Genomic DNA, 72,089 nt, shown 5'->3' with positions numbered 1-72,089 from the left:
ATTAAAGTGAATTCTTCAATTTATAATTAAGTACAAATTATAATACCAGGGGGTGTTTCACAAAGATTTAAGCATGACTTAAGGACGTTCCACAGTTATGTTTGTGCGCATTATGATCTGCGCATATTTTACACTCTGCGTGCTGACGTCACAATGGATGAACAGGTGATTAATTAGCTGTGGGTTTTGAGCTGATTTTTCTCATCATATGCACTCTAACTGCAGATCCGATGCGTTATTTCATGAAGCTAAAAAAATTGAATTATTCCATGGACCATTTTTAAAAATATCTCTACAATTTCAAAATACTTTACTCTGCAGTGCTGCCAAGAATCACGAATATGACCCCGAGTTTGAATAAATGGTAGAGTGGTTTTGATTTTTTCTTCACATAGATACAAAGCACTTGGCGCATTTTTGGTGTTTCAAAAAGCACATTTGCTCTAATAAAAATGCTGATAGTTTGAAAACAAGCACATGAACCCCTAATTTTTAATACTTGCACCTCTTAGGTATACCTTCCTCTACAACTTTGCAAATTTTGGTGAAAATGACATGGATTTTGAATAAAGTACAGCATTTATTGTACTTTTGTAGTTTGTTATTGAAATTTCACATTTTTCAGATTGGGTTTTTGTTATCTTTTACATCATTTTTAAGAACTGACAGTGCTGTTAGACTTAAAGTTGCAAACAAATAGCACTATAAATAGATTCTCCATTCTAACGATACAATAATTTACTCTTTTGCGAAATTTGATGACTTTTTCATGTATTCTGACTGAGTAATAGAGGTTTAAACTCATTGTAGTGATCTTGCGAGGTCTAAAAATGCCAAATTCTTTTGAATGCGCAATTCTTAAGAACATCCATTTGGGTGAACTTTGAAGCACTATAGCAAAAAATCAAGCACATGGACCTATGTTAATTTTTGAATATTTCGAATATTCAGCTTCTAAGGTATCTATGTGCAAAGTTTGGTGAAAATGACATGGATTTCACTTTAACTGTGGAACGTCCTTAAGTCGCACTTAAATGCCGACGAGTACATGATATGCATCGCATGATCTTATTGATAAATACGCATGAGTGTGCGGCTGTCCGTCCTCATGACACGATCTGACCAATGCGGTCAAGCCTTTCATACCGTACGCAACTCAGTATTTAAGTGCGACTTTAAGTCATACTTAAATCTTTGTGGAACACTCCCCAGGACATGTGCCAGCCAACCAGACTCAAAATACTTTATATTCAAGTAAAACTTACCATACTACTCATCCTATCCTGCTTGATAAACTGTTTCTGAAACCTTGAAATAATCCTGAATATTTCCTTGAAGTATGGTCCTTTTTAGCTTATAAATCCAGGGTTTGATGTTCACTTGAAATCATATCATCCACATCTCACTGCAAGAACCCAAAATAAGAAAATAATTAAAATGTTAATTACATATGTGCAGTATGAATTTTTCTCAAATCATCCTCCAATATACAAGGGGGGAACTCCCTACACTGCATGCCACAGGATGTATGATGAGAGGACAAGGCACTCGATATTCCGCTTTTATGGAGGCTAGCTCTTTATATTTGTTGCAAATATATCTCTAAGCGCATTATATCCCAGTCTCTCGATCCAAAGCTTGCAAGCATACAATATATCCACTCTCTCCACTCCCTGGGGAGCATTTCAACGAGAGTTTTCACAGGCAATTGCTTACTTGCACGCATGAAGTTGGAAAGATACAGCTGTATGCACTTGTGTTTATGGTGTAACAATATTAGGGGAATCCCCTAAAATATTGATTGTGTACACAGTATACACTGTGCAACAATGACAGCAAAGAATGACAAACAATAGCAAATCAGACAAGCGGTTGTTGACTCACTCACTACATGTACATGTATGAAGTCTCAGACAGCACACTGGATAGCAACTTTAGTCAAAAGGTGAAACTCATCAAGATGACATCATCACTGATTATTATACTTCCCTACTTAAATCTTGTTTAAAATGCTGATGGCACAGTGAATAGGGGGATCCCCTGAAATATTGATTGTGTACAATTGTACACCAATGACAGCAAAGATGGACACACAATAACAATTACAGACAAAACTGCTGATGATGAGCGCAAAAATGAAGTCCCAGACAGCATACTCACTGGATAGCAACTCATAAGGGAGATGACTTCATGATGACATTGCTAAAGGTGAAAGTAATTGCAGCAAACAAATATTTCGTGAGAAAGTCTTTATTGAAATCAAGGTTAATTGTCACCGTATTATCATATATCTAGATCTGGTGCATTATGTTAGCTTATCTTTGTGAAAATCATAAAATCTTAGCTCAAAACCGATAATTCTGATGATCACTAACACAGAAAAACATATGTGGGACAGTGTATTAATAATGCTTGGAAAAATACGCGACATTTGATGAATTTCCGTGCTTATTTTACTCTTTTCTCATCAATTACGCATTTTCTTCTAGAGCTGTTTGGCACATATTTTTTATTTATACGTACAAACACTTGGGTGGTAATTTCATTGGATTCTGTTCGAACTCATTTTGAGATCGATACCACAACTGGCATTTATCTTTAATTATCTACATGTACTCCTCCGCCTAAAATCTTCGGAAGAATGTTATACAGTTTGTGTTTCTGATCCAAAAACAAGCAAATTACAGATGAAGGTATAAATGTTTTTTACAATGCAATGGAAGTATGCTCTTCCAATAAAACTTATATAGAAACTGGATAGGGATGTAGAGCTAATGTACAGGCAAAAAGATGGTTGAGACAGACACTCTTCTTTTTTTAAAGAAATAACCAATGATCAAGCAAAACACTGCTTGATTCAGATATTTTTACAGCAAGAATTCAATCTTTATACTCCTTCATACACTGTACTGCCATCTAATGACAAATAGAAGCAACTCTGATTTGTTTCCAGAATTCGGGGGGGGGGGGGTTCTTGAGTTGAGATATTTTCTGTATGATTTACAAGATGCTAAATAAATTTTGGATCATATTGCCCCCAATAAGGCAAGTAAACTGTATTCCACATACATTTTCCTCATAATACATGTACCAAGAAACTCATCATTCCAAAGAGTTGTGTCCTTTTGCCGTGGGACACAACCACTTAACATCACCAGTACCAACGTTGTACTAAACTTGACTATCAACGGTTATACTGCGCAGACAACCTGAACTTTTCTGTCTGCCAGAAGCGGATAACAACATTATGCAACGCAGTTTAACAGTTAATCATGGATCGCAAAACAATCCTGTTTTCCAGGGAGTTTTCAGCGGGAGGCGCGGAGGAAGAGCTTGGTTTTTGTTGCTTTCGCATCGTGATGGGAAGTAATTAATCTTCGGGGAAACTCTAGGAGGGCGATGAGAGGCGCACAATTGGGTCTGGAGGGGCGAGAAAGGGGTGAAAATTTGCAGCTTATAAAGAACACTCGATAACAAGCTTGGAAAGAGACGGGCATTGCACCACATTTTGAAAGACAGATAATGAAACGCAAATCATTTGGCTGAGTTCGGCTCTTCCTATTATCAGTATTGAAGGAGAATGAAACCCTTGGATCAATGGCTTGTTTGAAAGCAGAAAAATCAATGAATATGATCAACAAAATTTATTTGAATGTCGAAATAACTACTGCTATGGAGATCACCCCACTGGCAATGTGCCCAATATTTGTGATGTCTCCACTTTGAACACTGAAAATATACTCCAAAACATATATTTTTTTAATATGGTACACCTTTACATGTCATCCCATGAAAGAATAAAAAACACCAGGGTTCCGTAACACAAAGGTTAGCGATTGAAAAATGTTCTACGATCATCGCTAAGCTTTGTGTTACGGGCCAATGATCTACGGATAGACTTGAAAAAGGTGGCAACTCAATCAAAATAATGTAGAAAAGCAATTGGGTGTCGTACAACTGTGACATAACACATGTTGGCAGCATTGCCAATGGGAGGATGTCCACATGTCAGCCAGTGTTCTAGTTATATAGACCCACTGGTGGTCGCTATTTCATGGCATTAGAAAGTTTAAAAATACAAATTTGATAGATATTAAAAGAAAGTAGTTGCAGCAAACAATTATTTCATAAGAAAGTCTTTAAAATCAAGGTCAACTGCCAAGACATGATAATAGTTCTAGATCTGGTACATTGAAATAAACTTCTCTTTTTGATATCATGAAATTTTAGCTGAGAACCGATAATTCTGATGATCACTGACACAAAAAGACGTATGTGGGACAGTGTATTATTAATATTACTTGGAAACATACCGGACATTTTATGAAATTCTGTGCTTATTTTGCTCATTTCTAGGGAGTTGCACACTTTTTCCCAGTGTCATTTGGCACATATTTTTTATTTATAAATACATAAAAACACTTGGGTGGCCATTTTATTGGATTCTGTTCAAACTCATTTTGAGATCGTTACCACAACTGGCATTTATCTTTAAAGATGACATTAAATAAATGAAAACAAAGTTTCAAAGTTGACAAATAAGATGTTGCCAATATGAGTACATCCACATACCACGCCAGTGTAGCTGTAATTAATTGGATTACACTCTAGTCGTCATAATTACTTTTCAGTTATCTAAACTTGTTTGATATATGGCTATTAATGCATTGTACTGCAAGATAATTATTATCCTACTCAATATAAATTATAATCCTATTCTGTTCTATCAAAGACAGAAGTTCTATTCAAAACATATGATACTCTCTCAGTCTAAAAAATGAAACTAAAAACAAGAGTGATTTAATTGATTTACAAGTGAAATATATATGTACTGTTAATATGGTAACAACACTCCATAGTCATTTATAAAATGTCATTAATAAATCTGTTGAATGCAATTTATTTCTTCATATGTTACAGTACGATCAGTTTATACATTACACATTATTAAAGGACAAGTCCACTCCAAATAAAAGTTGATTTGAATAAAAAGAGAGCTGGATCGATATGCAAATGAGAGAACTGATGACATCACTCACTCACTCACTATTTCTTTTGTATTTCATTATATGAAATATGAAATATTATAATTTTCTCATCATGGACCTGTGAAACAAAGTTTTATTTCTCCCTGAACATGTGGAATTACCATTGTTTAACATTTTATGGTTCAGTCAAGTTGGTCCTTATTTTCAAATCCTTAAAAATTGAAATATTGTCTAATTCAAAAAAAAAAAAAAAAAAAATAGTGAGTGAAGGACATCATCCATGCTCTAATTAACATGTGACTAAATTGTGCATACATGTATAACTATTTGGTAAAAAATAAGCGAAACTTCAAAATGTCATAAATTTCTTATTTTACATCCGATTTTGATGAAATTTTCAGCATCATGCTTGTCTGATTTTTCTCTATTGCTTCAGATCAACATTTTTTTGAGGTGGACTTGACCTTTAAAAGCTATAGACTATTAAGTGAGAAGCAACTTTAACAAGTAAATTTTTCATGACTATGGAATAAAGAACATTTTCTCAGTATACTTTGCACCATGCAGTCTCCTTACAAAATTACATTTGTACATACAATTGTGGACGGCAGACGAAGCACGCTCAAATATGCAATATTCCCCTGCCATACCAGAGGGTGTATGGAGACTCAATTTTCCAAGGTAATATCCGCCACATTTCACACTTCAGGTGTCAACTACAGACAGTCCTATGTGACCTGCAAGAAGGGCATTAATTCATATCCTTTACAAAGCGTAAGCTTCCTTCTTGCTCTGAAACAGCTGCCAGATTTCCCCTATTCATGGTTCATCAAAAGCAGCTGTGCTCCGATCTATCTTCATATCTTCAAAAAATTTCAGTTTTATTTGCGGTGGAAAAGAGCTATAGACACTTAACACTTTTTGATAGAATTATCCCTTTATCAGTAATTTTGACTCATCTTGTAACCATATTTTTTTTCAAAATACTAAAAGTGAATAGAAAATTAATGATTGTTAGCAAAACAAGCTAGAGAGACGGAGCGTTTCATCAACATTTTTGTCCAACAAGTAGTCAGATCTGACAACTTTTCTTGATTATGATTGGTTGAGAAGCACTGTTACTATGGTAACTGTCGGATAAAATGGGACTTGTCGGATAAAACGTCTGACAAGTCCTTTCATGAAACGCTGCCCTGAAAACTCCTGCATAAACAATTGCATTTTTCCCGTTGATGCTGTATAAAGGTATTATAAGTATAAAGATTATTCTTACCATGTGAAATGTGTACCTATCTACAATCTTTATCAAGAATTCACTTTCAGAGTCTTCAGACTGTTGACCTAAAAGCTGGTTATTGTAACCTTGACTGAACAGCATGAAGTCAACTGAACACAAGTAAACACAACTTTTACTTCCCCAATTAACCTTTGCTCTTGGCAAAGTTTTATCTATGATAATATACAGAGAAAACACTCCAGAATGTTGTTTATATTTGGAAAGCAAATTGTACTTGTACATTTCATTTATAAATCTAGATTCTAAAACTTTACACATTCCGATTCCCTTCTCTATGTGAAAATGAAATAAACACAATGTACATTTCCGGACAATCCTTTCCCAGATTTAAATACTCCCAAATATACTTGCCCCAATATTTGACTTCTTTCCACTATGCTATTCAGGTCATCATATTGGGGGCGTGTGGTCTAGTGGTTAAGACTCTCGTCTTTCAATCTGAGGGATGTGGGTTAGATTCCCAGCCATGGCGTGGTTTCCTTCAGCAAGAAATTTACCAACATGGTGCTGCACCTAACCCAGGTGAGGTAAATGGGTACCGGCAGGAAGTAATTCCTCAAAAAGCTGTGAGCCCAAGAATCGGTAGACTAGCTTAGCCGTGTAAAATAGGAGTGCCTTGAGCACCGAACAAGGGGGATACAAGCACTACCGTATATACTGTAAACTCTATGTATCTTTTGTCAACAGTAAAACCTCTCTAACCAAATAATTATATGATGGATTATTGCAAAATATTGTCTTGTTGTTTAGCAAATTATAAGGTGAAATAAAACCACTTTTCCACTGTATAGTAGATAGAGTGAGCTTTATACTAACAAAAGACGGAGGACTGCAATGCAGTAATGCACACCCCTAAATCTACACGGACTCAATCAACATGGTGTAACCTCAGGCAGAAATACATATTGCATGTCATTTTACTTTGACACTATAGATTTTTGAGAGCGCAAGTGTACTATTTTACGAGAAATTGTGAAGTGTGATCAAAGAGAAACGTAACACTTGATTGGTGTGAACCGATGAGAGAGTATGTATGGATCCTGCATGCATAATGGCAGCCCTCAGACCAGACAGCATAATCTCTCCTTACTCTTTAAATACAGACTGTTTGACAAGCCAGGGTTTGGGAATTGAAATACAAGAAAACGATTCCGAGCACACAAACATGCTTATGACTTTTCTATGATCTTCTAGTAGTACTGTACTGTACATGTAGTATAGGCCTACATGTACAAGATCTTGATTTTTCATGGCAAATGAATTCAATGAGACAATTTCACCTTTACAACATGGGAAGTTCTAAAATGATCCAATGATCTATTGGCATGGCAATGATGTGATATAAACGATGATGGAGTGTACGTGTGAACGTGGCCTAAAAAACTTCAGCACAGTGACGGATGGAGACGGCGGCAGGGGGAACCCTGGCTGCATGCATAACATCTGCACTCCAGACACAGACAACATAATCGTTCTTTGCTTCGCACTGTTTGACAAGCTGGCATGGGAAATTCAAATACATGGAAATAATGTACAGTCTAGAAGCAGTTAATCGCAGTTCATACATACATGTACACATGCAGGCATTTGTCATAATAAATCATATTGTCTATTTTTTTTATAATTCGTTGTGAGTAGCAAGTTTCAGATGTTAAATTGATCATAAGGAGTACCAAATACTGTGAAGAGTAAATGAAAATGGTACAGTATATTTATCCATGCTACAGTCCATAAATAATTTCATAAAATAAAGATATATGATTTTACATGAGTCTGAACATAAATTCCATCTATGATTATAAAACTGATTGTTCACTGAAAACTATATGCAAGTACAGTCTTTCCAAACAAAGAGGAAAATGAGCCCTCAAAAATGAGAAAATTATCAAGAGACTTGAGAGGGAATTTTTTCTTTTAATAGTATATGGTAAAATAAAACAAAATAGAATCATCTATTTTATCACACTATTTCTTTTCAAAAATAATCAAATAAAATAAAAATAAAACATTAATAATTATTCATTTATTTCAAAGGCATTTGGAAAAGTACATGTAAATCCATGATGGTGACACCCAGTCACATTATTCTGTAAATATAGGCCTATATACATGTATACATACAAAATAATGTGACATATGTGAATAATGTGACATGCACTGTATATGTTCACAGGGTATCCCCTGAATGTGACTACTGTAGTTTAATCAAATAATCATAGCTCCATGTGACTCAGACGGACAGACAGTAAGGAACATGAGATGACGCATCCACAATGACTCCAATATATTCAAACCCACGTGTGTGTACATACAGACCCAATGCAATGAAATGAAAATATGTGGATTTGTTTTATAATGCTCAGAATGTTGAAGCTCATGTTGTGAATTCATCTCATGTTTAAATACGGAGCCCTGTGGATATTGCCCGGGGGGGCCACTTCCATTGACGAGTGAATAGCATGCGTGACCATGGGGTCTCGAAAAGCACCCTAAACACGTATTTTCCATATTCTGAAAATGCACCCCTTAACAAGTATTGGTGTGTGAAACCTTACAAAACAATACTCTTGGCAAGTATTCCCTGAATTGACCCCCTAAACAAGTACAACAATATTTTCATTGTTATGTGCACTGTCGTCGGTTTTAATACCTGATTGGGTTAATAAAACATCCTTTATAAAACATTTTAGTCTTAATTTTTTACACCCTCGCAAATTTGACCCTAAACACTCAATAGCTCAATTTTAGTGTTTTTGACACCCTTATTACGTTACGTAACGTGCCCTATCTTGAAAAAGACATCCTTTTTACGTGTTTTTTGGTCGCGCATGGTATCCACTCGCCAATGTACGTGCCCCCCCCCCCCCCCCCAGATATTGGTCTGGTCTCATGCAGGGTTTCCAGGCATGATAATTCAAGTTTGAGCTTCCAGCTCAGGTGATATTTCAAATTCCAATTCACACTTCAAGAAGAGGGGGGGGGGGGCGGTGGCAGACAAAGGGAATAACAGTATGTTTTGGTTGTACACACTGTGTAAATACATTAAAGACGCTTCGGTAAATATAATCTATTTTGAGAGACAAAGAGTGTGCAAAAAATAGAGGAATTCTTAAATGGAAACTAGTGCTCATGGGTGCCAGTGACAGTCATAAAAGATGTACATGACAACAACAAAATGTAAATATATACATGTACATGAATGATGCGCATAAGGTTATTAAGAGTAAAAAGACAGCAATACAAAATACTTTCAGGGTTTTTGTGCAGCATAAGAATCCCATCTCTTGTCAGGAAAATATAAACCGCCTCGTAAAGACGTGTGTGCATTCATACATTCAAGGTACAATATCGACAGGGGTCATTAGAAGTATCGCGTATGACAAATTAAGACGATACATAAAATGGCATGCACTGAAACAGATTGGACAGTCTACACGTATACAGCTGGGAGAGGGGTGTGTGGTGTTGTGTGGCAGTTGTAGTCTTTAATTAAAGACCATCAAACAGCACTAATTTCACATCAGCTTTAGATAGTAGTACTCATGGAACTAAATATTGGTACCTTCTTAAAAACTGTTGATTAAACAAACAAAAAATTGTTGACAAAATTTAGATTTAAGATGAGGCAGGATAGAAAACCATCCACTTTTCTTCAATGTAACCCCTAGTTGAACCAAACACACAATATCTCGAAATGTATGATATAAAATGCAGACATTGTGGATCTTCTTTGCTTGGAATTATAACTGCAGTGCAATTAAATGTTTAACTTTATTGACAATGCAATTTATACATTTTAATGTGTAAACATGTACAAAGTACAGCCCCTATTAGGGAAGTCCTAGATTAAAATAATCAAACTTGCCATTTTATTGAGAAAATCTGGTTAACATCTATCACATCATGTAGATTCATTCTCTAAAATAAAATGCGATAGGAGCTTGATATTACATATTACATTTCTGTACAGCAAGTAAAAAAAATACCCCTACATTCATCCTTTCAGATGGCATAGCTGTCAGAAAAAAGGGTCTGGAAAACAAGACTACTGGCAGAAGGAGCTGTCAGAAGTGTGATAAAGTCGGAGGAAAGACTTTGGATACCACATACCACACATACCAGACAAAGTTTACAAATTGTTCTGGGATGCATCCTGCGAAATCATTGAATTATTTATAAAAAGAATTTGTTTCCATCATGTTACTGACAGATCAATTTGGCAGCAAGGAACTCTAGAAATTGAAACTCTTGATGCTAAACTTGCAATGTACCGGTATATGTACAGTAAAGCCTTCAGGTATGCAATGTGTGATGGATGCCTAGGCAGTTTCAAACCGCCTCGATCACAAGAATCCCCATTATATTACGAGAACATTTTTAGGCTAAAAAATACCCATTTATTATTCCTGCATTCACACCGCCCCGAAACATACCCTTCGGGATAAATTCCTGAAGTTAGGAGCATGCGCAGTATGGTCTAATAAGCAGGCAAGGCGCGAGATTCAAAACCACTAGCCCAGCAGTCACCCACGGCTCCCGCGCCCAACGACACGCTGGGCTAAAAGTTCCCGTAAATTGCTTTCACATTGCCAAAATACCTGCGACCTTGGAAAAATCCCCGCGAAAGTTCTCGTAATTTCGCCAAGTACCTACTATTTAGCGGGTATTTTCTTTCGGGGAAATTACGCGTAGTTTCCTTTCACATTACCAAAATACCTGGTATTTTCTGATCGGGGTAACTTTCCCGATCAGAGAATACCTGAAACTGACGAACTTCGAGGCGGTCTGAAACCACCTCTAGACTGCTTTACATGTACAGTGTATATCATACTGTATATATCAGACATGGCTTGGCATTAGTATAGTAGCTGTCTTGGGCTATCATCACCTGGCAAGGCGTTAATCCACACTTTACCACTCTCCTACCCAGGTGCTATTAATAATAATAACGGTATATTTACCCAGGGTAGCCACTTCAGTTCAGAAAAACTGTTCTCCCAGCGGGCCCTGCTATTATTATTACTTAGCTAAGCTATGCTACCGATTTGGGTGCACACAGTTTTTTGAGGAATTATTTCCTGCTGGTACCCATTTACCTCACCTGGGTTGAGTGCAGCAGTGTGGATAAATTTCTTGCTGAAGGAAAACACGCCATGGCTAGGATTCGAACCCAAGACCCTCTATTTGAAAGGCGAGAGTCAGAACCACTAGACCACGACGCGCCCACTAGACATTAATGGGTAGATGGTACTGGTAAGATGCAAAAGCCTACATTATATACCTAGCAATTCAGTTTTAAAACTCTTGTTGGAATGCTCCCCGGGAGTGTAGAAAGTACATTGTGTTGTGGACGAGCCTGGATTCATTGACTTGGGAATTAATATATTTGTAAAGTGCTTTAAAATGCAATGCCAGTCCACTGTATCAAGCTCTACACATGAATGAATGAATATCATTATTATTCAAGAAAAAAAGTGTTAATGGCCCATCATATTCTACTATATATTTCCAGGGTGTGCAACACTGTCAAATTTTGCTATTCATTCAATGAACAATATATTTTTTTCAAATTAATATTAAAATGATTTTACTGGATCCATACTAATTACATGTAAATATTTCCTCATGGATTGGCATTTTTATCTATTTCTTAAATGAGCATTCAATAAAACAATGATTGATGCTTTCTACTGGTATAACCAATTACATTTCCATCTATTAATCCAGGCATTATGGCTGACCTAAGGCTTAATATGATAGAAATTACTTTCGAGTCTTTTTTTCAAATTGGGTCAATGGCAAAGCAGGAAATCGATGTGACAACCCACGGTCATGAGTCCAATGCTCTCAGACCACACGACCCAAAGGGAAATAGTGATTCAGAGAAGAGTGGTCATTGAAAAAGCTGTATGCAGTTGGGAACGTCAGTCCAGTGCACACATTGAGGTATAACTACATTGTAGCACACTATTCGTTGCTGATATTGATAGAATCATCAAACATTTTAACTTAAAATAGAACATTTTTATTGATGCCATGAAACTGAAAGCGAGATTCCAAGAATAAAAATAATATTCGGAAACAGAGATGCAGTTAGTGAAACAAAGTACAAACTGATACAACCTTAGGGTCTATTTTAATTCTTTATCATTTTCATTTAATGTTTTTGTTTTCCTAGCCATGAAAGTCCAGTGTTGCACTGCCATCAAATAAAGTATAAAAGTTACGTATCCATGTTTGACTTGCCCTTTTAGAGAATGGATTCCTACAGTACGACTGTTTATTTTTACAAAATCTATTCATTCAAGACATTAATTTACTAAATTTTAAAACTGACACATTTCATGAAAACGATGCCCTGGATACTACCTTGGACCCTGGAATTCACAACAGGATGTTATACTAAATATGCTGATCAAGTTACAACGTTCAAGATCAAATCATACAAGTTATTTGAGACAAATATTCATTGTAAAGAATACTGGGAGATAGTGCTGGTAGCAATCTGTCATATAACCATGTATTGTAATCCAGAATAAAGACATCTAAAAGTAGCATACTGTACATGGAACTTTATCTCGAGAGAGGAAATGGTGTGTACCTTTACATTGTATGCCAGATTCAATTTCCTTGTCTTTTTATAGTGTACATTGTAAAAAATAACAGATACAGACTTGCATGCATTCCTCAGGTGAAAGTGAGTTATATTCCTTGCAATGAAGCAAAACTTCTAATCAGCTAGAATAATCAAATTGATTACAAAAAATAACAGAACAACAAATAATATTCATTTTTAATACGTGTACAGTACAACCAATATTAATGCTTTGGAAATATGTGAAATTGATGATAATTCAAGAAAAGAATTGAATCTTGCTTTAATAATAAATGTCATCACTCATAGCTTTCTGATTATCTTTAAGTGGAAGAAATGGTCCCATGACATTTGCTCCGGCGACAATTGCTCCGCTGTAAATTCCACACACTATTCGGAAATACCAACTTCAAGTTCAACCCTTAAAACTGTCTACAAGCATGATTTCTCTCTTTCTCATAATCATATCACCTTCTTGTTGGGTAGACTTGACCTTTAGATTTATGAAGTACATGTACAGGGTATATAATGAATAGTTGAATACGTACTATACCTTGACAATTAATACATCATTCATTCCTCTGGCAAAATTTATAGGCTATGACAATACAAACAATACAAAACGATTACAAATTGCAGCTATAAAAACAATTAATGCACTGTATTCATTTCACCCAGCAATTAAAAGACGACAATATCAAGGATGAATAATGATGACCCAAATTATGATCTTTTCCTACGACCATATAGGCCTACATATGTGTAGTTTAAAACCCAGCTGAATGGATGCAAATTACATGTATATTGTGTGTACTTGAGTTTCTGTAATATTTCAATAATATTAAAGCCATGTACAATTTAAGGGATATGATAAATTAATAATATTCTATCTGACTCGAAAAAAATTGTTTCACAGCCTTTATTTGACCCAAATTATCATTTAACGAAATTAATTCACATCTTATTTTGATGCATTTCACTCATATTCGACCTGTCGGAGTATTTCACAATTTTATTTGATGCTAAATATCATTTCATGCATGTATCCTCCACAGTATAACATACATTCATATTATAATCTAGTAATGAATTACATAGTGATAGACACATTTTGGGGTGAAATTTAACAAAGCTTTAATATGAAAGGCAGGTTTAATGTACATGTAGGCCTACAATGTAATTTACATACATACACTTCTAAATTGTGTACACCCATGAAATCGACACATGGGTCAATGAACATTTACGCGTCTAGTGATTTTTACTGCACATCATATACATGTATGGTCTACCGGTATTGACTACTGGATCTGTCCAAGACACGCCTATTGAAGACTACTGACCCATAATATTCTGTCATTAAATGGAAAGAGATCAACAACTTGCCTGGATACAGGGCTATTTTGGCCTGCCTCGATTCTACCTCCATGATAACAGGAAGCAAAGATAAGCTTTTTGCAAAAAAACTTTGTGATCAATACAGTTGATCCCGCATTGTCTATGGTCTCATATGAATGATCCAATTCCATCCACATCTACCGTAGTTTGTCTCTTGCAAAATACTTTTATCTATCTAGACGGGCTTAACAACAACAACAACATAAGTCATCATAATGATAGCATTAATAATGATAATAATAATAATAACAATAATATCAAAATAATAATAACAATAATAATAACAATAATAATAATGATAATAATAACAATAATTATCATATCATGCTAATAATAATATCATATCAGGTCACATCAATTTCATTGCAGGAAATAATTTTCCTAGCATCGCAATTTTCTTTGCATATTTTTTATTTAAATGCTATATAAAGAAGACTTTTGTCTCAAGATTTCCACATAGGACTGTACAGAACTTGGTATTTTTAGAGCTTTTATCGTACTAATATACGCTAATCAAATTTAGTGAACAAAGTCTTTCCTGCATTATATGGGTAACTTTGCCTAAATCTGAAATGGATTTGGGACCACAGATAAACAATGTATGTTTGACATTAAGAAATAAGTTATAAAGTCAAAAAGGGGCCTAAGCTTTCGATCCTAGCAGAATCTTCGTCGGAGGCAAAATGACAAACATATAAAGTCATATTAAGAAATAAGCCCTACATAATTTGGTCTAAAAAAAATTGCTTTGACTTACATGTATAAGAGAATATTGGAGTTGATATGGAAGGTTATAAACTGCATCAACTTGGTCTAAAACCTTATTAAAGTACTGTATGTGCACCTGTTTGAACAAAATGGCAAAAGACCGAATAGATAATTTTAGAAAAAATTAAATAATAAATAAATTACAAATTGGAGTACCTGCTCAGTAGGTGCCTAATAAAATAGATGTTTGTAACCAAGTATGTAATCAAGAGGAATGTATAGAAGACTCGTAGTAATGTACTTTATTTCAAGATCTTAATTATTCTAGCTTTAGGGCTTATCATGTATGCAGAATTCTTAAGACTACAGCACTCTACATGTAAGAGCATTAGACTCAAACTTGAAGAATGTCATGAATTAGATTCCTTGTGAGACTGCCAATACCGGAAGCTATGATATGACTTGAGCTTATTAATCAATACTTCAAGCCACAGCTATGCCATGTATCTTTAATAATCATATACACGTTAATAGTCTATCTCACAAAGCGACTTCTTCCATCCATGGAAATAAATGTAGCCATTCAACATTTCCCTGTTCCCGCAGTATCATACACATACAGTATCAGGCAGCAAGAATTAAGGTATTAGTACTGTTTAGGCCTACACATCATCGTGAAAAATAAAATCAGAGACAACATCCTTTATGAAATTATGAACGTGAATTTCATGAAACAATAAAAAAGAATGAATGCAAGTATTAAAGTAAACTTGTATAATTTTCCAAGTCGAAGCAATTTTTTTTAGACCAGATGATGTGAAACATGTGCTGTATAACGTGGAGAAGGTTTACGGTTCACCATGTGTAATATGAAGAAGGGAAGGAAACACAGGCAGAAAGATTGAAATGGAAAGACGAGATAGAATGAACAGAGAAAATTAGAAGTATTCTTCTCTTGAAAGTGAGTGAAGTCCTGGAAAGGACTGTAAACCAGATGAGATGAGCTGAAAATGGCTTGAGTAACGATGGTTTGAGTAGTAGCAGGTTGAAGTGAAGAGAGGTTACTCGACGTTTTAGCTCAAACTTCAAGACTTACTACGTTTAATATGTGCTGTATATCTCTTCTATTAATTACAGTCCAATGTCTCCCAAGTCGAATAGATTTGTATGGTTCCAATTGGCAAAATAGTCTGTGCGGGCGAGACAAAAAACGGGGGCCTTGGAGCGGGCTTATTGTAAAAAGGAGGGTCCTCGGAACGGGCTTCGGAACTATTTACTTGTATGTAGCTTTAAACTTTTGACACAGAAATTTGTATCTTAAAATAGCCTAGATACGTACCATTAGTTCACTTCAATATAATGATGATCACCATAATCCAAAATAGATTGAAAAGCTGGGATAGATATTCACATAATGAGCCCTCGTTAATTATCTAATGATACTGATAGCCAGCCATGCATGACTTTTCTGTTTGGTACTTCCTGATGAACATGTTCTTTTTTCAATTTCGATTTGCTCAAATCCTTTAATAACAAACCTTGTGACATAATTAAAAATCTGTTAGTTCAAACAGTTTATACTGTATTGTTTTCCATCACCGTTTATATTGTCATTAAGACTTACTACTTTTAATAGGAAGTTTTCTCTGGGTTCACCATTTAAAAATTACTTTTTTGTTTGAAAATAGAACCCATATTCATACCATATCCTACTTGCAATGAAAGTGTTTCGATATTAAGATTTTCTCCTTCTGTTCACTATTAAAATAAGGCCTCAAAAATGTTTGCTGTAACGGAGGTAAAAAAAAAAAAGGGCGGTCAGTCAGGTTATTTTGTTGTTTTTTTTTCCTTCCCATGTCATAGATGATGTTCTACCATGCCATTCGCCAGTAAAAAAAGTACGCAAAAAATTAGATTAGGGTTGGTCGGCACATTTTGGGCCCCATTTGGATAACAAATTAAAAGTCGGCAGGTTGGACAAGGGTTGATTTGGTTACAACATACATTTTTTTTCATATCATTTCATTTCATTCATTGGTTTCTGCAATTATATGCATATATTTTTTTTTTCATAACACGCTATTGCCAGAGGCTTGCCAGACATGACAACCACACAAACATTAACACAATCATAAATAACCTTCTTGGACCACCTATCAAATTAATTATCTCTGTAGGATGTTCTCCGACTTCAGACCTGTATAAATTGTTTCATGAAACATGCCCCAGTATCCCTTTAAGAATGTAAATACAGACCAGTGGGGAGAGTGTCACAACAAGGGTCTCCTGCCTCCTATACTATATCTCAGTCTGGGAGAGAATTTCAGACATGTTTGCAATGATAGCATCATCGGCCTACACTCTCTTTTAGATGTACAAACGGCTCTGGGGGATCCACTACTTCATAAATCAATCATTAGAATGGTGTAATGAAAACATCATTATAATGTGGGGCATTTCATTAGGGCTGACTGCTTTTATATGAACCAATTTACCATAGCACTGGATTATAAAATTGTTTAATATGACAATAATAAAATAAAAGGTATTTTTCCATTATTCTGAATTGTTGGTAGTTGATACACATTCATGGTCCTTTTTCCTGTATAAAGTTATGGGTCTTTTTTCCCTAAATGGCAATGGAACTGAATGGAATCTATGTACATAATGTACATGTACACAACACAAAATTGTGCGTGGAGAAAAAAAAAACAGGAAAATATTAAAGCTCCTTTTTATATGCTGTACATTGAGCCCCAAAAGGCACTGAAAAGGCAAGCTGTAAAGGCCTGAAATTGGGCAAAAGTCAAGAGATTGGCATTTCTGTAAATATGCTCAAAAGAGAAGAAATCAAGTGTTGATGAATACTTCGTTGCCACTGTCGTGGGATCCTTAACTGATCGCAATCATTTTTTAACCATTAAAAAATTCTCTACGATCAATATGATCTACACGACCGATCTGAAATGATCTATACGATCGCTACAATTACTTCGTCATGATTAAAATCATTGTGAAAACAGAAAGTGGAATATTAACTCTTTGTGCGCTGGATCATGAACCCATCTGTACTGAATTATTTTCAGGGAGGGAAATAATGCATTGTTTGTTGATTGTGAAATGCGAAGTTCGCACGGCACCGAGTGTGCATTGGTGCGAAGTACGCGTGGAAAGGGTTAAAAGCTTTCAACCCTAGACTATAGGGCTTACTTGCCATTTAGCTCCACCTACGTATCAACGAAATTTGGCTCATGAGAAAGGATACAAGGACAGTCATTCCTATCTTATCTTATGAATCACTGATAATTATTCAACTTGACGCTACAGGACTTCCTTGTTATTGATAAAACAAATCAAGCACACATCTTTGAAAAGCTTTCTTGGTAACTGTGTGATCATAAGATGTATTTCAAGCAAGTGTCATGTGACCATGTGTCATCTTACACTGATCAGCTATCTCATAGTCGGTAGGAGATTGCATTTACATTACTAGCATACTACGTACATGGCTCATAAATGTAGGTGACTTCAGTACACGTGTCCATGACACTGTACAAGTAGGCTTTATTTCAGAAGCAAAGTTTCTTGAGAATCCAGACAAGTACTAAGAGTAGTCTGCTGGGCAAACCTTTCACTCGAGTTAAGGGTATGAATGTGCAGCCTACTCCAGGGGCCGCGGAAGTGGGGGAGGGGGGCTGAAGCCCCCCCCATTTTTTTCCAAAACCGTGTACAAAAACGTAAAAATGACCATATAATTGTGATTTTTTGCATGGTCAGCCTCCCCCCCCCACTTTGAAAACTGTTCTGCGGCCCCTGTACTCATGTCTTGTGTACTGAAGGCCTTCTTGGTCAGCAAGTTTTGTATACATGTGCTAGTCTTTGTGTGGAGGCATACTTGTTGATCAAAGTTCCAATCAGGGTCTGTGCAGGCCTGCAGACTATAAAGAGCATGGTTCAATGCAGGTTAGGAAATAAATGTTTTTTAATTTTAGGAGCTATTTTTTTTATCACCTTGGGGCAAATGCTGAATTTTAGAGGGTTTTTTTTTTCATTTCAAAGGCTCCTTTTTTGTCAAATCCGCACAATGAACAATAAAATGTAAGCGGCAAATGCAATTATTTCTCTTGATTAGTAGATTGGATATTGTTTGTGGCAGATATTTGGGTGAATCAAGAAGAGATGGTTGCCTCAGAGCATTCCATCTGGAGAAATGTTAGTGATACATGTAGCTGTGCATGGCTGTGACCCTCATATATTTTAAATGCTGGTTCTAAACTTACGCTTTCAGGGCCCTGTTGCAAAAAAAAATTATGTCATAATGACATAAATTTTGATCATGACATAAAATCATGCATAGCTTTAATATGCCGTTGACATAAATTTCGTTGCATAAAAATATTTATGTATTGCTTTAGCTTATGACGTGAATTAATCATCATTACATAAACTGAATAGTCACGAACGAGCCTATTGACATAAACTTGGCAAAAGGTGTCATTTTTCAGCCGCAGCAAGTCCTTGCGAAAAAGGGTCTTCGGCTTCCCATTTTGACGGGAAAGAGGCATATTTTGGTATGTATCACTATTTCATTGTTATGTATCATAGATAATTGATATATCTCACGTTCTGACCCAAATTCTAAGTTTCTAAGTATGATGAGATCTTTTAAATGAATTATTATCGCCGTCAATTTTATGCAATGAATGCTGGGATACTCTCCGGCTGATTTTAGCAGGACAACGCCGGTAGTGCTAGCCAGAGGTTCCGGCGTCTGACACAGACAAATAATGCATGGAATCAACACCGTCAGAAAACAGTTAAAGAATACCGAGGAGATCATTTGGGTGTGGAAATGACCCATAACGAACAACAACAAATAATCTTCACCATAATGGACATTGATTTGAACGTTCCGGTGTCGGATGAACATGAATAATGCTTGGAATGAACACCGACATAAAACAATTTTATTAATCTTCACGACATTGGACATTGATTTTAAGGGTTTTTTAGAGCACCCTGGCCCTGGGCCCGCCCTTCTGGAAAATTCTTAACATTAATCTACTGAGTAGTGTTTCTAGTTCTAGAGTCTAAATTCTAACGTTAACAAGTTAGATCTAGCTAGGCCTAAATAAGACTAGACTTGTCACTAGACCCTCTACTAGTTGGGGCCTGGCCTAGAGTCTATTCAGCTCTGTCTCTCGGTCACTGACCGTCAGAGCCAGGCCCTAGTCTAGACTCAGAGCTAGAGTCACTTCCTAGGCCCCGGCTAGGGCCTGGCCCTAAAGTTAACTAATCTAAGTTAGGGCCTAGCCCAGGCCTAATAATTAAGTTAGGCTATGATATGAGCATATGTTAGGAAAAAATTAGGATAGAGTCTAGGCATGGCCTACCTCAAGCGCCGGTTTGTATAGGCTCCACTACACTTCACTACCGCTACGATCCACTCGGATACTGTAGGTGGAGCAGGGGGTAGCGGTAGTGAAGTGTTGGAGCCTATACGAACCCTCGCCTGAGGTAGGCAGGGCCAGGCCCAAGCTATACTAGCTTGGCCCCTTTTAAGTTCTAGTCTAGATTTACAGTAGTCAGTAGATCTATTCTGATCTAGTTTTCTATCTAGGGTCTAAGTTAGACTTAGACTAGACCTCCCAGGTCTAAAACTAGAACTAAGAAATTCTAACTATGTTAAATTTGTCTTGATTAGCTGAGCTGGCCCTACCATTGTATTACTAATACTACTTTACTAGATCTAGTCCTGGCCAGGGAATGAGGTAGTGCAGCCCTGCCCCTGGACTGGGTCTGGCTTGGGCCCCTCCATTCATGCTTTTATTATAGATCAAAATCGAGACCTAATCTAGTACTTTCAATAGCAATACAAGAGATGTAGAATAGATCTAGCTCAGGCAGAACGAGCGAGCTTGTATTTTGTAATTTATTTGTCTATTTTAGGGACCAAAATTGAAACTGTCTTTACATTTTTATTTTATTTATTTTTTTTTTTTTGGGGGGGGGGGGGTCCCTCTCCATTAAGAAAAAAAAAACCCGAAGTGATTGGTGTGTAATAAAGGTGATAAAATCATTTAGAAAATCCTGGGTCACCCTCTGTGTTAACAAAGACCGGAGACTACTGAACAAAAAGGGAAAGAAGGGGGGAAATAGAAAAAAAAAATTACACACTGAACTAATTAAGTTTAACACTGAACTGAAAAGACATGTAACTTCACGGAAAAAATGGTTGATGAGACTGATGACTACATTGTATGTTAATATCTAATATAGATATTAAAGTACATCTTTGATGGATATTTTAGACTTCCATTTTTTTAACAAAAACAATAAGTTGAACATGCAGTCAACAAAAAATGGATCTATGTATCCTTTGTGTTTTCTGATTTGAATATATTCTCTGAGAGCTGGCCGCTGCCCTGTAGACAAGCTATCTGTTTGATAAGTTTAATATACTTGTGAGGATAAAGCACACATTTTAGTTCTGATTTGTTTTACAGGTTAAAAACCTTATCAAATGCCTTTTCTATTAATTTTCAAACCAGTGCACAAATAATATGCTTGGAGAAAAGGCATTTCCGTTACCCGGTACCGGTAACTACAGGATTTGGTTTCTGATCTGTGGATAAAAATAACCGTGATAATTGAAATTCTCTTGGTGATTGTTATCAAGAATTTCTCATACTATATTTTGTTCCTTTTACCTATTTATTGTAAAGAGGATTTTTTTAGATCAATTATTAAAGGGGTGCTTCTAAAAAAAAAACCTTGGCAATTTGAAGTAAAGAAAATCCCTAATTTTTGTATAAATAATAGAATTATAGGGCCTACATTTTTCTTATTTATCAAAACCTATCTTTATTAGAAGAATTCATATATTGCGTGTGTTAATCATTTTTCTAATATGGTTTTCTAACATTAAAAAAAAAAATTTGAAGCCTAAATGAAACACTTGTACTCTCCTTGTAATATTGCACCCTAAGTGATAAAAGATGCAAAATTGACCTTTTTCTTATTGTTCGCACCCAGAAATGTTCGTTTGCACAATAAGAGGGGCAACATTTTACGTTTTAAGGTGTATAATACTTTAACGTTAAAAAATGTTCAATCTTTAAAACCTCTATTACATGGTTCAAATCTGTGCCCTATATGGTGCTTAACATAGCTTATGCTACACCCATAAAGGTGCATACATGAGCATAATTGCTCTAATTAGCACCCCTTATTGTATCAATCCCTAAGGTTCACATTTGAACCCCGATGTTTAGTGTGTTCATCAAACAATTTCAAGGTTGAATGACTAGACCTTCTTTGCCTTTGATGTGTATTTACAATGCACTCATGGATATAATTCATTTTTACACAGTTCTGATAATAGCCAGTGAAACTGTACCAACACCCCTGTCAAATATATTTAACAAAATCTGTAATGATAAAACTATTTTTTAAAAGAAGGGACTTCAGTTGTTGTTTATACAAATTGCAAATATGAATTCATTCTCTTCTGATACTATGAAAAATTTGGTATTCACTTTTCTAACAGGTGAACCACACAAATGGTTAGAAGAGGTAGAAAGAGAGAGGGGACAGCAACTGGAAGGAGATGGAAGTCCAGACACTCTGCCACTGTGTGCCATTGAACAAGAAATCTCTCTTTGGATTAGGGGGTCAAGCTAGTATGAAGGTAAGTTCTTATATAAAGTTGTGTTTATTGAACATTCTACTTGTAAATACAAGTATACTGTTTGGTAATATTTATTTTTTATTTATTTTACTCTTAAGAGTGTTGTAAATGTGATGTACTGTTATATCAATTTTCAAATATGAATCTCTTTTTACAATTCATCCACATCTTGTAATAAATTCATCTTAAATTTACTCACAAAAATGGATATCAATCTCGTGAATTTTTATAGAAAGTCAAGTTTCAATTGACAACTGAGCGCTCTTAATATTTAAATCAATGACAATATAATTATGGAATGCATTCTCAAAAATATGTAAGAGCAAGAACAATGTAACTCTTTAAAATGAAAACAAAATCTAGGTAGACTATTGGATCCATACTATTGTAACAATTATTTTCCACTTTACTTTTGCAAGAGATTCAGATTCAGTTGATTTATATTTTTTCATTAGATTCTCAACAAAGACAAACAATTTGAGCTTATAAGCTTAAGCTTAGTATAAGTGCATTCAAGAATAAGATAGTGGTAGTAGTAGGAAGGACAGATGGGAAGTTGGTAACGTAAACATGACCTTGACCTAAATTTTGTGTTCTTGTATTTTCCCCCCATTCCTTGTTCTTCCCCTCTTTTGAAGTTCTCTTATATACGTCCCCAATTACTAGAGGTGAGTCGCCTACCCTGCACCCTTGCCCTCCTTCAGTAACACCACACATGAACATTTTCTCCAATGATTTGATTGAAATGAAAATATTCTGACTACAATATAAGCGTATCAAAGGTAATATTCAGAGACTATTAACCCATTTTTTATTTCACATTATTTTGGGTTTTTTTTTATTTAAACCTGTGATTGCAATCTCAAAAGGCTCTTTCATAATCTTTCAGAGACATGTACATGTATGTGAACACTGTTATTATCAAGTTGAGTTGCTAAAGTTGCATTGATTCTTCTTATTTCAGATTGTTCAAGAGTCAAGACTGTTGAAGACATGACGTCATGGACCTGGTTGCACCTGGCAAGGGAACTATATGACTTTACTGAAGTATTCACAAAACGCTTTGTAAAATTAACATTAGTACTAATTTTCATTTTTCAAAGATAATCATAATATTGACATTGTGGATATCTTTTTATGATTGTCATCATAAAATTATTATAGTGTTAATGATGATAGGTCATAATAATAGAAATGAAAAATAAGTAGAAAAGAAGACAACAAAGAAGAAGATGATGATGAAGAAGAAAAAGAAGAGGAGGGGTGGAAGAGGAGAAAAGGAGGAGAAAAAAATTGCATCACTGCGAGTTCATTCATGATAACAGAAATCATCGTCTCTTTTAAATGGAAATATTTATTAAAGTTCAAGTACACCCCAGAAAAATTTTGATTTGAATAAATAGAGTATGGGTATGAATAGTAATCTTGAATGGCTGCTGACTTTTTACTTTATCTACTTCTCCATTTATTGTGTAAATGTATAGATTAAAGGCCAAGTCCACCCCAGAGAAATGTTGATTTCAATAAATAGAGAAAAATCCAACTAACATAACGTTGAAAATTTCATCAAAATCGGATGTAAAATAAGAAAGTTATGACATTTTAAAGTTTCGCTTATTTTTCACAAAACAGTAATATGCACAACCCAGTGACATGCAAATGAGAGAGTCGATGATGTCCCTCACTCACTATTTCTTTTTTTATTGTTTGAATTATACAATATTTCATTTTTTACAAATTTGACAATAAGGACCAACTTCACTGAACCATATAGTATTAAACAATACTAATTCCACATGTTGAGATAGGAATCAATGGTTGTTCACTTGACAATGAAGAGAAAATTAGAATATTTCATACAATAAAATACAAAAGAAATAGTGACTGGATGACGTCATCAGTCTCATTTGAATACCGACCAGGATGTGCATATAACTGTTTTGTGAAATTAAGCGAAACTTCGAAATGCCATAACTTTCTTATTTTACATCCGATTTTGATGAAATTTTCAGTGTTATGCTCGTTGGATTAATCTCTTTTTATTTAAACCAACTTTTTGTTGGGGTGGACTTGTCCTTTAAGCATAAAAATGTGATATAGTTATTCTTGTTTTTTTTAAGATGTATTATTGTGCCATGTTTGTAGTTGTACACTTGATTGAGGTATTGTATCAATTTAGGATATGAATAATATATTTTATTTGAATCCACCTCTTTTAATCATGTTTATACAGTCATGAGTAGGGGACATGGGACAGGTGACAAGATTATATTGTTTTACAAATTTTAGTGTGCATTTATTTCAAAAGTAATAAATTTACATAAATTGTAATTCCTTTTGCTTCATCTCTTTGTTTAATTGCTTTCATTGAATCGGGAGGGGTGGGGTGTGGTTAAAATATGATTTGCCCCTCAGAACACACTTGTTTCCCTACTAAAGATATAGTAATTAATATTTGTAAAAAATTGTAGGATTATTTTTATGAACGCTAAATATTGTCCCATGAATTGTCAAATTGGGAAAATAATTGATTAAAAATGAAGATTTGAAGTAGCAATGGCGAGAAATGAAAAGGAAATTTCATAAAAAAATGAGAAAGATCCAGAGATTCTAAGATTCCAATGTATAAGGAATGATGAGAGAGAGAGGGGGGGGGGGCGAGGTGAATTAGAATTGGAAAAGGGAAAAGAAAAAGTATAAATGTGGAATCATTATCAAACAGAGATATAGAGAGATATATAGAGAATTGGAAAGATAAATTTCGTGAATGATAGTGGGCCAATCTCGGAGGGAGGGAGATAATGAAAGGGATGACGAGGATAAAGCAGTTTTTTTTTTTTGGGGGGGGGGGGTTCATTTGATGAGAGAGAGATAGAAAGAAAATGGCCAGGTGCTCAAAGATGTAAAAATATAAATGATGGATGACAGAGGTACGGATCAAGGGATAAAGATGCATGACCGTGTCCCAATTTAGGCACAAAGCTGTGATGAGTAGTGGCCCCTCGTGTGCACTCCTTGTATTTGGGCAATAAGTGGGATTTTTTTAAGTGGACACCCACTCCACTTGCCCCATCTCCAATTGCAAGTTTTGGGCAAGGAAAACCCCGCGTCTCTTTTTCCTAGCTAAAAAAAACCAAGCCATCTGATTAGACCTTTGTTCGGAATTGAGGAACATTTTTATTTCGGCCTATTTATTTGTTTATTTTCTCTGTCAATTATTTTCTTGACGAAATTGCCCCGTTGTGCTTCCAAATTTGTAACCCGCCCCAACTGCACAGGCAAGAGGGTTCCATGACACGCTTATAAAATACACAATTGAAATTATAAAGAAATGAAATAATGAACAAATCATTACAGGGATTATGCATGGTTGTCAATCGGTGTTCATGGTTTGGGGATGACTGACACAAAATTGTTCTCTGTGAAGAAGTTTTTTTTTAGTTTAAAGGGGTGGCTTTAGGAACTCATATTTTGATGGGGTAGACATGGTGTAAAGGGCAAAATTTATAAAAACTGCGAGCGAGCAAACATTTTGAATTTTTTATACAAAGTATAATTTTGTGATTGATGTTGATATGATATTTTATAACATATATCATATTTCACTCTTTCTTTTCCTTTCTTTTTTTCAGACCAAATTTTTCATGATAATGATACCTTTCTTTTTCCAACAAGACTACTATGAGAACTAGATTAATGATGCAAGCGCGAATTAAGCTCGAGCTGAGATTTTCGAAAAGAATGGGATGACCTCTTATATATCCATTTTGATGACTTTTTGATATTTCCCTTTTCTTTCCTCTTTTAAATTACAATTCGCATTTCTTTTGTATGTTCTCTAGGCCTAGTGCCTATTTTAGACCATGAACCTGAATAAAGAAAATTAACAAAAATGAGGCGATATTAAAAAGGATGGTGAAATAAACGAGGCAAGCCCCATATGCACTTGGTTGGGGGAAGGGTAAATTAAACTAGAATTATCGATGAAGGTGATTAATACCCCTGCCCTGGGCCTTTACTATGGCAACAGTTTCCAACACGTGGAAAAAAATGTCTTGCCCTGTGAGCAAGTCATGATAATTACTGATGAAGTAGTTTGAACCGCAAGATTTATGCCTAATTTTTGACATAATATATAGTGTTACCATGGCAACACGATTTTCGACACATGCTAAAAATATGTCCTGTACATCTTTACCTCGAGACCAATGTGTGAGCCAAATTTCATGAGAATTGGTTGGAAACTAATCAAGTAGTTGGAACTAATAGATTTTTACCTAATTTTGGGCCTGTAATATGTTGTAACCATGGCAACACGATTTCCGACACACACAAAATATGTCTCTTTCACACGTTTACCTCTAACTCAGCATGCTCAAAGTGTGAACCAAATTTTACGATAATTGGTTGAAAATCGATGAAGTAATTAAAACCGATTTTTTAAACAATTTTTTGTCATATCATTTGCCGTTACCATGGCAACATGATTTCTGACACACAAAATAGGTTTTGGAGCTAGGGGAAGCCCCGGGGGGGGGGGGGAGCAATCCAAATTCCAACACCAAGGCCAGCAACACCGGACTTGAAATCATCCAATGTGTGTACCAAATTTCTTGTTTAATCACATCTGAATTTAGCACAAAAGGGGCGATTCTAGACTGAAAGTCAAAGTTATTATCATTATTTTGGGAGGGAAGGGTGGTGGTGCTTGAAAAATATGCGACGTTGAAATAAATTATATTATTCTAAGGAAAATGTATAATCCTCAATTAAGCAAGCACATTAACTATTTTGCTTAGGCCTAGCTTTGCTTATAAAAATAAGGGAAATATTTACGATTATTATTTTTTTTAATATTGAAAGAATACATCATAGGCTATCCAATGACACAAAAATTATTTCGCAGGCCCAAGTAAAACTCAAAATATCATCAAATTACAAAGGGCATAATTATAAAAAATAATCGTAAAATTTCCCTTAAGTCACTTATTGCGGAAAGCTGCCGCTTATGTCTTGATTTTAATCACGACATAAATTTATGTCATTCAAATGGATTTATGTCATGATTTTATGTCGTGATTTAAGACATAAAGCTTTATGCAACGGATTTATGTCAATATTTGTGTTTATGTGATGATTTATGCTATATGACATTAATCGTGACATAAATCATGACATAAATCAATACATAAACTTTTATGCAACAGGGCCCAGAACATTTTGCCGCACTCAATCCAGGTGAAGTGTCGTAAATAAGTGTACAACACAAGGCAGGTTTATTTCCCGAATGCATGTCAAGTCAGGTAAAAAAATCATATTTCATTATCGGGGGCTACTTTTTTCTTTAACCTACTGCCTAAATCTGCAACACGGTAATCTTAAGCTACAACATTGCGGTGAATATGGATTTTCCAGGGCTATCTCAAGCATTTTGGGGACAAAATCGCCCTGAGCCCCTGTGAATTTTTCTCCCTGCATCGAGTTCTGCTTAGCACTGCACAAGTTATTGAATTGTATAGGCCTTGTGGAGCCGTGATATGTGCAAACGCCGGGATATGTGCAAACAACGGTATATGTGCAAAATTTCCCCGGGATTTGTGCAAACAACGGAATTTGTGCAAACGCCACGCCGGGAAATGTGCAAATCTGTCAAAATTTATCAACGGCATCTGTTCAAACGTGACGACGGGATATGTGCAAATGAACAATTTTCACGGGAAAAGTGCAAACCTCCGGGATATGTGCAAATTACTGTTTTTATCCATATTAAGGAAATTTCTCATGAAATGTTTCATAACATTACTGTTAAAATGAGAAACATGCGTGCATAAGGGAGAAGCTATAGCTAGTGTCATCGGCAATGAAACGCTTTTCAGAGAGGCAGGGGGGGGGGGCACCATGCAGGCTTATTGGACATTTGTTCTGGCGACAATTGCTCCGATGGAAATTCTAAACATTAAGCGAAACATAAAAGCTAACCTCCAAAACTAAATACACCCTAATCGTAATCATGATAATATTCTGAACCAAAAACTCTATCACAATCCTCACACTAATCCTATGCCTTCTAAGATATTAATTGTCGCAATTTTCGCAAGAGTATATATATATCGTGTCACCTTAAAGGGACATTTAGTACTGCTTCGAACACTGCATGGGGCAATTATTAAAGGGGGTGGGAGAGGCAAGCATGGTTTCCACTGATACACACATTAAACTTGATCTGTTGATTTCATTTCCAGATTTCATCAGAAGTTGTCGAATTTCTTAAAAATTTAATTATAAACCCAAAATGTCTTGATTACTATGCCATTTGATATTAATTTTTTATGAATCTATGAACATTCAAACAAGACATTGTTTCCTATCTCTTTTAACACACCCAAAGTGACGCCAGCTTGTGTAATATCAGCCACATGTGTAAAAACACTGTACCCACTAACGTATATAGAAATATTTCCCACACAATCATGTCATACTAGCGCACTTTACCAACAAGAGGCATTAATTTTGAACTATATACCCACAAATGCGATGCACTTTACTCTCTAAATGAAATATTTTAGGTTGCAATTCAAACACCTCGATTTTACAACGAATGTTCCATATGATATGAATGCAGGGGCTGCGATCCGGGGGGCAGGGGGTTCACAGTGCCCCCACTTTTTGAAGCACTAAACAGTTTTCCCTTTTAACCCAAGAACTTTGCCCCTTTCATCTTAGAAGGACCTGTTTTATGTGTTAAAGTGTGCCCCTTTACCTTTTTATAAATATAAGTGCCCATTCTCGTATCAGATAAGTTTCCATTCCTTAAAACCGCTCTTTTCATGCACTGTCATTGTCCGTTTTCCTTATTTCGCGTTCTTATCCCTTCTAAAAGTGCATATTTAAATAATAAAAATCATTTTAAAATGTTCCTCTCGCCCCTTTAACCCTATCTTGACCGGGGGGGGTGGGCCTCGGAGGCCCCCCTCCCCCTCCCCCTCCCCCTCAACGAGTCGCGCGATATTTTCGTCGCGCAAATTTTTTTGACCGCGCTGCTCGCTGACTTTTTGCTTTCAAGTCTTCCACACCTTTTGAGACAAATTTTGCGTCACCCGGGTACGCGGTTCCGAAGTTACGCAATATTACGTAAGTGCATCTCAGACCAAGAATTGCTCAAAAACGTGATTTCGTGTACAAAGTCAATGTAAATTGTGTTTTCAACCAAAAATCATAAATGTATGATTATTTTTAGTTTTGCACGCCTAAATGTATGTATTTTATGCTGTTTATGATCTTAGAAGAGTCCCCAACGAATTTCATTGAAAAAACAATGAAAAACAAAAGGTAAAAAAAACAAAGAAATTGCAAAAAAAAATATCATACATAGGAAATTGATCTGATATCACAATTTTTTCATGTACACTTGCTAAGAACATCACAAAGGGTTTCTATGCCAAAAATTAGAACATTTGGAGCTTTATTTACGGAGTTAGAGGAAAAAGTATGATTTTGCATACTAATTACGCATAAATTAGCATAATTACGTAATAACGATTTGCATGAAATAAATTACTATAGAATTTTGTAGATTATATCCCAGACAACATGCGTGCCAATTTTCGGTGCGATCGCGCGGTCGACGGCCGAGATCTCAAAGGGGGGTGGGGGGCCTGGGAGGTCCCCCTCCCCCGGCCATATGAATTCCAAAAATACCCCGACCTAGATAGGGTTAAGTTGCCCCTTTTCAGAGTGAAATTCTTCTTCTGTAGTGTGTACATTTTCACCTTTGATCAAGTGCCCCATATGAATATTCTGATAAATACCCCTTCTCGAATCTTCTGGTTTGTTCAAATGTCCAATTTGCTAATATAAGGTATATGTATTTGCAATTAGCGTCCTTTCTTTTATGCAGGGGAATCTGAGCAGAGGGAGAGGGGGGGGGGCACTTGCCCCCTTAAGAAATGGACCTCGTTCCATGGACTCCAAAAGTTTTCAATACCAAGAAAAAGAAAAGAAGAAAAGGAAAGAAAAGTGGTGAAATATGATAGTGTTCTCTATGTCAAAATCTATCACAAATGTTTTTTTTTGTCATTAAAAGTTTCAAAATTTTGCTCGCTCGCTCGCAGCTTAAAAGAAATTTTGCCCCACACGCCATGTTTGCCCCACTCAAACATTTTGCTCATTACCCTACTAGGGTACATTATGCTATCTTATTTAAAAAAAAAACAGTGCCCTTTTCAAAAGAGGAAGTGCCCTTTTTCGCTGTGCCCTCCCCTCCTCTATCAATTTTCTCTGCCGACCCATGCTGGTAGTCTCCTTTTCCAGTACCAATGCGACCTTACCCTACAAGATGAAGGTTATTAGTCTACTTTTTAATACTCAGTCTTGGCCATATATTCTTCCAAACAACAGGATTAACGCTATACCTGGACTAGCTAAGAGTAGTCTTTACTCAAAACCCGGTGGTTAAAAAGAGAAATAAACTTTACAATTTAAACCTCACCATCTTCTAAATCATTGCCATGTCATCAAGCATATGGATATAGAGTTATTATTTTCTCCAGACCCAGTCATTTGAAAAAAAAAATCAAGAATCTTCGAAACGTCAATCCCGTCATCTTCAATACTAAGAACCTGGGGTGGTATTCTGAAAACGTTCTTATCTTTGTTCTTATCTTTGTTCTTATCTCAATGAGATAAGAAGACGCTAATATCATTGCAAATCGGTATTCTGAAAATCTTCTTAACGCGTTCTTATCTCTGTAAGGACTGCCTCCTTCTTATCTTCAACACGCCCATTTTTAAGATATTACCAATCAAAATGCGCTTTATATTGGCAGTTTGACCAATAGAAGCGTTCCTCATGTGAAGAGAATAATGGGGGCTGCGCGTGCACTGTTTCTGGCGCATTGCGCGAAATAGGCATTTTATACGCAATGACTGATTATTATTTCGAGACACGTGCACAAAATAAAGAAAGAAAGAAAGAAAGAAAGGAAGAAAGAAAGAAAAAAGGTAAAGAAAGCAGTTACTAATAAAGAATAAAACAGGAAGAAAGTAAGTAGGTAAGTAAGAAGACAGAAAATGGTCATAATGAAGCAGAAATTTAAAAAAATGAAAGGATCAAAGCAGAAAACAATGAAAGAAAGAAAAGGTAAACGAAAGAAAGCAAGCAAAAAGAACTTATTAATAAAAGAAAATTAAAAAATCAAAAGAAATAAAAGAGGAAAGAATACAAGAAAGAAAAAGGAGGAATAAATAGAATAATCAATGATAAAATATTGAAGCAAAAATAAAGAAGGAAAAGGAAAAAAAATAGAGGAAAAAAAACGAAAAAGGACAAAATAGAAAGATTTAAAAGGATAAAATGAAGGAATAAAGAACCAAAAAAGTTAGAAAAACGAATGAAAGAAAGTAAAAAAAAAGCGAAAAGGAAGGAATAAAAATGTAAAAAAGTGAAGGAAGAGAGAAAAAAGGAAAATGAAACAAAGAAATAAAGAAAGAGAGAGAGAGAGAGAGAGAACCAACGAAAGAAAGAGATAAGAGAGAGAAGATAAAAGATGAAAGGAAAATTAAAGCAAAATTGAAAACTAAATAAAGATAAAAAGAAAGGTAAATTCAAAGAAGGAAAGACAAAGAAAGGGAAATTAAAAGGCAGGAAAAATGAAGAATGAATGAAAAAAATGAAGAAAGATTAATGGAAAGAATAAAGAAAAAGATTTTTTTTAATTAAGAAAGAGTAAATAAAGAACGAACGAAATAAGAATGAGCAAAAAACATAAATTAGAATAAAGAAAGAAGAAAGTAGGCCTAAATAAAGCACACATTTAGTTTCATAAAGCAGAAATAAAAAGAATGAAAGAAAGAATAAACGAACGAGCGAAAAAAAAAAAAAAAAAAAAAAAAAAAAAACATTATAAGAGAAAGAAAAAAAAAGAATGAGCGGAAAATGAATAATTAAGGGAAGGAGGAAAGAAAGAAAAAAATGGAACAAATAAGATGAATAAAGAAAGAAGAAAAAAAAACAAATATAAAGACGAAAGAAAAAGAATGAAGAAGTAAAAAGATTAGAAAAAATAAAGTAAAGGAAGAAAGGAAAATAAAAAACAGAAAGAGAGAGAAAATGGGAAAGAAAAAAAAATAGTAAAGAAAAAAAGAACAAAATCGAAAAGGGAAAATAAAAAAGGAAGAAAAATAAAGAACAAATAAAATAACGCATAAGAAAAATAAGGAAGAAGTTAAAAGATTCAAAAGAATAGAACAAAATATATAAATGAAGAATGAAAGAAAGGAAAAAAGACAAACAGATAGAAAGGAAGAAAAAGAGAAAATAAATAAATGAAAGAAAGAAAGACAGAACTAAAGGAAGAAAGAAAAAAAGGGATAGAAAAAAGAGACGGGCAAAATAAAGGGTAAATGAAAATAAGGGTGGGAGGAATAGGCCTACTTGTTACTACCAGCGGCCAACGCTTTTTAGCAAGAAAGAACGCGGACATCGTAAGATGTGATAACCCTCTAGCTATCCTAAATATTATCATAAATATCGTAAAAAGATAAGAAAGATAAAAGATAAGAACGTTTTCAGAATACCACTTATCTTTATTTTGTTCTTATCTTTTAGCGCGCTTTTGTATCATATGCGCGAATTATAAATTTACGCGCTCGGCATCGATGGAAAGCAAGATAAGAAAAAGATAAGAACAAAAGATAAGAAAAAGATAAAAACGTTTTCAGAATACCAATTTGAGAACGTGACGTAGATAAGAACAAAATTAAGATAAGAACGTTTTCAGAATACCGCCCCTGTAATGTAGCACATGGGTATACAGCGTAATTATACAGTGGGTGTACAGTGTAGTTTTTTTAATAAATGGATATTGAGTAAAGGCTATGCTATAGGTACTCGTGCTTTGTTATACTTATAGACTATTAGTTTGGAAGATGATGGGGTCTTACTATTTAAGTTTTTTTTTAATCACCAGGTTTGGAGTAAAGACTACACTCTATATCCATTTTTCCCACAGATATGAGACGGTGGGGTCGTCAAATTGAAGATCTCCTAATTTTTTTAATAACAGCGTCTGGGGTAAAGACTGTGCTCTTATATCCATGCTTTCTTACAAGGTCTTATTTTTTAAGATTATAACATTTTTTTTTTAACGGGTCTGGAGTAAAGACTACGATATGTATCCTTGCTTTATAACGGAGTCTTAGTCTTGGGTCTTAATTCTGAAGGTTTTTTAATCAAAGGTCTGGAGAAAAGACAACGCTTTATATTCATCTTTTTCACAGGAATGAGATTGTGGGGTCTTGAAAATTTGTTTAAATAAACGGGTCTGGAGAATTGAGAATACGTTATATACACGTTTTTTATAACAGAGTCTTAGTAGTGGAAGATGGCGGGGCTTAAATAGTTTTGAATTTGTTTAATCACCCGGTCTGGAGCAAAAACTACACTTTAAACCCAGTAACCACCGATAGCTCAGTTGGTAGAGCGGAGGACTGTAGATGATTGATGATTAACCTCACGATGTCGCTGGTTCGAATCCGGCTCGGTGGATGTGGTTTTTTTGGCGCAAATATTCACTACTGAATGACACGCGCCGTATAAGCTAAAACAACAACAACAACAAAAACAACTTATTCGATAGGAATTAGACGGTGAGGTATTAAATAAGATTTTTTTTGTTATTGATACAACAAGGTCTAGGGTAAAGACTACATTCTATATTCATTTCTACAAGGTCTTAATTTGGTAAACGGTGAGGTGTTGCAGTTTTTTTTAGTTATTTTTGAATGGCTATGCTCCTTGTGTATGCTTTAATACAGGATCTTAGTTCAGAAGGATCTTCAAATGATTAAATGACCGGGTCTGGAGCATTAAAAGACTACACTCTACATCCATGTTATTCCAAACGATAGTGGGTCTTCAATTTAAGGTTAGTGCCCCCCCCCCGCCGCCTCTCTGAAAAGCGTTTCATTGCCGATGTCATTGTAGCTTCTCCCTTATGCAGGCATGTTTCTCATTTTTAACAGTAATTTTATGACTGAAACATTTCATGAGAAATAGCCTTTATATGGATAAATGCAGTGATTTGCACAAATCCCGGAGGTTTGCACTTTTCCCGTGAAAATTGTTCATTTGCACATATCCCGTCGTCACGTTTGCACAGATGCCGTTGATAAATTTTGACAGATTTGCACATTTCCCGGCGTGGCGTTTGCACAAATTCCGTTGTTTGTACAAATCCCGGCGAAATTTTGCACATATACCGTTGTTTGCACATATCCCGGCGTTTGCACATATCACGGCTCCACAGGCCTCCTACGTAGACTTGATCGATCAATATCATGTGGTGGTTCCACAAGAGGAAAATATACAGGCCTACACAATGTTATTGTCAGAAAGATTAATGGACATCTCAATGGTAAACTACATGTAAAGAGGGGTTCACACATTCAGCACAAGTGGTCCTAGTCACTATCACGTAACGTAACATAATCTGAACGCAAAGTCATGTGGAATTAAGTTTGTCTGCAGGACCATCATACCAAGCATTTCACAAGGGGAGCAGCTTTCATCTCGGAATCCCTCAAGGTAGAGCTAATTATAGACGATGGGTCATTGCTCAAACACCTCGGATATGCAAGGAAGGACTACTGTATGTACATTTGTAACATCGCACATGCTGTCATGCTGCAATGAATGTTTTTTCCCCGAGGGTGATGGTTTATCAACAGACACGTCTTGTGTTGGACATAAACAAAGGAACTAGGGCCCATTGCATAAAAGTTACTATTATTAATAACTTTGCCATCCAGTGGTAACTTCCATGGTAACGCTGATCCTTTACCAATCAAAATCAAGGATTCCGTGCAAGTTCCCATTGGTTTGCAAAGATACCATTATGGTAACTTTTATGCAATGGGGCCCTGGGCTCTAATTAAGAATTCAAAGGGGTAGTTTTTTTATAGGGCACGTAAAGGAAAAGTGATGTACACTTCAGTGGGCATCCAATGCCAGTTAAAGAGGGCACCAATAGCAAAAATATACTTTTGAATGGGTTACAAGCACTCAATTACCATCGGGCACCAAGAAGTCAGGCAAATGGGCCCTTATTTTCGCCTTTAGTGTCTACAAATATTTGGAAGGGCGTCAAGGCCATTCTGAGGATATTGGAGGCCATGGGTGGCCTTGGGTTACTTTGAGGCCCTATTAAACTGTTGTTCTAATCACTGTAAGTTCTTATAAGAGCCAAGTAGTGACAGTGTCATAGTGAGTCAATTTATTTTGAGACAAAATCTTTAAAATCAAAGATTTAAAGTGTTCATCATGTTTTCATATGATCATCAATGGATAAAAAAAATGATATTGTTCAGGATACAAAGTAGACAAAGTCAGTGTAGACCAAGTGGCAAATTACCTTTCAACAATCAACAGCATCTGGGGCCCGTTTTACAAAAAGTTGCGATTGATACGATCAATCGCAAGTATAGAAAGCTAGCAAAGTCAATATATAAAATGCATGTTTGTTCAAAAATTTCTGCTAGATATGATGAATAATCATAAATTCATTGACTTCTTGACAATTTGGTGTGTTCTCCTTTGTTTGCAAAGGACATTTTGCAAATTTCCTGTTGAAAAAAATTATGACACTGATGGATTTCCATAGAGTTACCATTGATTGGATCAGTCGTAACTCTTTGTGAGACGGGGCCCTGCTGTCCATATCCTACATGATTTTCGAATTATAAAAGACATACTTTATAGAAAAGTTGTAGTATGGATGCTACCCCTGATATTACAAACTACTTAATACTGACTTAGGACCAGGACCCTCTGCACTGTGGAACAAGTCAGTGCTCTCACCACCCATCTTAAGATTTGGCAGGTAGAGCACTGGTCAGCCGTGATTGCAATTCATGCAAAATGCACCACTGACCAGTAAAAAATTATCTGGATTACCAAGTAAATAGGAGTTTTTCTTGAGAATTGGGTAATAGGCAAAATATGGTGAGAATTTACCATATTTGAACCTACGATAATCCTATAGTAGTTTAATCAATAAAATTAGAAATTATCATAATTTTTTTTACGTAGCACCATAACACCATTTGTAATTTGTTTCTTGCAACTTGTATTTTGAATTAGATAAAAATATGGTCAATGTTGGACTTTTGCACCGCTAGTACGTGTAACTTTTAAATTTCAGAGCCGTGACTTAGGACAATTGTCAATAAAAAAAAAACCCAGAAGTATGCAAGAACTACACACATGTACGCAACATAATATAACATGTATGTATCTATGGCCTATATTTCAAATGTTTTTTATTTCATCAAAAGAAAATAAACAAAACATGAATAATTTTTCTTAAAACAATACTCAACTCGAATATAATTCATTCATAAATCTAATAAAATTTAGATAATAATAATATGAGGCACCGATTGATCTACTTTGTCTATTCAATGGCGCACTATAAATTACCCCGACTTTAGCTCCAGCTGCTAAAGGCGCTTTGTGCATTCAAGGAATTAATTATGCCAGGTATACATTCACCTCACCTGGGCTGAGTGCAGCACAATGTGGGTGAATTTCTTTCTGAAGGAAAACACACTAATCGAACCCACGTCTCACTGATTGAAAGTCGAGTCGTAACCAGTAAGCCATGATGCCCCCACCCCCCTTCCCCCGATGACAACACCTAGATCCAATCTCTGAGTAAAGAACAAAAAAGAAGTATTTGAAGGCGAATTTCCTTTTGTGATCATTGTATACACAGTAACACCCCTCTTTACAAATGTCAAAATAGGATGCGGGGTGTAAATGCATCCCTTTCATGTGCTAAAATTGTGCCCCTTCAAACTTTTCAAGCTGTTTTGTAACTCACAGAAGAGTAGCAACACATTAAAGCATCAGAATGTTTGTAACTTGAATCTTTTTAATAGTGAAAGTAATAATACACAGGTTTGTTTGCTTTCTTAACCACTTAAAGCATCATCTGACAATATTATTGTGTACATAGTTTACTTATACTGTATGGTACATTTATCTGCGGAAGTTCCTCCAACAGTCTTGTACATGTAACACAGCTCGATTCATGAGAACAGAGTACATTGATTAAAACATTAGAGTAAACTTTCACTTTTTCTTTTAGCCAGACACTTGTTTTAAAGGTGTAACAATTTGGGGGTTAGTCAGCTGGGGCCCATTGCCACTTTTTGCCAGGCACTTTTTTTTTTTTGGGGGGGGGGGGTACTTTTCACAACTTACTGTCTACATCTGCAACATTGGAAAAGCTTTAACTTTGCAATGAATGGGGATTTCCAGGGCTTTTTAATTTTTTTTTTACAATGTTGATTCCAGGGCTTATTGAGCAATTCTGGGGTTAAATCGTCCCCAGCTACCATGTGATTTTTGTCTATGCCTATGGCATGAAGAGCTTCGCTTTAATAAGCACATCTCAAAATTCATATGCAAGTCCCTATTAACATATGTATCATTGGTTGAAAATCAAATTACAATTGTTTTCTGGAGTTGTGTTTGATCACAACTATTCATGTAACTGCAACGAGCCCCTAGTGCCACGAGGGCCCCTGGATGGTGGGAGTGTCCTAATAAGCCATTTGCTCTGGACCAACTCTTCACAAAAGGAATTTCTTATTTTCAATTGGATACATGTAGATCAACTCAATGAATTGTTTGATTTTTAAAAAGAACTTCTAAAAGCTTAATCTAGGACATTGTATTTTAATAAAGAAGCCACTGCACCTAGAGACCAGAAGACAAGACTTTCATAGGTTACATTAATTTACAAATTTTAAAAGTTTAACCCACTCATTCAATAAACAAGGTTATGATATAACCTTGTTCTCTGTTAAATCTCCATGTGTGGCTAAATAAGGGTGGCAATGTTTGGCTTATTTTCTCTTTTTCTTTGGGACAAATGCTTGATTTTTTAACACAGACAGTTTCCATAACACCTATTCATCATACAATTTGGCTCTTAAGTAAATTTGATTCTTTAAATTATTTTTTTCTTAATCAAAAATAGAGATTGAAAAATGAAAATTGTCTTGCCATATCAATTTCCACCAATAGAGGGCGTACACAAAAATATGCTTCAAATTCAAGTTTTTGAGCACTCTGGTGAATACACAAATTATTCCCAAGTTGCTAATGAAAAATAAATTGCAACTGTATGGAAATTAGTATTTTTGGTCACAATAGTCCTACCTGTAGATTCCCCACAGGCAGGTTGGTTGCAGTGAGCTAGTGGTTTAACCATTACATTGTCCTCTTTGAAATAACTGGCCATCATCTGACCCCTTGCTAAATACCCACTCATTCAATGAACAAACATGACTAAACTACTTGGTTGATAAATCTTTAAATGGAATATCAAGCATATTCTTCAAAACGCTGCGCGGAACTTCAATGTACAGAAAAGTTTCTGTGAAAAATCAATGCGGTTTATTTTTTTGTGGTTTGTTTTTTATTTGTAATTTTGAAGCTATGATCCTAAATTTGTGAAAAAAGGAAGTTCAAGAACAAAACCACAGATTTCCTGATTTTTAGAGCATTTTTCTGCACCCGCTTCTTAAATCTGAACTAATATCCACCGCATGCTCTGGAAATACATGTATGGTGTGGACACCGCAATTTTAGGGCAATTTTTTTTTAATTTTTCGCTTTCAGTGGGGATTTTTTGTGAGTGATACTGCCTATATGTGTTTGGTGGTGTTGCAGTGATCGACTCTGCTGGCACGGCATGTGAAATAAGTTGACATGTTCAATTTTGGGCAATTTTTATACTTTAAAACTAGCTATCAGGCGGCAATACAATGAAATGATTGAATTTTTCAAAAATTTGTATTCAACTGAGTTTTTATCAAAAAATTGGAAAAAAATCCTGAAAGTACCCATTCTGTTCAAATTTGATAAATTTCATCTCTCCTTTTCATAAGTTTCATACATCATGAGATACAAACAACAACATCAAATGAACACTTACTTTTTCTTCATTGTTACCAATTGTTTACTGTTCATTGAACAATTAACAACTGATAACAATGAAGAAACAATAAAGGCAATTGAATAATAAACAATGACATGTTAAATAGGGCCTAATGTTAAACATTAATATGAATTTGTAAACAAGCAAGACAAACTGCTATGCAAAACCATGTACCAAATCCTGAGAAAAAAGTATGGCTCTGGTAAAGTGAAAAATGGCACTCAAAGCAGCTCCCTAAATTTTTTTTTTTTAAAGATCTATGTTAGATCTAGAATTTTACTTTAGTTTTAAAAAATATATGACATCACTCAATTTTACACATGCACAGAAAGTCACACACCTAATGTCATTAATGACAATTTTGCAATAGGTCTACACCAAAATCAGACGATTCTTGTGGGAGTTTAATCATAACATAAAGCTGTTCATAAATAAGAGCGATTTTCATAAAGATGGTAAACTTTTCTTATGCACTATAGATCTAACACTCGATGAAGTACTAACAGTTAGATCTAACTTAATCACCAATTGGCACAACGTCAACAGTAATTTAGTAAGTAACACTCAGTCATTACAAAATGAAAAAGAAGTTTATGCCACAAACAGCCCCCCCCCCCGACACTTGTGTAAATTAAATGTAACTGGGAGTAGGACGACCATGGGCCATGTCAGACTCATAGCTGCAGCCAGGCCTCGCATGCTTGTGTGAGTGGGCCAGGACCAGAGCCAGGACCAGTCCCAGGCAGAAAGAGGGACGGGCAAGGACGGGGCCGCGATGACTGGCACTGTGTTGCTGCCTGTTGTTGCCTGCGCTCGCAGGGCTGAACTTTGGCTGAGCTGAGCTGATCGGCCTACGTCGCGTCGAGGCCAGCGCCAAGGCAATGATCAGCTCCATCATCTGCAAGTAAGTTTTCTTTTCCATATTTTACAAGAATAACTCAGGTTTTTGGGGTAAGAATACAACATGTTTGACCAAAAAGTAGGCACAAGTGAAATTACAAATTGAACTACATGAGAATCGGCAAAAAACACGACCGAAACTTACCCTTCCTCATTTGTGCTGTGCAGTTTCTGCTTAGCAATACACGGCCGCCATGTCAGATGCCCGGATTAATCACCGATCCCACTTTTGTCGATGACATCACTTTGTGTACAATCCAATTTTTAGTAAAAAGCCATGTAAATATCCAGGAAACAGAGCGAATGAATAAATCCGTCAATATTATTCCAAATACTTCTCATATACATGTATATCTACCGTTATGTATGCATTGTGTACATATAACTCCACCAACTGGATAATAAAAGACAATTTATCCACTCAATTCCATGGTAAATGTGGCTTCAAATGTCTTCTGCTACAGTAACCCGGAAGTGTGAATCAATCTGCACTGAAAGCTGCGCCTGGATTGGTCCATTCGTAATAGCGATGACCTGCTATGACCCAGCTGCTGTTGTTTTTCGTATTTGCAACGATCACCAATTTTATCCTGGGCAAATACACTGGTTTTTGACGGATTTTGGAAACCAATCTTCAGTATGTCACTTTCTGGGGTAAGATAAGATGCTTATATTTTTCAGTATAATTTTTACGTGATTATACAATTTAGAAAATGAGTAGGAATGTAGAACATGATTTTAGTTGAGATGACTTGAAAACCGGCGATTGTCAAAATACGGTTAACATTTTACACGCATTGCCAATACAAGTGTTGTGTATGTAATTCAATTGTGTGACTTTCATCATTGAATTCAGGACTTGAACAACAATACGCCCCCTATTAATTGAAAATTATAGGCCAAATCTAAAGTTATATGAAAGCTAAGTTGGTATGTCAGTTTACCAGAATTTAAACTAAGAAAAAGAGGAAGAACATGAATGAATTTATTATTATGGATGAGAAATGAAAAAGAAAATGAAGAAATTTCATCATATTCAATAATAATTTATAAAAGAAGTCAAGCATGCCAAGTTTAACCAACCTGCGGATAGCCGCTGATCCTCAAATATCGGGGGAAGAACAACATGAGATGAAAGAAGAAGAAGACCAGGAGGGGGAGGCCGGCCGAGCGTGCCGAGGAGGAGAATAGACAGCTGGCAGCCGTCTGTTTCGAGGAGTTTTTTAAACATTTTTTTATTTTTATTTCTCCTCGTACACAGACGGCTCGCTATCGTGCAGCCACCATTAGGGGGTTAACAATGCAAAATCCCCCCGACGTGGCTCATTGATTTTTGTCTTTATTTCATAAAAATATATAAAAATAACTGTACCAAAATAAAGAATATTATTCTGTTTTGGCCTGACAAGAAATGCACCAAAACAGGAAAAATAAACTTAAAAGGGGAAAAAACAGTGACTTACTTCGGCTGTCGTGCAACTTCACTTCCCTGTTTTATCTGACATTAATACATAAACATATGGCCATTGAGTCCCTGTATAGATCGGGCTAGAACTTTGGTGTCTGTATTTGGTGAGTGCCTGAGTGGAGCCAACGGAGTTCAGCGGAACAGCCAACATAACAGAGACTGGTCTAGGAGGAGAAGAACTTAATAATATAACTTAGATGAGAGCAGAGGAGGAGAATGAGTAGGACTTGGGTGAAATTATGAAGGGGAGGACAAGAGAAGAGAAAAAGAGATCAACAGATGAACTTATTTCTAAAGAGTAAAGGAGAAAACAGAAAGAAAAATTGGATGAATGTAGGCTTATACTCTATGAGGTTAGCCTAAATTTAAACGAAGAAAGAATGAAGGAAAGTGATGAGAGTGAGAAAAAGATCAAGACTAGAGTCTAGTTCTTTTGAGTAGGGTCTCGTTTTAATAGAAAAGGCATAGATATAGTAGGAGGATGATTAAAGATGAATAAGCAGGTCTATTAAACTGCCTCAAATAATAATGGAGCCCCCCCAAAAAAAAATGCTATTTTTAATTCATTTTTGGTATAACACTAGATCTCCTAGAATTTTAATCAAAGTGATGTTTTTAGGCTTATTGTAGTCACTACTTAATATTGATCACTTGATTTTTATTTTTTTTAAATGTGTTAGAATGTTTATAGAGGGCCTTTAATACAATTTAAATTAATACAGAGAGAATGGGCCTTAAATCAGTTTAAAAGAAAGTTCAAATGTATGTATGTGTTATTTGGATTGAATAATATTCCTAGAATCTGTTGCCGGAACTTACCCCCCCCCCCCCCATTCAAAAATTCAAGCAGATACTGTCACTGCATATTTAACTTTATATAAGCCTGTGCATTCTTTTCTTCTCTTTCTCCTCACAGACCTTATCCAACGTGGAAAATTTCTCTCCCCATGTAATCCGACAGATAGTGAAGGAGATTGCAGATCTGAAGTTGTCTCCGCCTGAAGGCATCAAGGTGTTTCCTAGTGATGAAGACATCACTGACATTCATGCTGTTATTGAAGGACCATGTAAGCTATAGTATTCTAATTTAATTTTCCTCACCCCCCCCCCCCCCCCTCTTTCTCCTTTCCCCTTCTTTATCAGTTCACATACAAGCATTAAAGTTCAATTCCTTTCTAGGGGATTTTTTTTTTTAAGGGTTGGGCAAGGCCACACTTCTATTGGGCACTTTTCTATAAATTGCAAATGGGGAAATGGAAACGGTCACAAGATATGTCCACGGCCAATATGTGGAGCATCCATGCCTCTCGAAAGGGCATCGAATGGCTTATGATATGTTTTGTTTTTAATATTGTTCATATGGATTTTAAAAAACAGCAATGAAGAAATAAAAACGATCGAATTCCTGCAGACACAAGATATCTGTGACTGAAAAATCATTATTCAATTAATCTTTTGGGGGAGGTTAATGTAATACTAGAATATGGAATAAAATTGGAATATAGATAGCGTTCGTGATCACTTTATTTTTCACATTTGTTAAGCACTAAATAATGATTTTAGGGTGTATTTTTATTCAGGGCTTCATTCTTACAACATACCATAGACACATGTTATTTACAAATGGCAATTTGCAGCTTAGATGTTCTAGAAGTCAAAACAATGTTAACCAATGCCTTTTAGTGGATTGATTTTGTTGTTTGATGGTGCATCCACAAGCTTGTATCCTGTATGCCATTTCCTGGATTGACTTGATTTAAAGACATCATTGATATTCTGTATTAATGGCTTGCAGCTGGAACACCCTATAGATGCAGCTGGCCAGTATCAAATCAAGGTGGTGTCAGACTGTCAGGCAAAGACTTGGATTGAATTGATCTAAAGACGCCATCGATATGAATAATGATATTCTGTAATCTGTATGAATGCCTTGATGCTAGGTCTATTGAAAATCAGTTTTAAATTAAACTTATGTTAATAATAGTCAAAGACTGAGATTGAATTGATTTAAAGACATCATTGATATTAAACATTAACACCATGCAGCTGGAACACCCTATGCAGCTGGGCAGTTTCGAATCAAGCTGGTGTTAGGAAAAGACTTCCCCAAAGCTCCTCCTAAAGGCTTCTTCCTCACCAAGGTGTTCCATCCCAACGTAGCCAGCAACGGAGAGATCTGTGTCAACACACTCAAGAGAGACTGGAAGGCTGATATGGGTATCAAACATCTACTATTGGTAAGATTCGGTCAAAGACTACTCAAGGCTGAAAATAATATGATTTGATGTACAGATAGAGTAAAATCAGACATACCCTACTTACAGTACCATTCAATGCACTGAAAGTTTCATTAAAATTGGACTTAGAATAACAAAGTTATGACATGTAAAATGAGATCATAAAAAGCACTGAAAAAAAATGGATGAGGACTTTATAACAAAGTTGTGACATTTCATAACTTTGCATTATTTTAGTGAAATCGTTCTATTTGTATATAATGAGCGACCTGATGATGTCGTCTCCCCACATTTTTTTTTAAATATATATACATGTACATATGTAAAATGCAGGGAATAATTTTTCTTTTATTACATCACAATTTGCTATGTATTTATTGTAGGCTATGACTGCTATTAAAGTCTATTTTGTATATTTAGCAAGTTTTTACATAGGACTGTACATAATGGTGATGCAATATTTTTGTCTATGACCAAAACTGCTAGTGAAATTTAAGAATTAAAATTATGATGATGGTGATGATGATGATGGTGGTGGTGGTGATAATAGTAGTGGTGATGGTGGTGGTGATGATGATGACGATGATGGTGGTGATGATGGTGGTGGTGGTGGTGATGATGATGACGATGATGGTGCCATGGTGGTGATGGTAATATGATGATAATAATGATGGTAAAGATGATGATTGTGGTGATGATGGTGATAAATTATCAATATTTTCCATTTTATGAATCGCAAAAAATTAGGGACTCATGCATTTATTTTACCTGAAGAAGGTTGACTTATGCAGAGTATACATGTACTTCGTCAAAAACTCATGCTTTATTCTTAATACATTTATCTCTTTTCTTCCAGACGATCAAATGCCTACTAATCTACCCCAACCCCGAGTCAGCGTTAAACGAAGAGGCGGGCAAGCTGCTTCTAGAACAGTATGACACGTACTTCTCACGAGCCAAGATGATGACCGAGATCCACGCCCAGCCGCACCGCACCTCCAAAGAATCGCGGGAGAATGAGGATTCAAATCCCTCCACGTCGGGCATTAATTCACAGCACGGACCAGCCGCAAAGAAGCATGCGGGTGACAAGAAGGTGGCTTTAGCGGAGAAGAAGAAAAAAGACAAAAAGAGGACATTGAAGAGATTATGATGTATGCCAAATTGAAATCGCCAATTTCCCAGAAAATTTTTAACTTATCTTTTTTTTTTCTTGTACAGTGTGTATACATACAGAAGACCCTATCTTACTAATACTATGTGAATTTTCAATCTATGAAATTGTTCAATTTTTAAACACTTTTAAGCACAAACAGGAAAGCCTGAAATCATTCCTCAGAGGGGAAATTGATCTTCTAATAATCCATTTTGGTTGTAATTCAGTTCTCTCCAAAGACAGGTGCTATAAGCTCAACATACTTTTCTTGATTTTGATACCATCTCGAGAGATAATTGCTAATCATTCAACATGGTTGGATATAATTATGATGTTAAATACCTCTGTAGGCTCCATAACAGAAAGCTGATAATTGATATAACATTTTTTGTGATTGATTGCGTATTTGCATTGACCCCAATGTAAAATTAATAAAAAAATAATAATAATAAACTCCTCAAACAAAGTTTGGAAATCTGAGTTTGGCCATTAATTTCTCCCAATTTCCAATTTTGCACAATGCATATTTGATATCATTCAAAAGATCATTTAATTCTCTTTGAAATGATACCCATGGAATCAAATACACCTCTGCACAAGCAAACACATAACAAACAAACAAACATGCATGGGCCATGGGTATTTCAAACCATGACTCAAACCATGTTATCTCACATATCTCCATGTTAATGTTGATGTTAGGGTGCACGAAAACAAAAGAAACCGCTGAGAAGCTCACTCATCACCACAGAAAAAAGAGCAGTGACTTTCAATATTGTCATTTTGCAACTTTTGAATTTTGACCTTGCCCCACATTTCAAGGCACTGCACCTCCATGTGAACCATAATCATATCATGTAGGGTATCATTTTATAGTTAATTAAATGATCTTTTCATTGGTATCAATCACACATTAATATTCACTAAAACCGAGGAGGGATTATCGATCAAAGTCAGATTTCCAAACTTTTTTTTTAGTTTAGTAAAATCAGTCACTAAGTTTTGTGTCACATTACCCCCTGGGCCCATATCCATGGAAGTCGTCATTATTGGTCACAAGTTACAAGGTACCGTTATAAGCTACGGAAATATTGCAATTTGATCAACGGAGAGCAACTTTGTCAGAAAATTATGGCATTTTGTTTTAGGTGAAGTTTTATAAAAAGTTCCCTCTATTGGTTGTAAAACTCTGGGATACATGATATTATTGAAAAAGTTAATCTTATTTTTTTTAAATTATTATTAACAAGAAGAAATTCATGCTGATTGAAGTTATATAGGTTGTCAGACCTGTTGATCGCCAAAAGGGCATTGCTGATCGCACAATTGAAATTAAGACCAAGTGAGGAGGGTGATGAAAATGTTTGAGTGTCATTGTATTGTTTCGTTGATTGTATTTATTTATAATCCCACTTTATAGTCATTTGTACAAGGGATTTCATTAAACACAGAACAACTCGGAGGATGCTGAATGCACCAAGGGGATGTCGCAAGTTAAATTTTCGGTTCCAAAATCAATTATAAATCCTGCAATTATTGCAAATTTTAAATTGATTGCTAGCCTGTTTGTTGCAACCGATGTTTCCTCTTAGAAGGAAACTACCCAAATTCCGGGTAATCCGGATCATTTTCAGGTAATGAAAAATTCCAGGTATTCTGGGTAATCTGAAAATTACAATTAAACGTTGCAACTTTTAATATTCATGTTATATTTAAAGAATTGTTGACCTCAATACGTAGCTCAAAATTTTCCGCTCAAGCTCCGCGCTCGCACTTCGTAATTTTGTTCCTATTTTTAAAGAGGGCGTGAACAAAAAAAATGTTAAATTCCCTGATTTTGGTCACTTGGACCAAATTTAGGCTCGCTGTATTATTGCCTGATTTTTGTTAAAAATCAAACTTTAAAATTCCAGGAAATGTCTGCGAATTTCGGGAAATTTGGGATTCAGTGGAAACACTGGTTGCAACAGAAAGTATGAATTAATTTTCTTTTGTTGAATTGTTGTACTCTGTCAATTGCAAACTTGCAAAGTTCTGGTATTTCCAACCAAACTTTCTGGCATCATTCCCCTTTGCAACACTACATATAGGTCGAGAAAATTCTTCCATTTGCACGGTACATGTACAGATAACTCTGCCTATAAAATCAAACAAATTTCTCTGGTCCCAAGAGAATCAACTTGAACAGACTCCTGCATGACAGTTTTTTATTTTTTTATTTAACTTGCATTTAATGAATGATGAAATGAATACTTCTGATTTAATGATTTACAAATATGACCCCCTGGGGGCCGTTTCATGAAGCTGTTTGTAAGTTACGAGCAACTTTAAGAACGACTGGTAATCCTTGCTTACGCGCTAAACCTTCACCAATGAACATTTTGGTGTATACCATCTACCACAAGGGTCACCAGTCGCTCTTAACTTACGAACAGCTTTATGAAACGCTCACCTGGCCGTGGAAATCATTCATGTAAATGTGCACCATCTCCAGATTCACACTACCAGGGCCCTGTCTCCTGGCTATGGAATCATGTTGTGACAAATTTAGATTAAACATTGTTTTCAAATAATACTGGTGCAAGGTCAGGGATTGAAGTCACAACAAGTACATCTCAAGAAGGTAACTTAAAACTCATATATGATCTTAAGTTATCTCCAAACCCCATGATAATAACATATCTTATTCTAATCAAATATATAGTTGTATATTTTGATCTTACCTTTGTGATGTTCTTATTGGTAGGTGCACATTTGTATAAATGTCTGGAAACTACATTGTTATTAACATTGTGATTTACTTTACATGTAAATTACATTGTAATTCATTTATTTTTCATCATAAACACAACTTTTTGTTGAGCTCAAGCCAGTTTACAAAACCAAACATACTTTTTAGAGAACAGCTTCTTAGGAAACATTTGATGTAAGTGTAGATAATCATCACGGAAGCCTTCAAGAATTTCAATGGACATACATATTGGGAATTCTGAGCACCATTTTATGAAGCTAGTAAGTTGTTCAACAAGTAAAGGGCAATATGGCCAATATTATCCGATTTTTTTTTTTTTTTACATTTTCTGATAGATTATTGAGAACTCATTCTGGTTATGTCTTCGAAATTACCATAATTACTGTATTTTTGCAGAAATTTGATAATAATAAAAGTTTAAATTGCCCCTAAATGCCAATTTTGGCCATTGGAAGGGCAATATCGAGCACGCCCTTATTCCACTCCTAAAAATATGCACATGTTGGCTGCAGAAAGGGCAATTTAAACTGGTATCGTTTCTTTTGCAATCAATATTGTCATATTGCCCTTATACTTGCCCAACGAAGAGTTAGCACTGACAAGCTGTCATTGTCTGACAGTAACCATGGTTACTTGGTAACAGATAGAGACCAGTGCTTTTCAGCCAACCAAAACATGAAATTTCACTGATTATGTCAGCTAGTGTGGACACTTCATGAAATGGTGACCTCTCCAGTGGTCTGGGATATTTTTAGTCATTCAAAATATTTTTTTTTATTATTTTGGCAGGAACTACAAGGAAGCGACTGACCACAACCCTCCAAAGCAAACTTTTCAAGCTAAATATGAGAAGAAAAAAAATCCCTGACTTTACCTCCCATTTCTTTTGAAAATCATTTGCATGTCTGGAGAAAAATTGACATCTTTATGTGTCTACATGTATGTGCATTTTTAAGATGAAATCTCACCCTCCAGTATTCTACATGTGTATATCACTAATTGTAAAGTTGTACATAAACGAGAGAGCCCGGGGGGGCCAGTCAAATATATTGCTGTACACACGCGTGACCAAGGAATTTCCAAACACCCCCTAAACGAGTTTTTCTCTGTGTGCAAAATAACCCCCTAAACAAGTTTTTCGCGGGCTTTATTTACACATTTCGGCCCCTAAACAAGTTGTCCCCAAAATATGACCTCGGGGAAAAAGCTTGGGGGGAAAACATACCCTAAACACGTTTGGCTAGTCTTAAAAAAAAAAGCTTTGGGGAAAAAACATACCCTAAATACGTTTGACCCCGCGATTGACCATTGACCAGTCTTTCAAAACCACCCTTTTTCTTGAAAATCAGCGTTTTTGATACCCTTAACGAGTCCACGCGCGGACCGCGTCCAAAACTGAAAAAACACCCCTTTAAACGCGTTTTTTTGGTCACATGTGTGTACAGCAATATATTTGACTGGCCCCCCCGGGCGAGAGAGAGACTACACTCCTAACCATTGCATACTGATTATGTCGTGTTTCATGTATTGTGCGTGTTAATTGATGCAATATTGTTACTGGTATTTGTGATGCTATGAAATAAAGCATTTTTTATGACATGGTACATACGGTCTTTTAATGTTGTTTTTGTGTACAGAGTGAAATGAAAGCATCTTTGTCTCATGACCACATGGCCACATGTACACATGCGTGACGAAATTATTTCCAAACACCCTAAACGAGTTTTTCTATGTGTGCAAAATAACCCCCTAAACAAGTTTTTCGCAGGCTTTATTTACACATTTTGGCCCCAAAACAAGTTTTCGCCAGAATATGACCTCGGGGGGAAAAAGCTAGGGAAAAAAACATACCCTAAACATGTTTGGCTAGTCTTTATAAAAAAAAAAGCTTTGGAAAACAAACATACCCTAAATACATTTGACCATTGACCAGTCTTTCAAAACCACCCTTTCTTTGAAAGTCAGTGTTTTTTATACCCTTAACAAGTCCACGCGCGTGCGCGGCCCGCGTCCAAACTGAAAAAACACCCCTTTAAACATGTTTTTGGGGTCACGCATGCATGTGTACAGCAATATATTTGACTGGCCCCCCCCCCCTGGGACACCACGCAATGGCCGGGATTTGAACCCACAAACTTCTGTTTCAAAGTTAGGGGAGACTAATCCACTGGGCCACGCAATGCTCCACCCAATTTACAACCTCGGTGTGCTTCACAAAAAATTTATAAACTGTCTTGCTTCCCAGATGGCTGGAATTTATGGTATGGTAATAAAGAGTGGGAATCTCATTTTTTACCGGTAGTTAAATAATATACAAATAATGAATGTTTATGATCATTCATTTCATCTTTCACCGAATGAAGTATGCTGTCCATTGCACAAATGAAAAGAACATTCATTATTTGGTTTATATAACACTTAAAAATAGATTCTTTTTCATATGAAATTCATGAATTTCGATGGAAAATATTCTCATGCAGTGCAGTACGAGCTCGGTCTTAAATTATCGCGTACATACAACATGCGCGCTGCAGCCTTGGTGCCTGCGTGCAATTGACAAAATCGTATGGATCCAAAATTGCATGATGAATGGATCCAAAATTGCAGTTGATGTCATTGTAAAATTGGCTGAATGATCGATATCGAACAACCAATCAAATGACAAGGATCTATCTAGGTGTCATATAAAATAAAACTGTTCAACTATTATGATAATAAGTTCAATCTTTTCAAAAGAACATACTTCTGCCATCATGAAATGTACTAGTAGTTGGGGGTCATCAAACGTGCATGCAATTCTCAACCATACAAACCTAATTTGGAGGAAGGAATATGAATTTTTGACTACTCTGACCTCTTGTTTGATGGTTATCACTAGGGTATGATAGCTTTTTTATTTCATAAGCACACTTAAATAAATTATTAATGCAGGAAGCATCATCCTGTAATCTCTTATAATTCTTTCTCCCTCTATTCACAACACTTCCCTTCCCTATCACCCCCCCCTCCCCAGTTCCCGTCTCTCAGCACACACAAAGTTGTATAGTAAACAAAACAATACTCAATACACAATAGTAATTCAGATTTGTTCTCAAGGTTTTATATATAACATTGATCAGCAAATTAAATACCTCAGAATAAGATTATTTTTGCATGATATGTTGATAAAAAGAAATATAAATCCTGAAAAGAAACCCTTCTTTAGTTTCCCTCTGCCCCCCCCCTCTCTCTCTCTCTCTCTCATCCTTTCTCTCTCTACCTCTCTCTTTATCTTTTTATTATCCAAATATACGTGTACCTTCTCCATATTATTTGCTAATCCACTATTGCTATAAATGTAATCTCAATTCCATTTGGCAAGACCAATTGTTTGTTTCAAAATTTCAATTCTGAAAGATACATGTACATAATATTCTAATTTGCTATAATTGAAAAAAATTACACTTCCTTTGATTAATACTTGTTCACAACACCATCTAAACTGAATGCATGTGCTGCCCTGAAGGCAAAAAAATTGTAATTATTAAAATATGAAGTACATACACTGAATAAATGGGGACATATAAAAAACATGAATACAGAGGGCCTTGACAATGAATAAAAAAACACATCATCCATTGTTTCAAATAGCACATGCATAATAATTTCCAAACATTTCGTCCATTGCTAACTTTGACAGATTTCTAAAGGTTCCTAAAGTTTTTGAAATGTTGTCATAACTTGGTAAGTATATAGACCTAGTTCATGAAACTTAGACATAAGGCTAATAGTGTATCACTGAACATCCTGCCCAAGTTTCAAGTCACATGACCAAGGTCAAAGGTCACTTAGGGTCGACGAACTTTGACCATTTTGGGGGTATTTGTGGAGTTGTCATCATAACTTCGAAAATTTATGGATCTAGTTCATGAAACTTAAGACATGAGAGCAAATTAAGTATCCCTGAATATCCTGTGCAAGTTTCAGGTCACATGATCAAGGTCAAAGGTCATTTAGGGTCAACGAACTTTGATAATGTTGGGGGTATTTGTGAAATCTTCATCATAACTTTAAAGGTTTATGGATCTAGTTCATGAAACTTGGACATAAGAGTAACCATGTATCCCTGAATATCCTGTCGTGTTTCAGGTCACATGACCAAGATCAAAAGTCATTTAAGGTTAATGAACTATGGCTGTGTTGGGGTACAGTGTTTGTTGAATTGGCATCATAACTTAGAAAGTTTATGGATCTACACATGTAGTTCATGAAACATAGACAAAATGGTAATCAAGTATGTTTTGCACATGTCTTAGGTCACATGATCATGGTCAAAAGTCATGTTGGGTCAATGGACATAGTATTTTTTATCATACGAGTGTTTTCTTTTGAGAATAATTATTCAATATCTGTTTTCAAAGTCAGTACTGCTGCAATATTGAATCGCGTGATGCAGGCGAGATGTTCCACTTGTTTTTATGAGTGGAAGTGCCAATTAGCATGGTTACCATGAATGCAAAGTACTCATTATTTTGATCATCAAAGAAACAAGGTGGTTCAAGAACCACTAGTCTCACCTTATTTTGCAATCAATAAAATATGCAATATTACCTTCTGACCCCTAGATGACCTTTGACATTAACATCCTCATGAACACAAGTGTGGTATTACCAAATGACTATTTGTACCACGTGTGACCATAATTGATGCGAAATAGAGAAATGAGAGCAAGTTTCACCAAATCTTCGAAAAAGGATAGACATGACATCATATCATTTGACCTTTTGACCCCTAGATGACCTTTAAACTATCATCCTCATGGACCCACATGTGGTATTACCCAAGGATCATATGTACCAAGTATGGACATATTTGATGCAGAAATAAAGAAATGAGAGGAAGTCAAACACAAACTTGACCTTTTGACCCCAAAATTCTAATGGGCTCACATGTGGTATTACCCAAGGATCATAACTTAAATGGAAGCAGAGGTGATTTGCCAATGATCCCCCCCCCCCCCCTTCTCCAGGTAAATGTAGAAAAACAAAATCAACACTTGTAAATTGGAAACATCCATAATATATTACCATTTGATAAAACTTGAACACAAACATTTTACTTTGGATGATCAGTCCCTATGCAATATTTTATTTTATTTTGTTGAGTTCAGTGATTCTGGATGTGCATTCATTATAAACTACTAACTTAATACATTGTTATACTGTATGAGGGAACTCTAGCATATGTTGGTATGTACATGATTATTATAATGAAAAATAAATATCATGGGTTATTTTTTCACCAAGTAATATATATTCTAAGAGATTTGCACACCTATACACTATATTAAACGATAAAGTGACATTTTTAAAATACTACACATTACTTCTTATAACAATTTACATGACCAATCTGGTAGCAGAAGATATGTCTCTACCAATTACTTAATAATAGTAATACTAGGCATTTATAAAGCCCAATCTATCTGGAAATAATTATGAGACGCATTGTTATTATTACCCGGTCTTTAGCTCAAACTGCCTTCCAGTGCTCAGTGCATTCAAGGAATTAATCCCACCGGGTCCCCATTCACCTCACCTGGGTCTAGTGCAGCACAATGTGGGTAAATTTCTTGCTGACAGAAAACACGCCATGGCTGGGATTCAAACCCCCGTCCTTCCGATTAAAAGACAAGATTTATAACCACTAGACCACGACTCCAACACTTCATATGTTATTTTATATGACATGTTTAGTACTCCCATACATGTAACAGCCGTGGAGGAATAATAATTTATTTTATACATCCAATACACTCTAACTCAAATACATAGAAGAAAAAAACCCGCATGTGTACAGAGATTGGCACTATTGAGATACTCATTACCTAAAACCAGTACAGTACTCCATATGTGAATAAAAAATATAAAAACCTGATCAAAGTTAGGATAAAAGAGATGTCACTAAGTGCAAGTAAATGTACACGTTCCTAGATAAGCAGTAGAATTATATAATTCACAATAAAACTAAGAACATCATAAAGGAAAGTAAAGATAAGGTATATATATGTTCATGTAAATACTTGAATTGCATGCTCTCTGTTAAAATACCATTCCACATTCTGTTGATTAGTTGTTGTTTTTTCTAAAAATAACAAAAAATGAAAATAAATCTTTTCTTCTATCATATTGCTTCTTGTGAGTAAATGAAAGTTTCTTGTGATGGATGATAAATGAATTGAAGGTTATACCATAATTTTATCAAAATCTTGATTTGCATAAAGAAAATATTGCTATTAAAAGGAATCGCAAAGTAAACTAGATGGATTCTCGACTGCACACAGTCAAAATAAATGCCTCTGCTGTTGCCAAATCAAAAACACATTTACACACCAACTTCTCAGATTTAAAATAATGACCTTTGTCACCTTTGATGACCCCTAAAATTGAATCAGATCATCGTCCGGCTAATGTCCATACATGAACCAAGTTTGAAGTTAATCTCTTAAATGGTTGTTCAATTATCACAAGAACAAGATATTTCAATGTTGTCTAATGACCTCTGTAACCTTTCCACATTTGACCTTGATAACCCCTCCCCCCCCAAAAAAAAAGAAAATCAGTTCATTGTCACTCCTATATGTAAAACAGTTCTTTTGTTATCAGAAGAATGAAAATGGGAGCGATGCTCACCAGGTAGACAACCAGTAAACATAATGCCTCCGGTGGGCAGAAAAATATAAATAATACCACAGCAAAGTTAACTTTTAGATGCTACAATATACGGCAGATACTTCACTGTGTCTTATAATGCCAGATCATGTCGCTACATGACTTTGTACCAATGATCAATACAGCATCCCTACCTGTAATAGCTGAACTGGGGTCTGTTGCAGAAAGAGTTGCGTTTATTAAAACGCAAGTCAATAAATCAAAACAAGTCCCAAATGCGCGCTGTTGATGGGTTGAAAATCAAGTTGCACATGATTTTTAGAGTTGCGATTGATTGCAACTCTTTCTGCAACGGGCCTCTGATAAAGATAATAACCATTGTATGCATAATAATTAAACACATGCAGATAAATAACTTGATCAAGGCACACACACAAATAAATCCCAATGCTCAGGATGTTTTTGTAGTACATTGCAGGTAGAGATCCCACTGAAACAGGAGCTGAAGTTCCGAGGAACGTTTCATGAAAATTTTCTGCATTGGCGAATTTCAGTCAGTCTCTGACATTTACCACAGTGATAGTCAGACACCTGCACATCTTGGCCAATCAGAACCAAAGAAAGTTATCAGATCTTGTCATCAGACAAAAGTTGTTGAACCCCCGACCCCCTCGGTGGTATGATTTCCATGTCAAACAAACTATCATTGAGAAAATTGCATTGGTTGAACATCACCACTAGCATCGGTCTTTCACACTGAATGTGAGGTTTATTTTTGTTTTCAAACAAATTGGGAGACTTCATAGATGGGGCAAGAAGGAGAAAATGAAAATTAGCAGTAGTGACATAGTGTGCAAGCACAGACTCAAATTTTATACTTAACCAACGATACCATGTTTGATCACTAGACTCCAAACTCTCTGGCCCGTATTTTGAAGTCAGGTTTAACTTAGACCCTGGTCTAACTCTGTGCTAAAATTATGGGGAGCCAAAAATTAAAAAGTTCTGTTCATCATGTATATTTCTTACGTTTACTATTTTCTTTCCTTTTGCTTTCATAATGTGGAAAAATACTTCAGTTATCATTCCCAGACAATTATGAACAATTTGGGTGTCATATGAGTTAATAAAATGGATGTGTACTGTTAGGAATTGGTGCCCGAATTGGCTCTCCCTACTTAAACCACAACTTTAAACCAGGGTTTGATTTAAATGCTAGTTCAGAATACGGGCTATAGTCTGTGTCCAAAAAAAAATCCTAACACAGCCAAAGTATTAACAAGTGAATCTAGACCCAATTCTTCAGACTCGGCATTATGCACTACGAGAACCAAAAGTCTGCGTCTGCAGACTATGGTAAGAAAGGGTTGACAATCATACATTAGTTAAATCAAAGAATTACCATCATAATTAATTTTGGTATGGGTATGATTCAGGTATAATATAACTGTAAAATTGTGAAGGAAGTTGTTTTGTGAGTTTCTTTTGTCTCTAGCTAGATTTCAACTTAATAGAAATTTAGATTGACACTATCTTGACTATTTTTGTTGGGAGTCTACAATTCCCCTATGCCGCATACAGGAACCCCCTATCAATCCTGTAACAGTTTGTTAGCATTCGGTTATAATAAATACTTCACATGAACACAACCATAGCAAATGTTTGCAAGATCAACTGAGAAAGCCCCTTACAGTAGATCGATATTATGCATTCCAATAAATAGTTCTCTATCCTGGGAAGAATTCATGATGAAGCCATAGCTGGATCAGGACACACGGCTTTATACGCAGTAAAGAAGTCTGTGAAATCAACATATGGATCAATCATTCCATTCTCATCTACCTTTGCCTTGGTTTCATCATGCCTGTTGAAATCAAAGACTCTCTGAGATTCCTCTGTACTGCTTTGGTTGGTAGAGTCTGTACTGCTCGACATGCGAGTATTCTCTGTTTCCCCGCCTTTATCTTCCTCTTCCTCGCCTTCATTGGACGGAGGGCGGGGTGTGTGCTGCATGTCGTCCCCAAAGTACGGCTGGGGAATCCCCGGCTGCGGGGTCAGGTCACCGACAAACTGTCCTAAAGGAGAGCGCTGCTGATTTATGGGGGACACATTGTTGTTGTCAACCTCGACGTACAGAGGCGTCATCATGGAAAGTGAGCTCTGAGAGTCTGTGCGGGTTCTGTTGGCGGATGTGATCGTGAGTCTTGGAGGTTGTGACCCACCCTGTGGTATCGGGGTCGAGAACGGTATTGGCGCAGGATTGTAAGGGGCTGCTCCACAAGGGCTTGACATGCGACTTCCCAGAGGAAAATTGAAGTTGCGGACAATGAGAGTGATGTCGTCTCGCTTCTGGCAGTTGGCCATGCGGCCCCCTTCCGAGAGGTAGGTGTCATGATGTTTCCGGACTACTTTGTCAACAACAGCTTGCGCAACACCGCTCAAGGTCGCCTGAACCTCAAACTCGGACATGGCCATGAAAGCTAGGTCCAGGTTGGCTTGAGAGGTGTCCGTAGCTTCAATTAGTGACTGACTGAGACCGTTTGAGTACATCATCAAGAATCCAGTCATGTTGCTGACATCTAATCCACCTATAATATCTGGTTCAGCTAGAATTGGTTCACTTGAAGCTTGGCTGTAAAGGAAGATAAAAAAAGCAGCTTATAATTCAATGTTGATTAGTTTTGAAAAGAAACGAATCTAGGTTTGGTAATGCAATAATGTACATTTCATCATTATGCAATAAATTCTATTAACCTTGTAAGACCTTCACCTATGTCCTTGAAAGTTGAAGGATCCTTCGAACAATGACTGCCATGTTCAACTTAACATGAGGTTGTGGCACTAGCAGTTTGAGGCATTCCAATTCTCTTAGACTAACAACTACTAGGTGAGCAACCAGGGTCCCATAAAACAAAGTTTGGCGATTGATCGTAGGCTTGATTTTCACAATTGATTGTACATTGTGGTCAATGCAATCAATCGTAAAGATATTCTTCTACGATGGTTGCTAAGCTTTGTCCTACAGGCTCAGATCTCTGGCCAAGCAAATCAACCCTGGGGAGCATTTCATGAAAGAACTAGTCGGATGTTCTAGCGGACGAAGTCTGTTTGGGCCAAAAGTTACCACAGGAACAGTCAGCCATCTGTGCTTCTCAACCAATCAAAATCAAGGAAGGTTTTCAGATCTGACAACCTATCAGATGACAAACGTTGCTGAAGTGATCTCCAGTGTTATTAACATGCCAATCTGGCCCATATTCTGAAGTCAGGTTTAACTTAGACCATGGTCTAACTCAAAGCTAAATTAATGGAAAGCCAATTATGTCAAAATTTTCCTTACATTGCATGTTTCTTATGCTTACTGTGCTCTCCTTACTCATGAATGGTGAAGAAAGTTATCTTATTATCTTTACGAAACAGTTAAGAATGATTTGAGCGAAAAATTAGCTGATACATTTACATTATATTGTTAGAGATTTATGCAACTATTGGCTGTCCATAGTTAAACCACAAGTTTAAACCCTACTTCAGAATATGGGTCTCAGTGTTGCAGATGCATCATTGGAACTTGGTTAACAGTGGTACAGACCTTCCATAAGCAACCATCTTTACCAGTGATGTGTCATTCCCCTTTTCCAAAAGCAACTAGCACAGATAGTTTTTTAACATGGATTTTATCATTTAAACAAATTTTTTGCAATTTATACTCAGGGGCGGTTGCGAGAAAACATCTGCATTTGATTGCAAATTTAGAAGTGATAGATCAATTTTAACTAAAGCAAATATATCTATACTGTTGATGTAAGAAGCAGACAGATAATAAATTGCAAACTTGCAATTAATCGCAACTGATTATGGAACCTAACATTGGGTTGCAATCAAAGCCGCATTAGATTATATAATAATAATAATATTCTGCATTTATATAGCGCTTAACACATCGAAAAGATGTCTCTAAACGCTTCTCCACTCCCTGGGGAACGTTTAAAAAAAAGAAGAGTTCCAAGACTCAATTGCTATGCATACTACATAGGCTTTCGCATCCTACCGGATACCCATTAACACCTGGGTGGAGAGTGGCAAATTGTGGATTGACGCCTTGCCAAAGGACGCTAGGCCATGGTGGGATTCGAACAAATAAGACCAGTGCTCCGTAACACAAAGGTTTGCGATGGATTGCAAATATGAAAGAACCGCATTGATTGGACCCTGGTCAGTATTTTAAACCAAATGCGCATGTAACATTGATCTTGATTGGTCAGTTCATTTAGCGATTGATCGCAAACCTTTGTGTTACGGAGCCCTGATGGGTGTTTAATAAAGTTGTCTGTAAGTTATGAGCGACTTCACTGGTGACACTTTCTTAGGAACCAAATTACCGACTATAAGAAAATCTGGTGTTTATCATTTACCACAAGAAAGGATCACCAGTCGCTCGTAAAGTCGCTTGTAACTTAACGAATAGCTTTATGAAACGGGACCGCTTTTTTGTGATACCTACCATAGCAGCGTGTTCTCTTTGTAGCCACCCTTGACTGTGTGATTACCAATAGTTCTCGTAGCCATCTTGTCTCCTAGAAGCTTGTTAGATTGTAAGGTATCGGTGTCTAGACCTAGCTGACTCAGTCTCAGAAGCTCATCGTGATTGTTGGTGGTATGGTCTACACTAAGTTGCCTAACCTTGGTCGTGTTGTCTGGTTCCAAAGTGCAAAGAAGTGCTCTGGAATCACCTGTCAAAAAAAAAACATCATAATAAATCAATAATGGCAAAGAAGAGCTCTAAGAAGCTTGTTAGATTATAAGAAACTGGTGTCCAGATCTAACTGATGGAATCTCAGAAGCTCATCGTGATTGTTGGTGGTATGGTCTACACTAAGTTGCCTAACCTTGGTCGTGTTGTCTGGTTCCAAAGTACAAAGAAGAGCTCTGGAATCACCTAGGAATATCACATTGCCAGACCAAAAATACATTACAGACACAATTTCTAAAATTCAAGTCATCGTCATTTCTACATGCATACTTGGAAGATGGGATCAAGAGAAACAAAACTGGACGGACAACCCGATGGCAACTACCTACAGTGGATGGAGGCATAAAATTCAGTGACAGTGACAATGAAGTAAGTGTCTTTGAAGCTTGTTGAAAATAGGATAATGGTTTCCAAAAGAAGGTGGTTCAGTCTAGGAGTCTTACCACAATATTTTGTTGAGTGATCTGAGAAACATTCTAGCATTGCCAGCCCCCACATTAGGTGCCCACCTCTACAGTACCTTGCTGATCACAGAATTTCCGTTTTATGTGTTTTTTTAACTGCCTTTCCTTCTGGGGATTACTGTGAAGGCTCAGAATAGTGTCATATGTCATATTACAGAGCTACCAACCTGAACAAGAACATTTCTGTATTTCAAAAACTGAAAAACAGTATTTTGGTGAGGAAATCAATGATTAATAAAATATACCACAGAACAAAACAACATAAACTGAAACTTTAGAAATCTCTATTTTGCCTGAAACCATCAGTATTCCTATTTTTCAGGAAGCCTACTAATTACTGAAAATCAGTACTACTACATAAAGAAATAAGAACTGAATCTTGTGTTATTGAATACACAGTTGTGCTCAAGTTTAATAGTGCAACCCACCACAAAATGCACTCCTTCATGCCAATGTAGACTACAACACTACATTGTTTGGCAAGCCCAGAGAAACAAGCTTTATTCAATGTAATATTTTAACGTCTGACTTCACAATTAAATCTAAAACAAGGCAGAACTTGAACACTTTGAATATGTGCATTTGCTGGTGGGTTTCACTAACTTTTGAGCACCCCTGTATCATTGGCCCATGTTGGGGAAAATAAATTTTGGTTTCATTTTTATGGGATACCCTTAACAGTTTGAGGGGTTTTTGCATCTTATGCTTCTGAATACCTTATCATTTGCCTATGTTGGATAAAATCAGTGGGAATTCCGGTTTCCTCTGTGCCGGGATGCACTGTACAGTTTCAAAAATGCTAAGAGGGTTTTTGCATGCATGTAATATTTGTTGTGTCAAGAGAGAGGACTGACTTACATTTAAGCAAAAAAGGCAATAGAATAGCTAACATGGATAAGTATTTTACTTAAGCAGAATAATGAGTAAAATACTTAAATCTGGCTAAGACCGGCTTAATTATCAAACTGAATACCAGCTCAGGTGAATAGGCAAATTGCCAAATGGTCTGTTGCCAACTCCTCTACTCACCACATGGTCTAACTTCATTTAGTCTAATGCCATTCCTTCCATCAACATTCGTCTATCAACTATTTGGTCCAATTATCACTCCTGATCCCCAATTCATCTATGAACATTTTGTCTCATAACCAGTTGGTCCAATACCAATTATCTTTTGAGTCCTTTCGCCAAATGAACACTTAGTCCAATTAGACCAAATGATATATGGACTAAATAGCTATTGGACAAACTGGTTATAAGACGAAATGGTAAGTGGACGAAATAGCAATCAGACCATGTGGATATTGGACTGTTGGTAGACCAATCGAAATGGTAATTGGACGAATTGGCATTAGACCAATTGAAAATAAACCGGTAAACACAGGTGTTTAACAGAGCTTTCTCTATTAGGAGAACCAACTCACCTACATTCGCTACAAAAAGCTTGTTATCATGAACCGACTCACCTACGTTCGCTACAAAGAGCTTGTTATCATGAATTAAAGTAACAATGGCTGAAGTTCCACCGCTGATATCTGCCGTCATTGACTGGAATTTCTCCATCTCCATAGGATACTTCTGATACAGTTCATAGTCACTAACACCCTGTAAATTGACACAAAAAACTGAGAATATGGAAAATTATCTAACCCTAAAAGAGGGTCAATATGGGACTCTAAACAAAGTAGAAAAGGGAAATTCATCACCTCCTAAAAGGGAGCATGTGGAAACGTAGCCAAGAAACAAATTAAAGTACACATAAAAATTGTGAATCATCCAGTTATTAAACTGACGTCCACTGGACAGTTTCTCAATGCTGTACAATGTTTCTTAGATGACTCCGGGGGGGGGGGGGGGGGGGTATATAATGCATAGTGGGTATGTGCCGCGGAGGGGACCTCCATTTTTACACTCAAATGTCCGTTCCAAGGTATAGCATTTTTATCTTATTGAGAAAAAAAACAAAGAAAGCCGCTCCAAAGCATAGCATTTTCTTCTTATCGAGAGAAAAGAAGAAAGAAATCCGCTCCAAAGCTATGCATATTTTCCATTACGCCGTTCCGGCCGCGTTGATCTGATAGAATGAGCCGCAATTTTGGTGAAAAGCGGCCGCAGAGCGCTGTCCGACCATTGCCTCTGCGCTAGCGCACCCGGGGCCCGTACCGCCGGACAAGCTGCGTGCACGTATGCCTGTTCCATTGGGATGCACACGCAGGCTACCCAAGGACCCCCGTTTCACAAACATTTGTAGTTCCGAGGCCCGTTCCGAAGACCCTCCTTTTTACAATAAGCCCGCTCCAAGGCCCCCGTTTTTTGTCTCGCCCGCGGCACATACCTACTACTTTTTTGGTCGAGTACCCCCCCCCCCCCCCCCCAGGGATGACTCATAAAAAGATGTTTTTATAGAATCAAACATGTTTTGAAAGGATGTCAACATATTATAGCTGATAATGTTTCATAAAACCCACACATGTCTTTACATTTATACTTTGGATGCTGAATAGAAAACTACCTAAAAATAATATGCTGGATATTATGTATCAAGTTCATATATCTATTCTAATTTAATCTGTTCTACACTGTTGCAATAAACTGGCTGGAATAGTTACAATTTAAAATGATTTTGAACATAATCCAATAAAACAACCATCCAAGTGTTTGTATGCATAAATAACAAAAAAAATATGTGGCAAATGACTATGGCAGAAAATGTGTGATTGCTCAGAAACAGACAAAATAGGCTTTGCATTCCAGCCAGGTGTCGGGTCTTTAAGTACTAAAATAAACTGTCCCACATGTGCTGATCTGTGTTGGTCATTTAAAAATAGAGATTTCACATAGTCTATGTGTATATTAATTAACCTTTATTTTGAAGACATTCAATTGGGAGAATAACTTACATCTGGAAGGGAGAGCTTCAGATTGGCTCTCTCTGCGACAACATGATCCAAAGACTCGAATAAACCTCGCTCCACCGTAACAAACGCCCTCTGCAGAATACGCTTCACCTCCGCGTCATCGTGTACCCCGCTGAGCTGGCCCAGCAGCAGTTCTGCAGGCAAACCTTGATGGGCGAATCCTGGGGCGTACACTCCATCGTATCCATCAAATATGGCATATAAGTAGTCATCTTGTTCCGTCCTGTGACAGATGGAAAAAAAAATATTGGATTTACATTGTATATTCATATACACATGGAAATACTGACGAGCAGCTGAGACTTTGTCAATCAACAAATAAGAGAAATACAATCTGATTACAAAGCAAAAATGTATATAAATAATGTGTTAGTGTGTATATCATTAGAGGGCTTGATATGACCTGGAATTCAAATGCAGCATTGAAATACCAGTGGTAAGTACAATTTTTTTTATGTAAGAAATTATCCATTCTTAGATCTGAGTATGATAATACTTATTATTGCTTTGTGTAGAATGATGCAGCTGGGCAATTCCATAAAATATTTACGTCCGACCCCCTATATGTGGGACCTACATGAATTTTTCAGTCTCTGATTTCTTGTCCTTTTGATAGTCTGTAATGTTCTCGAAGGACCATGACTTGTCCAGTTTATGAAGTGTAGTAAGACTTGAGAAAAATGGGGTCGGACGTACAAAAAAGTTGATCATTTTATGAAATTGCCCAGCTACAATACAAACAAAATACATGTAACTTTTGTTAACCTTCCCAATACATGTACCTCAAACTAATAACTGAATGAGATTAATAACCCATAAAATGCGCAAATACACGTAATGATATGGAGCATTGTGGAAATGAACATGGTCATTAGACTCAATAAATGATAGACCAAATGGAGACTAGACTAAGTTTGGTGGTGTTAGACAATCTAAGAATCAGACCATCTGCTAATACTAATAGACTGATGGGTTTACAAGATTTGAGGTCATACAATAAATTGAAAGTCATGCATTTCATTGCAAATTTTGAATTAATTGATGGTCTGCTTCGTGCATCAACAAATATAAATTATTTTGCTTTTAATTTAACATCGATCTACTGCTTGTAAAATTGCATCTGAACTTTGCAATTGATTGCACACATTTTCTTGCAACACCCTCTGGATTGGATGCAAATTTATATATATGCACCTGAAATGAAAGAATTTGTCTTCAAATTCATGATCTTCGCTTCTGGCTCCATCTTGTCGGTAGACCTGGTTGTTTGAGTATCCAATCCCTGAGTGACGGCAGACAGGCAAGTCATCGGTCCAGCTCTGTAATGAGCCCTGTGAAACATGACAAGAGATATGAGGGACTGGGTTGAAGTTCATTCTATGGGATGACGACGAGATTAGTCTTAGGAATTGATGGCACAGAGTATATTTCTGGCACTCTCATTTCAGATAATTTCCATTTAAAAGGGAAGTTCACCCTGACAAAATGATTTTTCTAAAATAGCAGAAAAAATCATTAAAATATTGGTGAAGGTTTGAGGAAAATCCAACAAAGAATTAAAAGTTATTATAAGTTTAAATATTTGATATGTGATGTCATATGAGAGCAGCTTTCCTACATATCGTATGGTGAAAAATCAATGAATTGTCATTTTATCAGAAAATGAAAAATTATTCTTATTGTACCTTCAGTATATCAATAGACAAATCATTTCACACCCGCTACTAAAAAGAAAAATAAATAAGTCACCAGAAACCATTAAAAAATATAAATTTCTGTATTTTATATTACATAACATAATGGGGTAGCTGCTCGTTTATGTCACGAATCCAAAACTTAAAATTCTAATAACTTTCTTAATCTTTAATGGATTTTCCTCAAACCTTCACCAATATTTTTTCTCATTTTTCTGCCATTTCTACTACAAACTATTTGTCAGGATGAACTTTCCCTTGAAAGATAAATGCCAGTCATGGTAACAATTTCAATTTGAGTTCTTACAGAATTCAATAAAATGACCACCTATGAAAAGTCTGTTTGCATAAATAAAGATATATGCCAAAGGATTCTGAAAAAACAATGTAATTGTTGAGAATTTTCGTCTAAAGAGGTGCACGATTTATCTTCATATTAAAGACACTACTACAAGTGAGAAACTAGGCACGAAAACTATTTTACGTTTATATCGATGCAAAGCGTTATGCGAAGTGTCCAATCTTTTTATTGTAAAGACTCTTTAGTGCCAAAAGCTTACAAACAGTATTGTAGCCCATTTACATAAGTTTGGGCTCAAAACCCTAAACTTTAGAAAACATGTATTTTGGTGCATGGAGATTACATCATATAGGGAAAATGAGAGGGGATTCCACCCTTTATTACCCAGAAACCTCTGAAATATAGTCTATTCATCTTTCATTTCAGAAAAAAATTGAATAAAAATATGTAAAAATCGTCTATTCCTTCACCAATTCTCTCATTATGTTTTTTGACTTGTCATATTGCGATACGCGAAGGTGAAAAAAGTTTGTTACTTACAGTTACAGTTACACTACAGTACACAACGCTGCTGTGGGCATGGTGGGGCGCTCTTCCCCACTCACACGTATTGCGAGGTTAGTATTAGTATACTAACATCGCACCACGAACCGCGTTTGGCAGTGGATTTCTAACTAGTGGATCGCGCGTGCTGGGATCTCACTTCTTGGGTCCACAACACACGACTTCTAATAGGGTGTCTGGAGAAAAAAAATATTTTTTTTATTTCAAGAAAATATCACATTTTCTTTGTGAATTTGAAGAGAAATGACCTTCAGACTGACAGAAATGTAACATTTTTGAAAAAAATCCAATTATTGGCTGCAAAAAAGAAGAATGAAATTAGGTAAATTTTCAGCATTTCTCTGCCATAGACTGTGTAGTTAAGAAATGGACACACACAAATCCAAATTTTTAGCTTCCGAGAGCTGTTATAAATTTATTATTAATGCCAAAAACTTGTCCATAAAGAGTCCAATAGGATTTTTTATGCTCTATCTGATGGTATGATTTTTATAAAGATTTCGAAACCAGATCACAATGAAAAATTGCGACAAAGTGAAAAAAATTGTGCAAAACAGAAATGTCATTTTCCCATAGAAAACGCATGGAGAAATGGCAATCTCAACACACACAAAAATAAGGGTTTGCAATTTATCTCTAAATCCTTATTTAAAATGATCATATAAACTTGTCCTTACTGTCAAAAGAAGCCCCTGAATTTTCTCTTTCCATACATGCCAAACACAAGTTAATAATCAATTCAGATCACATTTTTCTAGTAGCCTGAACTTCCCCGAAAAAATGTGCCATATTTCCCCCTAAATTAGCCTGTTTTATGCTGACACTTTTCAGTGTGGCTTCAGACACCCTACTTCTAATTTCTATGCCATACTATGGCTTGATTTTTCTGTGCGCTGCGGCGTGTAATGAACCCTTGAGTGGCTCTTCCCAAGCGTTTCATTTCTATGTACTATCCAATCTTCCCCTTGCACCGCTCATTCAATGAACAAGGTTTATGCCTTGCACTTTGATTTAAGTTAATGTCTCACCCCCCCCCCCGCCCCCCCCCCCCTCAAAAAAAAAAACTAAAGACGTTTCAGTTCAGTCCCACATGTATATTTACCTGTGAGTGTTGACTTACAATCGAAGGAGTGGTGCGCCTTGGTGTTCTTGATGTCATATTTTTAGGGCATAATCAAAACGTAAACAAAGTTTGATACACGATCAATGATAGTCATTGATGGTAACGTCACAATTCAGTAAAATATGTCCAGAAAATTCTTTAAATGGCGAAGAATACCAGGTCAGATGACATCGACAGCTTGCTGGAATTTGTTTATGTTAAAGCCCTCTACGTTCGAGTGGCGGCCGCGCTGTAAAAAAGGGGGGAAGTCCCACAGATCTATCTCTGAGGAGCATCGTGAAAGGAATTTTCGGCCCTTAGAAAATTGAATTGAGGATTGAACTGAATCGAACTGAATTGAATTGAATTGAATAACTTTATTGTCCATTAAGGAAATTCTTTTTTCACTGGTTTTAAAACACATGAAGATACAATGTATATACACAGAACAAGAAAAAAGATATGGTGAAAACATGTCAACATGAGGGAGTTATTTTAAATCAGGTATACATGGTTCACGCAAAATTTACAATCCCTTTTACAATACAAAAGTATTTGAATTACATATTCTAAAATAATTTTATATGGTTATAGTTAAGTAGTTGACGGCAAGAGATAGTGATGGGTCGAAAGCTGATGCAAGTAGAGTCAGGGAAGTGCAAGTGTCTGTTTCCAAAAAAGAAACCTCTAATATAAATTTATAGTCAAAATTATCTTTTATGATTGTTAAGCAATTAAAAAGAATAGGGGAAAATCGCATCGTTCTACCCGTATTTAAGAATCACTAAATCAAATTTCATAACACATTCATGTTCTCTATTATCACGCATAAAGATAGATAACATAGGCCTACCCTTCTCATTTCTGCATTATTTTAAAGGGTATGTATGATATTTAGGACTTGCTTTTTAATAGTAAATTTCATTTACTCAAAATTTAGTAGGGTCCATGCTGAAATATGGCAAGTTTATGGAAGAAAACAACCCCAAAGTATTGCAATGTTTGATTACTTGCGACTTAAAAGTGGGGAAGGGATAAACATACAAAAACCACCTGTATTAGTATGCCTTTATCATAGCAAAAAAAAAAAAATTCAATCAAGAAAGAAAAAGAGAAATCCGGGGGGCACTTCCATTGACAAGTGGATACCAGATACGACCAAAGAAACGCGTAAACAGGATCTCATTTGGGCACGTTGCGTAGGCCTACGTAACGAAGTGTCTCAAAAACACTGAAAAATTTATACATATTTTGCTAGGAAAGCTAAACGTGTTTATAGTCAAATTTGTGAGGGTATAAAAAACAAAGAATGTACTTTTTGCTCCAACAATTGTTTAGAGTCCGATTTGAGTGAGGTGTGGGAGGTGGGTGGTACTATAAATCCAATGTAAGTAACTGAAGGTAAAGACGACGTCCGTGATATAACAATCAAATATCGTTAAAAAAATTGTTAAAAAAAGTTTTCGCTACAAAAATGAAGATCATTTGGTTACATTTTCCCACTTATGCACATCTTACAGAATACATGAAGTACCCCCGCTTCCCAAGGCCATATAGGACATTACACTTTTTGTAATTATGAAAAGAATGGGTATCTTTCTAAATGAACTATACGAACACGAAGCGCTTTTAAAAGATGTTTTTAGATAAAGAATGTATAAGGTGTGTATCTGTATAAACACTCAATGCATGTGGGAAGCGCGGACTCATTTTTAATTTTTTTTTTTTTAACAAATACATATTGACCCGAAAGGGAACTTTAAAAAGGGATATTACACTTTCGTGAAAAGTATGGGTATCTTTCTAAATACATTATACGAACACGAAGCGTGAGCTGACTTTATTTTGTGATTTTTCGGAATGTAAAAATCTATCAAAAAATATGTCTTGGTATTAAACAGGCATATACTCTTTAGAATTATTGCCTCATAATTATACGCCATGACTGACCCACACTACTTGTGGGTTTTTTTTCGCTCATCTATATATATATATACTGATTGGCAAATAGCAAATTCTTGATCATTAAGTGAGGTTATATTCCAATTTTACAAGGATGGACAAACTTTGAATATTTGTTATAACTGCACAGGGAAATTTGCTTCCCAGAGAAGAATTCATGCATATCTGTATGATCTCAAATACTATATCTATTCTATGTCCATCTCTCATATTGTGACAAATGTACAGTGACCGAATGAGAGAGAGAGAGAGAAAAAAAAGAGAGAAATAAATGAATATATAGACCCACAGGTAGTCTGAATATAGTAGTGGCGCATAATGATTTTGTGATTTTTTTTTTGGAGGGGGGGGGGGCAGCGCCTCCATGCCCCGGCATCTGTACGCCACTGGTTGATAGTGTTTATATTCATTTCGACTTCAACAAAATTTACATTGTAAAGCAAAATATAGAATAATAATACTTGCTTATGAAGTGCCTACCTCTTTATTTTCAAGGCTCCGTGATTTTCAAGAAATATTTCTACCAGGTACCTATTTACCTCACCTTGGTTGAGTGTAGCATAATTGAAAAAAAAATGAACCCACTGGACAGTTTGTTTATGTGAGTTCCCTGCAATAAATAACTAATTAAATTATAACTTATCTTTGATGAAATTCAAATCGTAATTAACAAGGTTCAACAAAGTAAGAAAAAAAAACAAATGGGGTCAAACTGTTTATGTCTGTACTATGTACACCATGTCATAACTGGCCCGGGTGTATGAAAGTATAAAGACAAACTTTAGTTTAGGAAAGTGCATATAAAGGAAATCAGTTGGATAAGATAGGACGGAAACACTAAAGATTAAATAAGATCAAAGAAAATGTACCAAGCAGGACAAGACAGGAAAAAAAACCACTTCAAAACAAGAGCCCCCCCCAAAAAAAAAAATGAATACTAAAATAAACAAGAAAACTGGGGCCCGTTTCTCAACACATGGACAAGTTAGTCATATCTTTATCCACCAACCACGGAGTTAGTTCCAATCTTACTAAACCTGTTTCTCGAAAGGCTTCCTAACTAGAATACCTTGATATCGATATACTATCGGTAAAAAGAGCAGACGAGACGTAGCCTTAGTCACAACAGAGCATAATTTTCCAAAATAATAATTATGACAAAGTTGCAAATATTATGATGAATTGGGAAATAAATCTTTTCAAAATAATAGCACAGGTGAATTATGCATCATACATACTTAGACCATGAAGACTGGAGCATTCAATTGCAGAGAAAATTAAATTATGAATACTTCATTTCATGACTAAAAAATCACTTGTGGACGTTGAGATGGGTACCCCCGGGATACCCAATTTTAATAGTTTACGAAAGTAAACCATAACGGTTTTCTCTGTAAAATGATGATAATTATACGGACTTTTACGATTCCAAACGTCATCAAAATATAGTTTAACGAAATATTTTTAATCATTGATACCGAAAGATACGATATTGGACAAATTATATGCATAAATTAGAGATAGAATTTATCCAACTGTTTATAGGGGTCTGAAAACAGCAAATACGAGTTCAGTTATGGATGGCCTGACGTGGTAGAATCTTTATCGATTAAATCATTTTACTATTTCAAAATGAATGGTTCTGTGGCGTTTACCAACAGTTTTTATAGTTTCTTTGTATTACAATTATCATTGAATGCATTAACACACTTGTTTTGTGATGTAATTTCAACCTCTATGATTGATTACGTAAGATTATAATTTTAAAATATCTAGGCACTTTCGCATGTCATAGTCTACCCACGTGATGCCATACGTCATTAAGAAAGAAGTTATGACAGGTTCGGAGGTGTCATAAATATTTAGTGAGGTTGTTGTACCCGATCTTGGTAAAGAGGGCTTCGTGAAACGGTTAGCGGACAAGTAGCTCACTATCTCCGATTTAGTCAAGAAGTTAGACTTATGACGGTGTTGAGAAACGGGCCCCTGCACTTGAGGTGACAGAAAGAAAGAAGATATCAGTGGCGGATCTAGCTTTTTGCTATAAGAGGGGGTTTGACAAGTTGGTTTGATCCAATAACGATGAGCTGCGACCAGGGGCGGCGATCCAGGGGGTGGGGGCACATTTTTAGAAGCACTGAAAAAGTGCCCTTTTATGCAAGAAAAATGCCCCCCCCCCCTCACGAACGTGTTCTGTGTCCGTTTCGCCTGAGAAGGACCCGTTTTATGTGTTAGCAAGTGCCATATCTCGTATCAATGCCAAATTCCCCCCCCCCAAAAAAAAAAAAATCCCTTCACGAACGTGTTCTGTGTCCGCCCCTTTCACCTTAGAAGGACTCGTTTTATGTCTGAGCAAGTGCTCCCTTGCTTTCTTGTAAGTGCCCTTTCTCGAATCAGTGCCCCTTTTTACCCAAGAAAAGTGCTCCTCACGAACACATCATGTGCCCCTTTCACCTGAGAAGGACCCGTTTTATGCCGTTAGCAAGAGTTAATGCCCCTTTGCCTTCTTATAGGTGCCCTTTCTCATATCAGTGCCCCCTTTTTACCTATAAGAAAAGTGCCCCACGAAAGTGTTCTGTGCCCCTTTCACCTGAGAATTAGGACTGTACTGTGCCCCTTTCCCTTCTCATAGATATATGTTCTTCATGAGAAAATATTAAGGTTTCATGAGTCATCTGAGTGGGGGTAGATAAGTCATTTTTCTTTTGTTTTAAGATCATGGCCGTACGCAGCTGGTATGGGGGGCAGTTGCCCCCGAAATTGTGAAAACTGTAGAGCACTTAGAGATTTCTGGTATAATTAAAGTAATTTATAACTGAGCAAGTATAATTATCACAAGCAGATCCCCTCCCCACTCCAGCCCCCGCCCCCGTTCTTTATCATAAATTGCCCTCCCCCATCCCAAATTAGCAGCGCGCTCGACTTTTGCGCTATATAATTACGTAGTCCTGACCCAAGGTAATAACAGTGTGGTGGATATTATAGCGCGTTTGTTACTCTACAAACATGTACTCAATCAGTGCGTCTGCGCGCGTTAACAAACCAGTCGACGTCTCTCAGAAAAACACGAACAGCTGGACCGGGAGAGGTAAACAGACTCGAAATATTATCTCATTTAGAGTAAACATTGGATATGGACCTTCGATCAGTTTTCAGTAATCATTCTACAGAAGGATACTCAGTTGGCCATGTGTCTGGTAAGTGTTCAAACTGTCTATTATTTATGATTTACGGTGTCTATTTAACACCTGTCTCAGTTCTCCGTGAAAATATGCAACACCACCGGCGGTATACGTCGACGGGTAAGTGCTGGGGTGCAGTACCGTGCGGCATACGTTGGCGTCGGCAGAGGTTTTAGGACTCGATAGGAGTGTGAAGCGGTATTTTATAGATGGCAAATATAGCGATCTTCAACGCTTATATATAAGCGTCGAAATTTGTAGCCATCTCCTTGTATTAGTCTATAATATACGACGTGTCAAATTGTAG

At 36.2% G+C, this 72,089-nt stretch overlaps 2 protein-coding genes and 1 long non-coding RNA gene across 4 annotated transcripts in view; 1 reads left to right on the top strand and 2 right to left on the bottom strand.

Annotated features, from left to right (window-relative positions):
* LOC135155846 (uncharacterized) overlaps nucleotides 1-1,427 on the bottom strand; it is a 9,328-nt gene extending 7,901 nt beyond the window's left edge. The window contains exon 1 of the long non-coding RNA XR_010294972.1: nucleotides 1,266-1,427. This is a non-coding gene — a long non-coding RNA (uncharacterized LOC135155846). The remainder of the gene's footprint in view (nucleotides 1-1,265) is intronic.
* Nucleotides 1,428-40,535: 39,108 nt separating this feature from the next.
* LOC129269114 (ubiquitin-conjugating enzyme E2 S-like) lies at nucleotides 40,536-49,799 on the top strand. 2 transcript variants are annotated; one of them, XM_064105347.1, is made up of 5 exons: nucleotides 40,536-40,586; nucleotides 41,047-41,236; nucleotides 42,967-43,117; nucleotides 44,097-44,287; nucleotides 45,144-49,799. In XM_064105347.1, the coding sequence occupies exons 2-5, from the start codon at nucleotides 41,222-41,224 to the stop codon at nucleotides 45,438-45,440; spliced, it is 654 nt and encodes a 217-aa protein (XP_063961417.1). In that variant the 5' UTR covers nucleotides 40,536-40,586; nucleotides 41,047-41,221; the 3' UTR covers nucleotides 45,441-49,799. The 2 variants fall into 2 exon arrangements, with proteins under 2 accessions (XP_063961417.1, XP_054762545.1); XM_054906570.2 differs by lacking the exon at nucleotides 40,536-40,586 and having other exon boundaries at nucleotides 40,806-41,236.
* Nucleotides 49,800-51,273: 1,474 nt separating this feature from the next.
* Nucleotides 51,274-66,879, bottom strand: LOC129270175 (TGF-beta-activated kinase 1 and MAP3K7-binding protein 1-like). Its single transcript, XM_064105345.1, has 6 exons — nucleotides 66,639-66,879; nucleotides 64,172-64,308; nucleotides 62,960-63,200; nucleotides 61,526-61,664; nucleotides 59,347-59,575; nucleotides 51,274-57,477 (listed from the first exon to the last, which is right to left on the bottom strand). The coding sequence occupies exons 1-6, from the start codon at nucleotides 66,693-66,695 to the stop codon at nucleotides 56,589-56,591; spliced, it is 1,692 nt and encodes a 563-aa protein (XP_063961415.1). The 5' UTR covers nucleotides 66,696-66,879; the 3' UTR covers nucleotides 51,274-56,588.
* Nucleotides 66,880-72,089: the final 5,210 nt, after the last annotated feature.

The sequence above is a fragment of the Lytechinus pictus genome, chromosome 10 (assembly GCF_037042905.1).
Source record: "Lytechinus pictus isolate F3 Inbred chromosome 10, Lp3.0, whole genome shotgun sequence".
Taxonomy (NCBI): domain Eukaryota; kingdom Metazoa; phylum Echinodermata; class Echinoidea; order Temnopleuroida; family Toxopneustidae; genus Lytechinus; species Lytechinus pictus.
This window is presented reverse-complemented; position numbering and strand designations above follow the sequence as displayed.

Bases quoted from the DNA above. Each gene is read 5' to 3' on its own strand.
- LOC129269114 (XM_064105347.1), top strand. The intron at 43,118-44,096 runs GTAAGCTATAGT...AACACCATGCAG, and splicing joins TGCTGTTATTGAAGGACCAT to CTGGAACACCCTATGCAGCT. The intron at 44,288-45,143 runs GTAAGATTCGGT...CTTTTCTTCCAG, and splicing joins GTATCAAACATCTACTATTG to ACGATCAAATGCCTACTAAT.
- LOC129270175 (XM_064105345.1), bottom strand. From the start codon at position 66,695: ATGACATCAAGAACACCAAGGCGCACCACTCCTTCGATTGTAAGTCAA. The intron at 64,309-66,638 runs GTAAATATACAT...CATGTTTCACAG, and splicing joins TTGTAAGTCAACACTCACAG to GGCTCATTACAGAGCTGGAC. The intron at 57,478-59,346 runs GTAGGTATCACA...CTTCCTTTACAG, and splicing joins AAAGAGAACACGCTGCTATG to CCAAGCTTCAAGTGAACCAA.